The 52,447-nt window shown below is 41.1% G+C and overlaps 1 protein-coding gene across 1 annotated transcript; it reads right to left on the bottom strand.

Moving 5' to 3' along the window:
• Positions 1-37,266: 37,266 nt before the first annotated feature.
• LOC133652320 (hyaluronan and proteoglycan link protein 1-like) lies at positions 37,267-47,453 on the bottom strand. The gene is made up of 4 exons (XM_062050928.1): positions 47,200-47,453; positions 39,318-39,659; positions 38,925-39,227; positions 37,267-38,533 (listed from the first exon to the last, which is right to left on the bottom strand). The coding sequence occupies exons 1-4, from the start codon at positions 47,288-47,290 to the stop codon at positions 38,244-38,246; spliced, it is 1,026 nt and encodes a 341-aa protein (XP_061906912.1). The 5' UTR covers positions 47,291-47,453; the 3' UTR covers positions 37,267-38,243.
• Between the last annotated feature and the right edge of the window lie 4,994 nt (positions 47,454-52,447).

Genomic DNA, 52,447 nt, shown 5'->3' with positions numbered 1-52,447 from the left:
TAAACTGTCAGTAAAATTTAAGTGCAAATAAAAATACAGCTTCGCTATTTTAGTCATATTTTTTTGCGCTTAAGAAACTTCTCTATGACTTTAGTTCCAGACTCTTTCCGTTTGTTTGATATTGTCATTACTGCCACAAGTGGTGGGAAAGTGTATTACAACTGAGTACTGCTGCAGACCATACTGCCGACAGCTGAGAAACAGGTATTTTCTGGTGGCCCTCTAGGGGGCGCTCGTGGCCAAACAATGAGCCTCAGCCTTATGTTTAAGAAAAATGTTAATGTACATATATATATTGTTTTTTATTATAATTGTCAGTCTTTCTGCCACTTCCCTCATTTTCAATGTCCATGTTTGATGTTCCTGGAGGCGCAGCCATCTGATTGCAGTCTAGCAATCAGTCCTTGAATAAGTCAAAGGCAGGAAGACGCCAGACCGTTGACTAGTCATCACCTCTTATCTCGGCTATTCCTTGGACTTTTGAAAAAAAATAAACGAAAATAAAAAGAGAGAACATGATGAGTTTCCTGTCACCTGACCGTGGCTATAGCGCAATAAAAAGTATATTACAACAATACACATGACTTGTTCTTCTGTCAGGGAGAAGGATTAGTAGATGACCCGTGTCATTGGCAGAATGGTTCCACACAGCTAAAGGGTCACGAGGGAGGAGCAAAGGTTTCTGAGGTAGTAAGACTCAGACATTTGCCTCATTGACTTGCTGCCAGCAGACCACCACATTGTGGGGCGGCCAGTCAATAAATCACTCTCACTGCCAGCACCCTTGAAGTGGGACAGGTGCATGAACACAGCTTATGCGTTATTGAATCTGGTCTTGGTGACCGATGGAATCTGGTGGATGTCGGGCCCAGGGCATAACACTCTATGGGGCCCAAACTCTGGAACGATCTCCCTCTCCATGTGAGACAGGACCCTTCTTAAAACCCATTTTTAATCACTGGCTTTTAAGCCAGCATGAGACTTTGAACTGTTTATACTGTTTTTAACTTTTTAACTGCCTTTTATCTAACCAATTGCTCTTAAAATTATTTGTATCTGCTGTTTTTATATATATATATATATATATATATATATATATATATATATATATATATATATATATATATATATATATATATATATATATATATATATATATATATATATATATATATATATGTGTGTGTGTGTTTTACCTCTGTTTTAAATTATATATTTTAGTCTGTCCTTTGCCTGTATTTCTCTGCTTTTTGTGGGTTTACTTGTTTGTGGTGTACAGCCCTTAGTTTTTCAACTGTAGTTGTTTTTAAAGGGCTTCATAAATAAAGTTGATATGGTATGGTATGGTTGTTTAGGGCCACAACCACTCAGTTTTCGTGAAAAATAAATTAAAACAATGTTTCTTTCATTTAAATCAAGTAATAATAATAATAATAATAATTAGCTTCATTGTCTCCGAGGAGAAATTTGTCTTGGACATTAAGACACAGCGTTTTACATACATACATACATACATACATACATACATACATACATACATACATACATACATACATACATACATACAGTTCATCCAACAATACAGTGACAACAGTGAACAGTGCGCAGGTATATCAGTTAGTAATGAGATCACACATTACACTCCCCCCGTATTGCACACCTCCTGTATTGCCCAATCCCAATATTGCACTCCTTATTATTGCATCTGGTTATTACAGTAGTTTTCTGTTGTTAAGTACTTTGATTGCCAGTGGGACAAAGGAAAATCTATACCTGTTGAGTTTGTATGTTGCTGTTCTGTACCGTTTACCATTTGGCATCAACACAATTTCACTATGAAGTATGTGGTGTGGGTCACGGGTGATTTTAAGACCCTGCTTCCTCACGGTCTTGTCTAATATTTCTTAAAGGGAACAAGGGCGCTGCATGCCAATTATTTTAGCAGCCCTCTTGATAAGGTTTTGAAGTTGGGTTTTGAGTTTGACAGACAGATTTTCAAACCATGTGGAGATGCTATAACGGCCTTTGCCTTATAAAAGTAGTTGGATGGAACTTTATTGTCATTGCACTTAAAATGTACAACAAAATTAAATTTTCTGTACAAACCCGTTACAGGGTGGACAGAACGGGAACACTGAAAAACGTAGGAAAATGGTAATCATGAGGTGAGAAAAACACAAAGAAGTGGGTGGGGGGAGTCTTAGTTTGAGACCAGGAAAAGCACATATACTTATTACGACATACAATTCCAGACTTGCAACGAGGGGGAGGGCCGAAACTGCCGCCACCAGGGGCCCTGCTCCGTTGTATGTCATACCATGTAGGGGACGTGTGTCTGGCGTTTATTTTCCGTGGATGTATTTTGCATGTGTGCGTAAGCCTGCAGACTGAAAATACGACATTAGATAAAATGCATTTTTCTGTCAAAGTTCGATAACAACGTTTTTGTTTAATCAAATTGGGAATGTGTAACACAAGCTACAGTGCACTGCCTCATCCATGTTGCTGCTCCTTGATCTCAGTGCTGCTTTTGATTCCATCGATCCTAACATTCTATTAGAACGTATCAAAACACGTATTGGTATGTCAGACTTAGCCTTTCCTTGGTTTAACTCCTATCTTACTGACAGGATGCAATGCGTCTCTCATAACAATGTGACCTTGGAGTATGTTAAGGTAACGTGCAGAGTTTCACAGGGCTCAGTTCTTGTCTCTGCACCCTTCAGCATCTATATGCTATCCCCACATCTGCAGTCCCTTCCAGGGTTACACGTTGTTCTCACTGGGTTGAGTTTTTTAATGTGGGCTCAGGATGTCGTGCAGTCCTTTGAGACATTTGTGATTAAGGGCTATATTAGTAAACTTTGATTGAGTGATAGGCCCCCTTTGCAAAACTACAAACTTGTTCATTCCTTCTGGGAGCGGCAAAGCCATAATAGAACACCTGACTGTTCACTCAAAACAGACGTCACCATCCATCCATCCATTTTCTACCACTTGTCCCTTTTGGGGTGGCGGGGGTCGGTGGAGCCTATCTCAGCTGCATTCGGGCGGTAGGCAGGGTACACCCTGGACAAGTCGCCACCTCATCACAGGGCCAACACAGATAGACAGACAACATTCACATTCACATTCACACACTAGGGCCAATTTAGTGTTGCCAATCAACTTTTCCCAAGGTGCATGTCTTTGGAGGTGGGAGGAAGCCGGAGTACCCAGAGGGAACCCACACAGTCACGGGGAGAACATGCAAACTCCACACAGAAAGATCCTGAGCCCACAGACGTCACAACGTCATCAAAGCACAAATTCATGTGTCCCGCTGGGGCCGACTCCGAGATGGCGGCGAGGAGGCGTGGCCGGCAGTCTGACAACGAGGCAGGGCACACCGGAGCCCGCTCCAAGATGGCGGCGAGGAGGCGTGGCCGTCCAAATGGACTGCAGGTGCGGGGATCAGGCAGCTGGGCACAATCAATTAATCCCCTCTCAGTGTTTAAAAGGACGGCAGCCGAGAACGACAGGGCAGAAGGAGGTGGAGAGCCAGTGGTGCAGGAGGAGCACGCTCGACACAGAGCGAGAGACAGACGACGACGCGGAAGGCTGAAAGCAAGCGGAAGAGCGAGCAGGTGGAGCCGGAGCTGAAAAGAGCCCGGCGAAAGAAGACACAGATTTATTTGAAAAAATAAAATAAGTCTAAACCTGCAGAATGTCCTTCCTTGGTGGTCCTGCGAACCCGGGCGACAGTGAGAGTCGTTCACAGGGCTATATAAATAAACATTGATTGATTGATTAAAGTTCAAAACAGGGGCATCACTAGTTTTTAAAGACAGGGCTTACCCCCCAGTAGATGCACTCAAAATAATAACAATTATAAAAATGATGTATTTTTATGATAATTCACTAATGATATTCCAACATAAATCTGAAAATATTTACATTGTACTTTAAAATAAAGGGAACATTGACACATTTAGAATTATATTTAGGTGAATAATCACAGGTTGTATCATTATCAGAACTCACATTTTAGCTACTTTACATTAAATTTGTCAGCACTATTTTGGAGAAAAAAACATGTAGAGTATGGAATACAAGATAATAAATGAGTGCTTCATTTTATACTGTTTATATCTAGCGTTGTTTATTGCACCTTCAGCATCCCACACATGCTGACTCAGTGGATATCACAGGCTGGGCGATCTCTCGTTGTGTTTTTGTGGGAGAGGAAATAGATATATCCGTGATGGCACAAATGTATACTCTCGGATTTTTATTTTTATTTTTTATCCAAATGTTGAGAATGTTCCTGTAATGGCCACTGCGTCACTATGTGTTTGGTACAGCTAAGCCCACCTCGGGTCCTTTGTATCATGCAGCTCTTTAAAATATCAAATGCAAGAACTAAGTAACAGGAAAATTATCTCTTCTGTCTGATGTGCTGTTTTACCTTTTCTTGTGTTTAAAGTGCACAGACAACACACATCACGGTGCTAAGACTAAAAAGCAAATGCAACAACAACTTTATTGAGATACTACTTTTTTATACACAGGCAAGTTGCAACACAAAGCGATTTACACCAATTTAAAAGGCAAAAAAGGAAAAAAAGAAAACACACTCACCATTGACAATTTTAAGACATGGAATGGCATCGATGATTGAGGGAACAACCACCTTTGAAGGCTCCACTCTAAAAACTAAAAATGTACAAAAAAAACCTAAAAATAACCTAATCAAAAGATGACATGAAAATATTATATATATTTATACATACACTCATATATTAAAGGCCTCACCTTTTCATCATCCAAACATATTGCTGGGTATTGTGGCCAAACAGCTCAATTCTTGTTTCATCTGACATCACATGGACAAAGATAAGACCTTCTGGAGGAAAGTTCTGTGGTCAGATGAAACAAAAATGTAGCTGTTTGGCCACAATACCCAGAAATATGTTTGGAGGAGAAAAGGTGAGGCCTTTAATCCCAGGAACACCAAACCTACCGTCAAGCATGGTTATGGTAGTATTAAGCTCTGGCCCTGTTTTGCTGCCAATGGAACTGGTGCTTTACAGAGAGTAAATGGGACAATGAAAAAGGAGGATTACCTCCAAATTCTTCAGAACAACCTAAAATCATCAGCCCAGAGGTTGGGTCTTAGACGCAGTTGGATGTTCCAACGATGACCCCAAACACACGTCAAAAGTGGTAAAGGAATGGCTAAATCAGGCTATAATTAAGGTTTTAGAATGGCCTTCACAAAGTTCTGACTTAAACATGTGGACAATACTGAAGAAACAAGTCAGTGTCAGAAAACCAACACATTTAGCTGAACTGCACCAATTTTGTCAAGAGGAGTGGTCAAAAATTCAACTAGAAGCTTGTGGATGGCTACCAAAAGCACCTTATTGCAGTGAAACCTGCCAAGGGACATGTAACCAAATATCAAAAGCCTACTGAAATGAAATGTTCTTATTTAAACGGGGATAGCAGATCCATTCTATGTGTCATACTTGATCATTTCGCAATATTGCCATATTTTTGCTGAAAGGATTTAGTAGAGAACATCGACGATAAGGTTCGCAACTTTTGGTCGCTGATAAAAAAAGTCTTGCCTGTACCGGAAGTAGCGTGACGTCGCAGGTTGAAGGGCTCCTCACATTTCCCCATTGTTTACACCAGCAGCGAGAGCGATTCGGACCGAGAAAGCGACGATTACCCCATTAATTTGAGCGAGGATGAAAGATTTGTGGATGAGGAATGTCAGAGTGAAGGACTAGAGTGCAGTGCAGGACGTATCTTTTTTCGCTCTGACGGTAACTTAGGTAAAAGGGCTCATTGGATTCCACACTCTCTCCTTTTTCTATTGTGGATCAAGGATTTGTATTTTAAGCCACCTCGGATACTATATCCTCTTGAAAATGAGAGTCGAGAACGCGAAATGGACATTCACAGTGACTTTTATCTCCACGACAATACATCAGTGAAGCACTTTAGCTACGGAGCTAATGTGATAGCATCGGGCTTAACTGCAGATAGAAACAAAATAAATAAGCCGCTGACTGGAAGGATAGACAGAAGATCAACAATACTATTAAACCCTGGACATGTAACTACACGGTTAATGCTTTCCAGCCTGGCGAAGCTTAACAATGCTGTTGCTAACGACGCCATTGAAGCTAACTTAGCTACGGGACCTCGACAGAGCTATGCTAAAAACATTAGCTCTCCACCTACGCTAGCCCTCATCTGCTCATGTACACCCGTGCTCACCTGCGTTCCAGCGATCGACGGCGCGACGAAGGACTTCACTCGATCATCGATGCGGTCGGCGGCTAGCATCGGATAGCGCGTCTGCTATCCAACTCAAAGACCTCCTGGTTGTGTTGCTGCAGCCGGCCGCTAATACACCGATCCCACCTACAGCTTTCTTCTTTGCTGTCTCCATTGTTAATTGAACAAATTGCAAAAGATTCACCAACACAGATGTCCAGAATACTGTGGAATTTTGCGATGAAAACAGAGCTGTTTGTATTGGGATACAATGTGTCCCAATACTTCCGCTTCAACCATTGACGTCACGTGCATACGTTATCATATATAGACGTTTTCAACCGGATATTTCCCGGGAAATTTAAAATTGCACTTTATAAGTTAACCCAGCCGTATTGGCATGTGTTGTAATGTTAAGATTTCATCATTGATGTATAAACTATCAGACTGCGTGGTCGGTAGTAGTGGGTTTCAGTAGGCTTTTAACATTGCTGTATGTATACTTTTGACCCAGCAGATTTGCTCACATTTTCAGTAGACCCATAATAAATTCATAAAAGAACCAAACTTCATGAATGTTTTTTGTGACCAACAAGTATGTGCTCCAATCTTTTTATCACAAAAAAATAAGAGTTGTAGAAATTATTGGAAACTAAAGACAGCCATGACATTATGTTCTTTACAAGTGTATGTAAACTTTTGACCACGACTGTATATCAATCAATCAATCAATCAATGTTTATTTATATAGCCCTAAATCACAAAAGTCTCAAAGGGCTGCACAAGCCACAACGACATCCTCGGCACAGAGCCCACATAAGGGACGTCGATGTGAATGACTATGAGAAACCTTGGGGAGGATCGCATATGTGGGTAACCCCCCCTCTAAGTACAGTCCCTAGTGGATCCAACATAACAGTGAGAGTCCAGTCCATAGTGGGGCCAGCAGGAGACCATCCCGAGCAGAGACAGGTCAGTAGCGCAGAGACGACCCCAATCGATGCACAGGCGAGCGGTCCACCCCGGGTCCCAACTCTGGACAGCCAGCATCTCATCCATGGTCACCGGAATAACCCGGCAAGGGGGCAAAAGAGAAAAGAAAACTGCAGATCAACTGGTCTAAAAAAGGGGGGTCTAATTAAAGGCTAGAGTATACAAATGAGTTTTAAGATGGGACTTAAATGCTTCTACTGAGGTAGCATCTCTAACTGTTACCGGGAGGGCATTCCAGAGTATTGGAGCCCGAATAGAAAACACTCTATAGCCCGCAGACTTTTTTTGGGCTCTGGGAATCACTAATAAGCCGGAGTTCTTTGAACGCAGATTTCTTGCCGGATTTCAGCAAGATAGGATGGAGCTAGACCGTGTAGTATTTTATACGTAAGTAGTAAAACCTTAAAGTCGCATCTTAAGTGCACAGTGCAGGTGAGCCAGTATATGATCAAACTTTCTTGTTCTTGTCAAGAGTCTAGCAGCCGCATTTTGTACCAACTGTAATCTTTTAATGCTAGACAAAGGGAGACCCGAAAATAATATGTTACAGTAATCGAGACGAGACGTAACGAACGCATGAATAATAATCTCAGCGTATACATATATATTCATCCATCCATCCATCCATTTTCTACCGCTTTTCCCTTTAAAACATATTTTCAGTTATTTCACCTTTTTTTGTTAAGTACATAACTCCACATGTGTTCATTCATAGTTGTGATGCCTTCAGTGACAATCTACAATGTAAATAGTCATGAAAATAAAGAAAACCCATTGAATGAAAAGGGGTGTCCAAACCTTTGTCCTGTACTGTGTATATATGTATGTATGTATGTATGTATGTATATGTATATATGTATGTACTCTATATGTATATATATATATATATATATATATATATATATATATATATATATATATATATATATATATATATATATATATATATATATATATATATATATATATATATATATATATATATATATATATATATATATATATATATATATATACATATATATACATATTTATAAATATATATATATATATATATATATATATATATATATATATATATATATATATATATATATATATATATATATATATATATATATATATATATATATACACTACCGTTCAAAAGTTTGGGGTCACCCAACCAATTTTGTGGAATAGCCTTCATTTCTAAGAACAAGAATAGACTGTCGAGTTTCAGATGAAGGTTCTCTTTTTCTGGCCATTTTGAGCGTTTAATTGACCCCACAAATGTGATGCTCCAGAAACTCAATCTGCTCAAAGGAAGGTCAGTTTTGTAGCTTCTGTAACAAGCTAAACTGTTTTCAGATGTGTGAACATGATTTCACAAGGGTTTTCTAATCATCAATTAGCCTTCTGAGCCAATGAGCAAACACATTGTACCATTAGAACACTGGAGTGATAGTTGCTGGAAATGGGCCTCTATACACCTATGTAGATATTGCACCAAAAACCAGACATTTGCAGCTAGAATAGTCATTTACCACATTAGCAATGTATAGAGTGTATTTCTTTAAAGTTAAGACTAGTTTAAAGTTATCTTCATTGAAAAGTACAGTGCTTTTCCTTCAAAAATAAGGACATTTCAATGTGACCCCAAACTTTTGAACGGTAGTGTATATATATATATATATATATATATATATATATATATATATATATATATATATATATATATCTCATAATTAAAACATAAAATTATAGGGATAAAAAGTTAAAAAATAGTAATAAATAAAATAATAAACTTAAGAACCAACACATATTACTACAATTGTACAATTGAATAACTGCTCTGTGGCATATAAAGACAAAACAGTGCAATCTGGTGCCATCACTTCTCTACAGTTTGCACTTCCATGCAGTACAGTATAACTTTGGATGAAGCGTCCAGGGTGTCTCTTGTGATTTACAACCATGCTCCGAGCGTTTTGGTAATCTTCCACCGGTATCAGGCACCCTAACTGCAGCAGAGTTAAGATTAACGACCCACAGCCAAACATATAATGCTCAATGCTGAGCATCAGACTAATAACTCTCTCTTTCGTCGATATAGAAGTCTGGTAAGTGTGGGTGCTTCCTCGGGGTTGCCAGGCCTGTTTGAGGAAAAGAGGTTTGCATGAAAATCCAAAGCCTGGGCTGAAGTAGTGTTGAAGTTACAACATCAGACAGTGATGACGTACTACATCTGCTTATCAAATACAAGTTGAACAGACTGATGTGCAGTGGTGATTAGTTATTTGCATCCACACAATGGCCTTTCTGTTTGTGCTCATTATTCAGCATGTGGGTTGGAATTTGTGTTCTCTGTTTGCACCAGCTGTGCTTTAATGACAGTTGTCCCATGCCAAATCTCACTTTAAACATTGCGGCTTGACTACGTTGCAGATTTTTTTAAAGCATATTCTACATATTTAATGGTAATATACCCTATTTTTCGGACCATAGGCTGCACCGGATTATAAGGCGCACTGCCAATGAGCAGGTCTATTCAGGTCTATTTTCATATAAAAGGATTATAAGGCGCATGAAAGGGTCATATTATGATTTTTGTTTCTACATTTAATACACATCCTTGTGGTCTACATAACATGCGATGGTGGTTCTTTGGTCAAAATGTTGCATAGATTATGTTTTACAGACAACTTTTTGACTGTCTCTTCAGGATGCGGCGTCTTCTCCCCATCATCTTTGTTGTACCGATAATTTTTAGCGCTTCCATAGCGAGTCTACTGACAGGTATATGTTAGAACTGTATGCTACTTTGTATTAGAAAATGGCAACATTGAAGGATGAATGCCCCACAACAAGAGGATAGAGAAAAAGCAGGAGCTTATTGACTACATCGTCGGTCTACAATGGTGGACACGCGCAAAGCACTTTGGGTAAACCTTTACCATATATGGACGTCAATTGGACAGGCATCAGTCAACCTGCAGTCCACACATATCTCTTATGTGTGACTGCCATCTACTGGTCACACTAATAATTACACCATGTACCAAATAAAATTGCTTCGAGGTCAGTAAGCACAACCAGAATTAATACGTTCATGAGGTGCACCAGGTTATAAGGCGCACTATCAATTTTTTTTTTTTAATGAAATGATTTTAAGTGCGTCCTATAGTCCCAAAAATATGGTAAGTCTTATGAATGTCTCATTTATATAATAGTGAGGTAGTTGTCTTATTTTCCATTATTATTATCCATTTTTTGCCTTTAGGTTCGGGACCCTTTGGGACTGTGTGACCAGGGGTGGCACATTTGTGATTTCTGCTGTGCTTTTTTGTGAACTTCTGGATGTGCCTCCTGGTAGCCTTTTGGCCATGGAGACCAGCTGCTGGGTCTCTGCCACACCAGAGTCCGTTTGGAGAGACTGGAGGAGATGCGGATGAAGAGGGCTGCAGAGCTGGTGCTGAGCGCCGGGACGGACAAGCTTCACAGGGTCTTGGCTGAATGAGCAGGTATCGGACACCTCGGTCTCCTTGGACGTATCCTTGCTCATCCATGCGGACTGGACACTGGCCGAGAGTTGGCGGGCGGCCGAGAGTGGTTGCTTTGTTGGGTCTGCTCCTGTCTCTGGCCATGCTTCCCCCACCCCAGCAGACGATGGCGTGGAACACCGCAGAGGCCACCACTGTGTATATGTTTTTTTTGTTGTTTTTTTGTTGTTATTTTACTTTTGTGGCTGTATGTAGAAGTGGCTGGTTGCATCATCTCTGCTCTTTTAATTTCTTTAATGTCCTTTGTGTTATTTGATGTTTCCCTCTTACACACATGCTTATGTGTGCAAAGGCTAAGGTTTTTTTTCCCCTTGGCCTCAGTCTAGACCCCCTCTGCAGGGGCCCAGGTTTAGACTGAATTTTTTTTTTTTCCTCACCCCCTGTTTCTCACCTTTTTTGTAAGGGGGGCCGGAAGTTGGCAGACCCGTCAGCGATCCTGTTCTGTCTCCCTGTAATGTTTGTCTGATCGTGAATGGGATTGTGCTGAAAATCTTAATTTTCTCTCGTGGATTATTAAAGTATTTCTGATTATGATTATGTTTTGGCAATCAGTAGATATTCACTGAGGGGGGTTTTCGTTCCTGGGATAAAGGTGAACAATGCTAACAACACGGCAATCAAGTTGAGTAAACTTTGACCAAACAACTTTTTGATGCAGTTCATAAGCAACTCCTGCCTCATTAATAACACATCTCAACATTGGTGAGTCTTTGATGTGAGTAATGTCAAAAGACGAAACGCCACTTAGTGGGGAACTGCACTTTTTTGTGGAATTCCCCAAAAAAACTACTTCACGGAAATGTGTTGACATGTCCTGTGACCAATTCGTTGCAATTAATCCAGGATGATTTTACAGTGAAAACTCTGTTCAGTAATGTTGATCAATAATCAATCATTGTTCCATGATTGTGAATTTCAGTGGCGAGTTCACCGAGTGAGAAGTGTAACATTTTATGACTGAACGACATCACACTTGGAGAGACATCACTTCCAAATATGTCAGAAATGTTCAATAGCTGTTGAGTCAATCTAAAACCCTCAGGCATCAAGTACACCTCAGGAAACTGCTACCCATACACATTATTTATGAGCAAAAGCCTTAAGTCATTCCTGGCAGGACAGCCATAGAAATAAAGATTTAAGTAGTTGGCACACAAACGGGTGTTTCCTATGGTTGTTATATTATTTGGCATGTTGCTGACTATGTGGTGGGCAAGAAGGTGCTTCTGCTAGTCAAATGCCAGTGGGATTAAAGAGCTGTTCAAAAGACTGGCTGTTTTTCAGAAGTTACAGACATTACAGGTAGCAGCAGTGATGGGCAAGCTACTTGGAAAATGTAGTAAGCTACAAGGTACTCTCGATTATATGTAGCTAAGCTACAAGGTACTCTCGAGTAAATATAGCTAAGCTACAAGATACTTAGCTGGGGCGGTATAGCTTGGTTGGTATAGTGGCCGTGTCAGCAACTTGAGGGTTCCAGGTTCGATCCCCGCTTCCGCCATCCTAGTCACTGCCGTTGTGTCTCTTGGGCAAGACACTTTACCCACCTGCTCCCAGTGCCACCCACACTGGTTTAAATGTTACTTAGATATTGGGTTTCACTATGTAAAAGTGCTTTGAGTCACTAGAGAAAAGCGCTATATAAATATAATTCACTTCACTCTCGAGTAAATTTAGCTAAGCTACAAGGTACTCTCGATTAAATGTAGCTACGCTACAGGTAAAGCTATCCCCGGAGAATTGTAGCAAGCTACAAAAGCTATACGGTTAAATTAGCTTGCTACATCAAAGCGACATTTAATGGCATTTATATCTATGGGCCCACATGTATGAAATCGATGTTAATGTAACTGAGAGTGTACACATGGACCCAATAAGGGTCCATTACTATTAACTATCTGTCATTTAGCTGGGGACACCCTACAACTACCTCTAGGGGTCCCCGCACCCCACTGTATGTATTTATTTAGTTTGCCTTTTTTTTGGCCCACCCCTATAATGTTATTTAAAAAAAGAAAGCAGCATCTGTCCATATCTTGTCAAAAAAACTAAAAAATGACCTGTGTGTTGTTTGGGAACATTTGGTAATTATTATGTACAGTAAAACCTTCCATGAACTCAACCCACCTTAATAAGTGTTCCTTAATTTGCGTCCCACGTCTTCGATGAAGAGCCTTTTGGTTTACAGAATAAACAACTAAAAACTAAGGTTTTGGGCAGTGTTTTCTCTAAACGCATACATTTGTCTAAATATGGCGAAGGACACGCATTATTGTGGGTTTCATGGACGTCGTCTTCATCACTAAAGGAAAAATCTAATCTACGGGAGAGAATTTCTCTGCCATGTTAATTTTTTTTTTTGAGTGGTCAGTTTATAGCATCCCTCTGTCTCTGACTCCGTACGGACATCATGTGAAATGAGTGCGTGCCTCCGATTGGCCCTGATGGCCCTAACCATAGCCATATGTGACTCATCATACAAACACCAACCAATCATCATGGATCTTCTCCGTATGTATGGATGTTCTCATTCATCCAGGTCATTGTATTTTCTCCATTTTTTGGGGGGCCTGGATTCGCAGTCCATTTTCTCTCTTTGTAGCTTGTAGCTTTGATGTAAGCTACCTAGCTACATGGGTCTAAAAGTAGCTAAGCTACAGAAAAAGCTACTCGTCAAAAAGTAAGCTAAACTACCGCCAAGCTACTGAAAAATTTAGTTAAGCTACGTAGTTTAGGTACATGTAGCTTGCTACTGCCCATCACTTGGTAGCTGTTATAAGATTGTATTGTAATAATTAAAATGTTCACCAATCTAAACTCTGTTTGTGGGAAAATATGGATTGTGATCTCGTTTGGCTGGTGTTTTTGTCGGGATTGCTCCTGACAGTTTGGACTTCTTTGTGTTTTATAGCTCCTTTCTTCCTTTTGTTGCCACTTGTTGCTAGAAGCGCTGATTGGGCACACCTGCCTCTGACTAGAGATAAGAACACTCATCTGCCACTGATCGCTAATCACAAGGCTTTATAAGACAGCCTCCCCGTTTAGTTGGGGCTCAATTGTTAATTGTTTTCTGTTTCTTGGGTCATGTTGGTGTCAATGTTTGCTAAATACATTATACTATACTTTGCTTCATGTGCACCTCCTTGCTGTGCTCTCCTTATGTTTTTTGTGAATTTAATATAATTTGTCGTCTCCTGTTTCCGCATTTTGGGGTCACAACCATGTTTTTGTCAAAAACACTCAACAACATCCTTTAACAGTGAGATCATTATTGAGACATTTGCTCTCACCTAAATCCTGTGGCCCAATCAAAAGTAGGCAGGCTACAAATAACCTCAATGCAAATCAACTTTACTGTTTAAAGAGCATTTAACCATACTGGAAAAACATAGTATACAAATAAAATACTAAAATAATTTCAATTGATTTTATGGTAAAAAAAAAAAAATTACAGCTCAGTGGCCAGAATATACAGTTATTCAATTTCAGTAATTTGATGTAACATTTACAGTGAAATTCTAGCGATTGAGCTGCTAGTAGTATTTTACTGTAAAATTTACAAAACTAAAATGAAAATCAGCACGAAATCAGTTGTGTTAAAAAAAAATGTTTTGCACCAAAAATATATATTATCAAACTATTTCTTTCTGATTAAATCATTTTAGTACAAAACATGCATCACATTAGTTTGAATTAAGAAAAGTATAAAATAGTTTCACTTAAAGTGTGAAAACTATGTGCAATGGGGCGGCCCTGCATGGATGAAAATATATCCTTTAGATCAGGGGTGTCAAACTCATTTAAGATCGAGGGTCACATGGAAAAAAATCTACTCCCAAGTGGGCCGGACTGGTAAAATCTTGGCACGATAACTTAAAAATAAAGACAACTTCAAATAGTTTTCTTTGTTTAAAAATAGAACAAGCACATTCTGAAATTGTACAAATCATAATGTTGTTGTTTTTTTTTTTTTTAACAATTACCTGTTGCGGTTAATAGTATATATACTTTATTTTATTTACTTTACTTTATATTTTCAGTCAACTCATTGGTGTTAATTTTCAATCTATCAAGATACAAAAAATATATCAAAATCAAATTAAAGTATGTTATTCATGTAGTTGGATCATTTTCCTTGACTGATGTACTAACATCCTGTGGTTTATTTTGTACATATGTAGCATCATCTACAAAGACACAAATAATTGCTATTGTGACATCCAGTGGACACATTTATAACAGCTGTTTCTTTTATTCAAAAATGTCAGGTTAATTTTTATAATTGGCAAGCTCATCCCACGGGCCGGATAAAACCCGTTTGCGGGCCTGATCCGGCCGTCAGGCTGTACGTTTGACACCCCTGCTTTAGATAATTTTTATTTCAGGCAAAAATTCCAGTTTGGTCATTGACTACACAACTTGTCAGAGTCACAAATCAAAGACAGACTTTCTGACTCTGACTTAGACCAGGCTGATAGTTCAGGGCTTTACAGGAACCAGTGGTGACAGGGGTCAAGGGTTGTGTACATCTGTCCATCTGGGCCCCATTATTGCCTGAAGGGTGCTACTACCGCTTTGCTGCTTCAGGCCCTCTTATCTGAGGACACGGTGTGAGGTCTAAATACGGAGGTCGCAGGGACTGTGGGAACCCATGGTGCTTGCCATGAATCGAGGTGATTGCTAAAATGCGTTGGTGTAGTTTCTTAATGGCTTACTATATATCTTATCCCATAGTCATGCAAACAAAAAAAAATCCTATGATTTTTAAAGGGGAACTTCACTTTTTTGGAGAATTTTGCTCATCATCCGCAATCCCCATGTGGCAGAAGAACACACACCTTTCCGGGTTCTTCGCATTTTAAATAGTGAACACAGATAGTTAGTGGCCTTGTGGTTAGAGTGTCCGCCCTGAGATCGGTAGGTTGTGAGTTCAAACCCCGGCCGAGTCATACCAAAGACTATAAAAATGGGACCCATTTCCTCCCTGCTTGGCACTCAGCATCAAGGGTTGGAATTGGGGGTTAAATCACCAAAATGATTCCCAGGCGCCGCCACCGCTGCTGCTCACTGCTCCCCTCACCTACCAGGGGGTGAACAAGGGGATGGGTCAAATGCAGAGGACACATTTCACCCCACCTAGTGTGTGTGTGACAATCATTGGTACTTTAACTTTAACTTTAACTAACTTTTCTGGTAATGGCAGTGCACCAAAACCACAAACACAGTCCACACTACTGGATTTATATTCTGAACACACGTCAATCTTTTCCGCTTTGCTTATCTGATAATTATTAAAATGCCTCCTCTCCTTCTTGTTCTGAGCTATTTACATATTTATCAAACCTTGAAAATATACCACATTGTATCCTTAATGTTTATGATAAGTTCTTCTGCACAAATGAGAACTTGAAGAAAAGATTAGTTCAATTCCCTGCAGACAATCCGACTTCATTCATTTGGGTGTGCGGTTAAAAAGGTCTCCTCTCTGAGCTGCCACCTTACAGTGGTAGAGGAGTTTGCGTGTCCCAATGATCCTAGGAGCTATGTTGTCCGGGAGATTTATGCCCCCCGGTAGGGTATCCCAAGACAAACTGGTCCTAAGTGAGGGATCAGACAAAGAGCAGCTCGAAGACCTCCATGAAGAATAAAAACAAAGGACCCAGATTTCCCTCGCCCAGACGCGGGTCTCCGGGGCCCCCCTCTGGAGCCAAGCCCGGAGTTGGGGCACGATGGCGAGCGCCTGGTGGCCGGGCCTGCCCCCGTGGGGCCCGGCCGGGCACAGCCCGTAGAGGCAACGTGGGTCCCCCCTCCAATGGGCTCACCATCCATAGCAGGGGCTATAGAGGTCGGGTGCAATGTGAGCTGGGCGGAAGCTGAAGGTAGGGCACTTGGCGGTCCAATCCTCGGCTACAGAAGCTAGCTCTTGGGACATGGAACGTCACCTCGCTGGGGGAAAAGGAGCCTGAGCTAGTGCGCGAGGCGGAGAAGTTCCGGCTAGATATAGTCGGACTCACTTCAACACACAGCAAGGGCTCTGGAACCAGTTCTCTCGACAGGGGCTGGACTCTCTTCCACTTTGGCGTTGACAGCAGTGAGAGGCGACGGGCTGGGGTGGCAATTCTTGTTTTCCCCCGGCTCAGAGCCTGCATGTTGGAGTTCAACCCAGTGGACGAGAGGGTAGCTTCCCTCCGCCTTTGGGTGGGGGGACGGATCCTGACTGTGGTTTGCGCTTACGCGCCAAACGGCAGCTCAGAGTACCAACCCTTTTTGGATTCACTCGAGGGAGTACTTGAGAGTGCTCCCCCGGGTGATTTCCTTGTTCTACTGGGGGACTTCAACGCTCATGTTGGCAACAACAGTGAAACCTGGAGTGGCGTGATTGGGAAGAATGGCCGCCCGGATCTGTACCAGAGTGGTGTTTTGTTATTGGACTCTTGTGCCCGTCACAGATTGTCCACAACGAACACCATGTTCAAACATAAGGGTGTCCACATGTGCACTTGGCACCAGGACACCCTCGGCCGCAGTTCCATGATCGACCTCATATTTTGGACATTTGGGTGAAGAGAGGGGCGGCACTTTCTACCGATCACCACCTGGTGGTGAGTTGGCTGCGATGGTGGGGGAGGATGCCGGACAGACCTGGCAGGCCCAAACGCATTGTGAGGGTTTGCTGGGAACGTCTGGCAGAGTCTCCTGTCAGAGATTGTTTCAATTCCCACCTCCGGAAGAACTTTGAACATGTCACGAGGGAGGTGCTGGACATTGAGTCCGAGTGGACCATGTTCCGCACCTCTATTGTCGAGGTGGCTGATTGGAGCTGTGGCCGCAAGGTAGTTGGTGCCTGTCGTGGCTGTAATCCTAGAACCCGTTGGTGGACACCGGCGGTGAGGGATGCCATCAAGCTGAAGAAGGAGCCCTATCGGGTTCTTTTGGCACATAGGACTCCTGAGGCAGCGGACAGGTACCAACAGGCCAAGCAGTGGGCGGCTTCAGCGGTCGCAGAGGCAAAAACTTCGGACATGGGAGGAGTTCAGGGAAGCCATGGACAACGACTTCCGGACGGCTTCGAAGCGATTCTGGACCACCATCCACCGCCTCAGGAAGGGGAAGCAGTGCACTATCAACACACTGTATGGTGAGGATGGTGTTCTGCTGACCTCGACTGCGGATGTTGTGGATCGGTGGAAGGAATACTTCAAAGACCTCCTCAATCCCACCAACACGTCTTCCTATGAGGAAGCAGTGCCTGGGGAATCTGTGGTGGGCTCTCCTTTTTCTGGGGCTGAGGTTGCTGAGGTAGTTAAAAAGCTCCTCGGTGGGGGTGGATGAGATCCGCCCGGAGTTCCTTAAGGCTCTGGATGCTGTGGGGCTGTCTTGGTTGACAAGACTCTGCAGCATCGCGTGGACATCGGGGGTGGTACCTCTGGATTGGCAGACCGGGGTGGTGGTTCCTCTCTTTAAGAAGGGGAACCGAAGGGTGTGTTCTAACTATCGTGGAGTCACACTCCTCAGCCTTCCCGGTAAGGTCTATTCAGGTGTACTGGAAAGGAGGCTACGCCGGATAGTCGAACCTCGGATTCAGGAGGAACATTGTGGTTTTCGTCCTGGTCGTGGAACTGGGGACCAGCTTTATACTCTCGGCAGGGTCCTTGAGGGTGCATGGGAGTTTGCCCAACCAGTCTACATATGCTTTGTAGACTTGGAGAAGGCATTCGACCGTGTCCCTCGGGAAGTCCTGTGGGGAGTGCTTAGAGAGTATGGGGTATCGGACTGTCTGATTTTGGCGGTCCGCTCCCTGTATGATCAGTGTCAAAGCTTGGTCCGCATTTCCTGCAGTAAGTCGGACACGTTTCCAGTGAGGGTTGGACCCCCCCAAGGCTGCCCTTTGTCACAGATTCTGTTCATAACTTTTATGGACAGAATTTCTAGGCGCAGTCAAGGCGTTGAGGGGATCTGGTTTGGTGGCTGTAGGATTAGGTCTCTGCTTTATGCAGATGATGTGGTCCTGATGGCTTCATCTGGCCAGGATCTTCAGCTCTCACTGGATCGGTTCGCAGCTGAGTGTGAAGCGACTGGGATGAGAATCAGCACCTCCAAGTCAGAGTCCATGGTTCTCGCCCGGAAAAGGGTGGAGTGCCATCTCCGGGTTGCGGAGAAGACCCTGCCCCAAGTGGAGGAGTTCAAGTACCTCGGAGTCTTGTTCACGAGTGAGGGAAGAGTTGATCGTGAGATTGACAGGTGGATCGGTGCGGCGTCTTCAGTAATGCGGACGCTGTATCGATCCATTGTGGTGAAGAAGGAGCTGAGCCGGAAGGCAAAGCTCTCAATTTACCGGTCGATCTACGTTCCCATCCTCACCTATGGTCATGAGCTTTGGGTTAAGACCGAAAGGACAAGATCACAGGTACAAGTGGCCGAAATGAGTTTCCTCCGCCGGGTGGCGGGGCTCTCCCTTAGAGATAGATTGAGAAGCTCTGCCATCCGGGGGAAGCTCAAAGTAAAGCCGCTGCTCCTCCACATCGAGAGGAGCCAGATGAGATGGTTTGGGCATCTGGTCAGGATGCCACCCGAACGCCTCCCTAGGGAGGTGTTTAGGGGAAGACTATGTCTCCCGGCTGGCCTGGGAATGCCTCGGGATCCCCCGGGAAGAGCTGGACGAAGTGGCTGGGGAGAGGGAAGTCTGGCCTTCCCTGCTTAGGCTGCTGCCCCCGAGACCCGACCTCGGATAAGCGGTTGAAGATGGATGGATGGATGGGTTAAAAAGGTGATAACAAAAACATCCCGAGTACAAACAATGCACTTTTTTTTTACATGTGCATGAAACGTTTTTTGATCCTATACAGTGGGGAAAATAAGTGTTTGATGCAAGATGTGGTTTATTGTACTTGGTGGAAAAAAAAGCCTTGTTGACAAGCGCAGAGATCAGATGTTTCTAATAAAGTGGCAACTCGGTTTACGAACCCCTCTTTTTGCGAACTTTTCAAATTTACGAACTATTCCATTAAGCCTAATATGTCTCTTTGTATGAACGGTTTAGTCATTCATTTTGTGTCCCGCTGGCAGCCATTTTGTGCTTGCTCGTACTGAAAAGACTGACGAAACAGGCTTTGTACCACAACAAGAGTTTAATTGTGATGAGAACTGACTTTCCTGGAAAAAGATGCCAAAGCAGACTTTTTTCATAGCGGAGGAAAATAGACTACCTCTCCCCCTCTGTCAGACCCTTTCTCTCCTCTCGTCAGCTGCTCATTTGTCGATGACAAATTGATTTTACTTTTTGAAATGTTTATTATTGTAGCAATATGGTTGCTAAAGTCAAGGATGTTTGTGATTTCTGATCGTTTGTGAGGGCACCAACAGGCCTTCTGTGTGTTTGCATATGTAGGCAGACGAGCGCCAGCATACGGGATGGTTGAGCTTCTCGTTTGGGCTTGTTAGTTAAAGGCCTACTGAAACCCACTACTACCGACCACGCAGTCTGATAGTTTATATATCAATGATGAAATCTTAACATTGCAACACATGCTAATACGGCCGGGTTAACTTATAAAGTGCAATTTTAAATTTCCCGGGGAACTTACGGTTGAAAACGTCTATGTATGGTAACATTTGCGCGTGACCTCATTGGTTGAAACGGAAGTATTCGGACACATTGTATCACAATACAAACAGCTCTGTTTTCATCGCAAAATTCCACAGTATTCTGGACATCTGTGTTGGTGAATCTTTTGCAATTTGTTTAATGAACAATGGAGACTGCAAAGAAGAAAGCTGTAGGTGGGATCAGTGTATTAGCGGCTGGCTGCAGTAACACAACCAGGAGGACTTTGAGTTCGATAGCAGACGCGCTATCCCATGCTAGCCGCCGACCGCATCGATAATCGGGTGAATCCTTTGTCGTGCCGGCGATCGCTGGAACGCAGGTGAGCACAGGTGTTGATGAGCAGATGAGGGCTGGCGTAGGTGGAGCGCTAATGTTGTTATCATAGCTCTGACGAGGTCCCGTAGCTAAGTTAGCTTCAATTGCGTCATTAGCAACAGCATTGCTAGGCTTCGACAGGCGTCACAGCATTAACCGTGTGGTTACAGGTCCAGTGTTTGGTTCGGTGTCTCCTGATAGTAGTATTGTTGATCTTCTGTCTATCCTTCCAGTCAGGGGCTTATTTATTTTGTTTCTATCTGCATTTAAGCACGATGCTATCACGTTAGCTCCGTAGCCAAAGTGCTTCACCGATGTATTGTCGTGGAGATAAAAGTCACTGTGAATGTCCATTTCGCGTTCTCGACTCTCATTTTCAAGAGGATACAGTATCCGTGGTGGTTTAAAATACAAATCCGTGATGCACAATAGAAAAAGGAGAAAGTGTGGATTCCAATGAGCCCTCTTACCTAAGTTACGGTCAGAGCGAAAAAAGATACGTCCTGCACTGCACTCTAATCCTTCACTCTCACGTTCCTCATCCACGAATCTTTCATCCTCGCTCAAATTAATGGGGTAATCGTCGCTTTCTTGGTCCGAATCGCTCTCGCTGCTGGTGTAAACAATGGGGAAATGTGAGGAGCCCTTCAACCGGCGACGTCACGCTACTTCCGGTACAGGCAAGGCTTTTTTATCAGCGACAAAAAGTTGCGAACTTTATCGTCGATGTTCTCTACTAAATCCTTTCAGCAAAAATATGGCAATATCGCAAAATGATCAAGTATGACACATAGAATGGATCTGCTATCCCCGTTTCAATAAAAAAAAAAAAATTCAGTAGGCCTTTAAGAGATAGTTGTTATTTTTGTTTGGTATTCTGTATAGCACTTAATATTGTGTTCAAAGTGTACAAACCTTCACTAGAACATGGACTTTTGTCAAGGCTGGAACCCATTTTTCATATTTACATTGTTTATGGAGAAATATGCTTCACTATACAAAGTTTTCTATTTGCGAATCTTGTTCAAAAACCACTTGAATTCGTAAATCAAGGTTCTGCTACAGTTTGTCACCATCCCAGGAGGGACCCTTAAAAGAGAAACAACCCTCAACTTCTGGAAAATTATTTGTTTGACAGTAGGGTCATAGTCGGTATATCTCCGCCTCCGAACATGTTTAGTTCAGTTGACGCTAAAGAGCTCAATATTGGTTTAATCTGATCACATTTCCTTAGTCTTGTCTGAGTCATCCAGATGTTCATTGGCATACTTCCAATGTGCACGATCCTTCATGAACAGGGGTGCAATGCAGGATCTAAAAACATTTCAGCAAAGTGAGAGACTAAAGTGTGTTTTAATGACTTTGGAACCTTGAGAGAACTCTTGCATGGAGCTCTGTAATAATGGAGATTGACTTTTATTTGTTTTCCCGTCCATTATAAAAGGACAGGAATAATCTATAGTTTCATTGGCCACATTATCAGTCTGGGTAAGAAATAATTATTGCTGGGTTGTAGGGGACCAGATACCCCTCAATCGATATCTTTTTTGATGTTATTATTTTTCTTACTTTCTGTCCGTCACGTTTTGCGTGACAGGTTGGCCTTTTGGGTTTGGATTTCTTTTTTTACAGCTTCATTCGCTGTTTTGTGGTTTTATTTTGTATTTCCCATTTCCTGAGAGTATTCCTGATAGAAAGCGCGTTGTATTCCCAATTAGCAGTGCACTATTTGAGTGAATTTTTTGGTCCGATCGTCGTTTATTTGGGTTTGCCCTGTCTCCTGTTTTGTTCCTAATTAAATGACTATTGACTGCTACTGCCACCACGTTCTGCTCCCAGCGGTAAAATTAAGACACCGTAAAAACTCCCTTTGAAAATCAGCAGGGAATCAATTACTCATGTTCCATACTGTATTTTGTCGAACTAAAAAAAAAGGTACCAGTAGTGTTTTTTGTCGCAGGGGAGGTGTTCCCATGCTTCTTGAATACAGCACATGCTGTTTTAGTGCTGGAAGAACTCCTTAAACTGGGGCAATAATGGCACACAGTCAGTCGCGGTCCCAGAACGACTGATGTTACAGTTGCAATGCCTCAGCCTCTTTATTGTGTTTTTGCTACGCTACCGTATTGAAGGGTGAGTATTTATTTTGAACATTAATATTTGGATTCAATCACGGTATACGGATGGTTCTGTTCTTGATGCGTTTCTCTGTGGCGTCCATTTTTGTCACCATATTAAAGTTGTTTGTTTTTTTGATAAGGTGATGATGGTTACAATACACAATGGTATACGCAACAATGAGGGGAACATCTGGGCAGCAGATTTCAACCACATGTGGACCATAATTCATTGCTGGGTTTGAGCACAATACACTCTTCTGTAGTCTGCATCCGTCAGAATTGTGTTGCAGTGTGTCTTTGTAGTAGGAGAGTTGATACAGCCAAACTTGAATGTGTTAGCTATTAATGATGTTAACATTTATTATCATATTCCTCACTTGATCTTTTTGAGGGAAAAAGGGTTTTTTGATGACAATTACAAGAAATGTCCATCAAAATCAGGGGTGTCAAACTTGTTTTCATTGAGGGCCACATTGCAGAAATTTCTGCCTTCAGATGGCCCCTTTTTTAAAATTAATTTAAATTTTGCATACAGGTAATAATGTTATGGGTGTACAGGGGAAGAAGACGGCACAGACAGGAGGGACGTCGTATTAGCACTATTCATTTATATATATGAAATAATATATACAGTATAAATACGAAATAATAATATTAATAACAAGGGTATGGAGTGTGACTAAGCCAAAAGAGTGTGTATGTGTGCGACTATGTGTGTGAGTTAACTGTTGTGTGTTACCAGAGTGTTGAGCGAGAGGCAGAAGTCCTGGAGGGGAAAAGCAGGCTCGAAGGTCCGTGAGACAGGCAGGTAGTCGGGGGCAATAGCGAGGCGTCAGAGTCCGTGTCCCGGTGGGAGGTCGAGATCCAAGAGGCAGCCAGGGAAGCAGAGGGAACACGGGAAGACAAGACACACAGTTCGTAACGTGGGAACGAAAGCAGGCTGCAGGGAGGGCGACAAGGAGGACACGAGACAATTCAACATGACGAGAGAGAGAGCAAGAGTCCATAGAGCCAGATAATTGTTTACTGTACAGGAACAGATGACTACGTTCTGGCGCGGGATAGCAGGTTGTGCTAGCTTATGAAGGTATGTCTCATCATCAGCCTCAGGTGTGTTGATTGCCGGTGGTTGATTGCAGCTGCTTGCTGCAGCCGGCGCGCTCCCGGAAATGCGCCCAGCGCAGCACACACATGAATGTGCACTGACATGCGCCCAAGCCATGACAAATAACCCATGATTAATCCAAATTCAAGTCTGATGCATCTGATTAAAAACAAAAATATCATCAGATAACACTAATATAAATGTATAATTGGGATTTATTACACAATTGCCTATGCATTAGATTTATTTTGTACAAATGAATGGATACGTTGCTTTGAAATCATAAGTAAAGGTAACAAGCACATATTTATTTGTTTAAAATATTTTGCTAAAACAATATATATTAATATTTGGTAGGGCTGTGAATCTTTGGACACCACACAATTTGATTAGATTCGTTTTTCGGAGGTATCGATTCGATTCAGAATCAATTCTCGATTCAAAATCTTTTTTTTTCTTTCTTTTTTTTATGAATAACAATGGGTGCCAGTTCTATGATTGTCATGTGGACTATGGCGGGTTTGTTTTTCCGAGATGCAATAAAAGTTGGAGCGGACATGGCGTGAAGTTGAAGACATATTTAATTTTAACACTCAAAAGGAACAATAAACAAAAGGCGCTCACAGCGGAGGTAGAAAACTTGGCTATGAAAAACAAAACTACCACTTTGGCGTAAAATATGGACAGAAAACAAAACTTGCTAACTATGGCCTTAACAATAACTTACTTGCGGACGAAAGGAGCAGCATGAACGATGAACATGAAACAGTGTCAGAAGTGTGATGTCGCCAGGCTGACTGCCTGGCAACTACACGGTTAAATAGTGAAGACATGATTAAAGACAGGTGCGTGAGTCGTGAGGACAGGTGAAAACTAATGGGTTGCTATGGTGACAAACAAGAGTGCACAATGAGTCCAAACGTGGAACAGGTGAAACTAATGGGTAACCATGGAAACAAGACAAGGGAGTGAAAAGCAGGAACTAAAAAGAGTCCAAAACCAAGCAGAACATAACTTAAACAAAACATGATCACACAGACATGACAGAGCCCCTCCTTTAAGGACATATACCAGATGTCCATAAAAATAAAAACAAAACAATGATCAATAGTCATTGGAGGGCGGGAGGGGGACATGGCGGTGGGTCGCCAGACCACGTGTCCCCGTATCCACCGGGGCAGAGTTAGGTGGCGGCGACGCGTAGAGCGCCACAGTACCAGACGAGGTGGGCGACCTGGGAATGGCCACATCCATGGCCGACGAGGAGGTGGGCGCACTTGGCGTGGCGGATGACCAGGTAGTAGCCACATTCGTGGCCGACAAGGAGGCAGGCGCGTCGTCATCGTGGCAGGCGTGGAAGCTGCGTGCGTCATCGTGGCAGGCGTGGAAGCATCAGATGAAGCAGGCGCAGGTGCAGCAGACGAAGCAGGCAGCGAAGGTCGGCGTGGTGCGTCAGGCGGCGGGTGTTGGCGTGGCGGGTCTTGGCTTGGGTCTTGGTCTTGGCATGGGGGGTCTTGGTGTCATGGAGCTGCGACTGGCGGCACTTGGCGTCGTGGAGCTGCGACTGGCGGCACTTGGGGTGGTGGAGCTTGGCGTGGAGCTGCTAGGCATGTTGATAGCTTTGGAGCAGGGCGTAGAGCAGGTGGAGGTGGCCTAGCTGGGGGTTGCGGCTTGGCAGGTCGAAAGACCGGTGGTGGTGGCCGAACCTGAGGTTGCGGCTTAGCAGGCCGAAAGACTGGTGGTGGTGGGTGGCCGTGCTGGAGGCTGTGGCTTGGCAGGCCGAAGAACTGGTGGTGGCGGTCGTGCTAGAGGCTGTGGCATGGCATGACGATGAGCGACCCCACCTGAACAGTTCCCAGCCCTAGCCCCCCCCTCAAGGAGCGGATACCAGGCGCGCTCTTTTGGGGTGGGTGGAGGGAGGTCAGGAGGGGGGCAAAATCCTCCCCTCTAAATTGTCCAAAAAGTCTTTCTTTCCCCCCCACCTGGGCTCTTGTGGGTGAAAAAAAAATGTGTGACTTGGGCATGGCTTGAGTCCTGGGGGGTGGGGTATGGAATTTGGGTGGCTTGGATTGACAGGATAAAGAATTTGGAAAAAAAATCTCCAGGTCTGTGGCGTCCTTCTTGAGCTGCCAGGCTGGCTGTCTTCCATTTCTGCCCGGAGGGGGAGGAGCCCGCGGGAGTGGTGCATCCTGTCCACTCGCAGAAGTCTTTCCTCTTCCTTGGCGACGTTTTCGGGACGGGAGCGACGCGCCGATTGGCACCAGCTTGCCTCCGGGCCCCCACATCTTCCCCATGCGCTCCCTGGGGGAAAAGCGCAGCGTTTCCGCCTCCATAGCGCGCAGGACTTCCAACTCTCCCTCGTCCAACTTTTTTGCGGAAAAACTTTTTTTTGCTGGCGACATTCTGTCATGATGTGGACTATGGCGGGTTTGTTTTTCCGAGATGCAATAAAAGTTCGAGCGGACATGGCGTGAAGTTGAAGACATATGTCATGTCTGTGTTGATCATGTGTTTGTTTGGCCATGTTTTGCTTGGTTTTTGGACACTTTTTAGTTCTTGTTTTCACTCCCTTGCTTTGTCACCATAGTAACCATTAGTTTCACCTGGTTCACATCCTCATGTCACGCACCTGTCTCACGTTTTCACATTTTGAGTCACGCACCTGCTGTCACTAATCATGTCTCTATTTAAGCTCCCAGTTGCCAGGCTGTCTTCCTGGCAACATCACCTTCTCTTCACTTGATAACTTTTACCCATGCTTCCATAGTCCATGCTGATCTTTCCATGCCAAGTAAGTTTTTGTTTATTAATGCCCCAGTTAGTGTTTTTGTTTCATTGTTCATATTTTCTGCCTTTGTGCAAGTTTTGTGTTTATAGCCAAGTTTTGTACTTCCGCCTTTGTGCGCGCCTTTTGTTTTCATAGTCAAGTTGTTTACCTCCGCTGTGAGCGCTTTTTGTTTATACCTTTTTTGAGCTTTTTTGAGTTTAACTATTAAACATGTCCTCATCTGCACGCCATGTCCGGTCCAATTCATTTGCACCACGGGAGAACAAACCACGCCAGGGACCAAGTCGTGACACATATTTAATTTTAACACTCAAAAGGAACAATAAACAAAAGGCGCTCACAGCGGAGGTAGAAAACTTGGCTATGAAAAACAAAACTACCACTTTGGCGTAAACTATGGACAGAAAACAAAACTTGCTAACTATGGCCTTAACAATACATACAGCATGAACGATGGACATGAAACAGAGTGTCAGAAGTGTGATGTCGCCAGGCTGACTGCTTGGCAACTACAGGGTTAAATAGTGAAGACATGATTAAAGACAGGTGCGTGAGTCGTGAGGACAGGTGAAAACTAATGGGTTGCTATGGTGACAAACAAGAGTGCACAATGAGTCCAAATGTGGAACAGGTGAAACTAATGGGTAACCATGGAAACAAGACAAGGGAGTGAAAAGCAGGAACTAAAAAGAGTCCAAAACCAAGCAGAACATAACTTAAACAAAACATGATCACACAGACATGACAATGATTAACTACATTCCTCCACAAAACAGATAAACACCTCTGATAACTTTAAAGAAAACGGGTTGTGTTTAATAAAATGTTACCCAAACATTATCCCACAGTTCTCTTTCATAAATTACAGCAAATATGGCCATCTATATCAACAATATAATTTGTCTGGCTGGACAGGACAGAATAAAAAAATAAAAAAATAATGTTTTTTTTAATTTAAATTTTTTTTTTTCAATCAATTAAGAATTGTTACAAATAAGAATTATGATTTAAAAAATTTGGACACCACTAATATTTGGCATTATCAGATAATATTAAAGTTTAAAACATTTGCTTTTTTTGTCAAAATTTTTATGAAAAAAGCATTTATTGAAAAAACAAACAAAAAAAAAACAAATTTGTATTTTATCGACATATCTTTTTTTCCGCGTTTTTCCAGGCCACATAAAATGTCGTGGCAGGGCAGATCTGGACCCCGGGCCTTAAGTTCAACACCTGAAACTAAATGTTACAATTCCTGTTAATACCGTTCCGTACTACATTAAATGACAGAAACAGTTGTATCTACGAATAATTATTCATATCCAGTCAGGAAGAAGCTGTTGTAGCGTGCATACACACACTACATCATCATGACGACACACATACAACAACTAGCTCGGCCCATATGGACACGTTCTTTTCAAATTCAGTGTCATCTTTATCGTAGATTTCAATGACATTAAAAGGTGTTAAGACAAACTCTATGTTCCATGATTTTCACACAGCTCCAAAACAATGTGGCCTGGCATTAGGGACTTAAGTAGGGTGGGCGTGTCTGCAAGCTGAATGGGAAAATCCGAATAACAGAAACGTGCGTAACTTTAAGCGTGTAAAACAACTCTTATGCGCAAACAGGAGAATAGGGCCCTTTGTGTTCTGTGATTGACTGGCAGCATGAATAGTGGTAGTATAGTGATGAATATTAATGTGGTACTCCCTTCCAGACTCACTTCCTGGCAATGTTTGTAAAATTAACATTATGTGCAGAAAAAAAATCATATCCCACTGACGTGTGCATTTTCATATAGAGCTTCTTTTTTTTTTTTTAAAGCACCTGTGATCCCTCACTCTGTGGAGTTTTCTTCCCACAGTCAAGATTTGTCTCTGTAGTAAAATGTAAACAGTCTGATTAGGGCAATATAGAGTTGGAATTGTCTAAACCTGCCAAATCAGGGGCCACGCTTCTGGCAAGGTCCCATTTCATTGAAAGGATTTAACACTAACCTAACCCTTAGGGTGTTTATTTATGCTGTGGCTTTTTATGGTTAGCAATGAGCTGGCTCGACCCCCCCACCCCCCGTCAGACAAAAGGAATAGAAGTATGTCTCAAAGAGCTGCCTGTTGGAACGCATGGGAATTGGGTCAGATTTAGGTTTTCTTCAGCAGTGAAATACCACGGTGAGTGTAATGCGAACTCTCTAGTCTACAGCAGTGGTTCTCAAACTTTTTTCACCAAGTAAGTACCACCTCAGAAAACACTTGGCACCTCCATAATAACCAACATTAAAATACAGTAGTGTAGTAGGCCTAAGTATTAATTAAAAACAAAGCAGATATTTTTTTTAACAAGTATATTTCATATTTTAGCCGTTTTATCATTACACACAGTTTGAACAGTAACACTGTGTTTGAATATTTGATTCACTGATTCTTTGGCGCACCACTTGATGGATACAGCAGTTTATGAATCACTGGTCTACTCTCAAACCCTAAATTTTAGACAAGTCGCTACTTTCTTCCTACACTTGTGTGGCTAAATTATGGATTTTTCTTCGCTGATGACCATAAAATAGTAAAAAAAAACACAAAAACAAGCAAATACAATGTGAAGGTGTTTTGTTGTTTGGCCTATGGTGCAATCTTTTGGACGAGTTTCCTTCCATTTACTGGTGGTAGTGCTTTCACCGGAAGTAGAGTACCGTTCAGTCTTCTAGCCATCCATAGCGTTTTTACTGATATGGATTCTTCATTCATAACTCCAGGCAACATTTGTAAGTTTTACAATATAACTAAAACTGTTTATACTCACTAAACCGTCCCATGTGTGATGTCTGTAGGAGTGTTTTAATGTATATTTGTACGTGCTATCGTAATGTACAGTAATCAATCAATCAATCAAACTTTATTTATAAAGCGCTTTTCATACATATAAGAAATGCAACGCAAAGTGCTTTACAAACTTAAAAACAATACCCCGGTGACCCATATCCCCCATTATCACATACATACGCACGGACACAGATACCAAACACAACACACACATACAACATACACACATATGCAACTATATGGACCAATGATTGCATGGCTGAGTACAGAGGAGACATGTGAGTAAACACTATCACAGGAGTCATCTGCACCAGGAAGTCATCAGACCATGGCCACCAGGACGCTGACACAAAAGCGCCCCCACAAGCACGGCCGATAACACCTGAAGCAGATGGCTCATCTGAGGAACTTTGGAAAATAAAAATAACACAACTTGTAAAATAGTAAGAACCGTGTGTAGAGATAAATAATACAATACAAGTAAGACATATAAAGATTAATAGAACAAAATAAAAATACAAATATATATATACAGTAAATAAATTATAAATAGAACTAAATAAAATATTGCATAATTAATGAAGCGAGCATCGGTAGCATTAGCTAATATGCTAACATGTTTACGAGTGTTTGTGTTAAAATTATTAACTTACAATGGCATTCTTTTTGTATTGTTTCAGTTTCACAAATTCCCCAGTAAATTCACCAATGCGGAGTTATTGGGTCTGTTTAGCTGATTGGAGAGCTAAGTTCTGTTTTGTTTGATCAACTGTTTTACTGCCGTGTTACAGACACCCTTTGGAAACAATTAAGGTATGTAAATAAACATTTACAGAATATTTTTTTGTAAATAACTAATTTCGCAAAGTATATACACTATATTGCCAAAAGTATTTGCCCACCTGCCTTGACTCACATATGAACTTGAAGTGCCATCCCATTCCTAACCCATAGGGTTCAATATGATGTCGGTCCACCTTTTAAAGTTAAGTTAAAGTACCCATGATTGTCACACACACACTAGGTGTGGCAAAATGATTCTCTGCATTTGACCCATCACCCTTGATCACCACCTGGGAGGTAAGGGGAGCAGTGAGCAGCAGTGGTGGCCGCGCCCGGGAATCATTTTTGATGATTGAGTGTCAAGCAGGGAGGTAATGGGTCCCATTTTTGACTCGGCCGGGGTTTGAACTCACAACCTACCGATCTCAGGTCGGACACTCTAACCACTAGGCCACTTTTGCAGCTATTACTGCTTCAACTCTTCTGGGAAGGCTGTCCACAGGTTGCAGAGTGTGTTTATAGGAATTTTCGACCATTCTTTCAAAAGCGCATTGGTGAGGTCACACACTGATGTTGGTCGAGAAGGCCTGGCTCTCAGTCTCCGTTCTAATTCATCCCAAAGGTGTTCTATCGTGTTCAGGTCAGGACTCTATGCAGGCCAGTCAAGTTCATCCACACCAGACTCTGTCATCCATGTCTTTATTGACCTTGTGTAGTAGAATTTCTGACCTTTTGACCTATATTTCTTGTCTTTTACGAATGTCCGCTCATTTTCAATACTCTTGTATTTTGTGCCATTGAATGGACCAGTTGTGGGACAAAAGTGAATATTAAGTCGTGCCAACCTGCCTACAGAATGTGTTGACTGTCTAAAGGATTCAAGTTGTTATGGAACAGATAGGAAAAGCAAACAAGAAATTGACGCACTCGATAAGGAACGATGACGCACAACAGACATATAAAAAATGGCAGAAGACCGGAACTCGGGGGTGATTTTGGCTTGTGTGTGTCTTGTTTGCTCCGGAGTAACTTGTGGTTTGTTTGCACGGCCAACTCAATTCAACCTGCACTTCTGATAATGGGTAAATAATTTTGTTGTACTAAACTACTTTTGTTGCCTGCTTAAGCTTCGGACAATCCACTACACTTGCTTTGTGCACCAGTGCACAAAGCATGTTGGAAGCATGGAATTGTCCAAAATGTTTTGGTATCCTGGAACATTCAAAGTTCCTTTCACTGGAACTAAGAGGCCAAGCCCAACTCCTAAAAAACAACCCCACACCATAATTCCTCCTCCACCAAATTTCACACTCGGCACAATGCAGTCCGAAATGTAGCGTTCTCCTGGCAACCTCTAAACCCAGCTCTTTAGCAACTGACTGTGCAGAAAGTCTTTGCACTATGCGCTTCAGCATCCGATGACCCCTCTCTGTCAGTTTATGTGGCCTACCACTTCATGGCTAAGTTGCTGTTGTTCCCAAACTCTTCCATGTTCTTATAATAAAGCCGACAGTTGACTTTGGAATATTTAAGAGCGAGGAAATTTCCAGACTGGATTTGTTGCACAGGTGGCATCCTATGACAGTTCCACGCTGGAAATCACTGAGCTCCTGAGAGCGGCCCATTCTTTCACAAATGTTTGTAGAAACGGTCTCCATGCCTAAGTGCTTGATTTTATACACCTGTGGGCGGGCCAAGTAATTAGGACACCTGATTCTAATCATTTGGATGGGTGGCCAAATACTTTTGGCAATTAAGTGTATCTGCGGCTTATAATCCAGTGCATCTAATATATGGAAACATATGTTTTTTCTCTAAAATTCAGTGGGTGTGGCTAATATACCGGTGCCTCTATATTCCAGAAAATGATGTTGCAATAGACTCACTGAAAAAGGATGCATCTTTTTTCAGAAAATGTTGCTCGAACTTCGAATCGGACTTAATGTACTTTCTGTTCAACCAAATTACGGACGATGGCACATTGAGCCCAACGTTGAACTATTATGTCGCAGCTGGAAGGGTTGAGGGCAAGGCAGCAATGATTAACGCTCTGCTGAGACTGAGGCGCCTGTCAGGTCGATGAAATGACGGCTAGCCAGACAGAGTGTATTTCCTTTTTAAAACAAACCAAAAAAAACCCAGAGAGCTGCACGCAGAGCTCCATGTTTTTCCACCAGTCACCCATGAGACGTCTACATTTCACTCGGTGATATTGCAGCTTTGACTCCCTGGACTCTCAGCAGCGGCCTTTAATCACACGTTACCTCTCCCGTGATGACAGAGCAGGCAGTCCTAGTGAAAGCCAAAACATTGCACTGACCAACTAGATTTGAAATGCCACACTAATGGTGACGTTAGTGGCAATAGGCACTGAAGGTGACATGCTTATCTGGGTACTGAGGGAATACTGCTAAAGGTTAATGTACCCAGAATGCTTTGCTTTGCACATCATGACTCCTCCACACGGGAAAAAAAGGGGTTAACAATTTGACAAGATTAATTTCCTAGGTTATGCATCATTAATTTAATCCGTGTGTTGTGTAAGTGAGGTAATTGATGAGTTGATTACGCATAAATTGAGCTCTGGAAATAGATCATGTTTACCAGGTGGTATGCATAAAATTTAAATTATATGAAAAAAAAAGCTTATAGGGAATTAAAGTTAAAGTTAAAGTACCACTAGGTGTGGTGAAATTACCCTCTGCGTTAGACCCATCCCCTTGTTCCACCCCCTGGGAGGTGAGGGGAGCGGTGAGCAGCAGTGGTGGCCGTGCTCGGGAATCATTTTGATAGGAGGTAATGGGTCCCATATTTATAGTCTTTGGTATGACTCAGCCAGGGTTTAAACTCACGACCTACCGATCTCAGGGCAGACAGTCTAACCACTAGGCCAGTGGTTCTCAAATGGGGGTACGCGTACCCCTGGGGGTACTTGAAGGTATGCCAAGGGGTACGTGAGATTTTTTTAAAATATTCTAAAAATAGCAACAATTCAAAAATCCTTTATAAATATAAATAAAAACCTATCTTTTTTTCCAAATAGTTCAAGAAAGACCACTACAAATGAGCAATATTTTGCACTGTTATACAATTTAATAAATCAGAAACTGATGACATAGTGCTGTATTTTACTTCTTTATCTCTTTTTTTCAACCAAAAATGCTTTGCTCTGATTAGGGGGTACTTGAATTAAAAAAGATTTCACAGGGGGTACATCACTGAAAAAAGGTTGAGAACCACTGCACTAGGCCACTGAGCAGGTTTAAATCAAAATAAAACACAGTTAATAGATATAAATAGTAAGTGGTGTTCCGATCAGGGATTCATGCTGCCGGTTCTGATACCAATCATCCATGAGTAAAATCAGCCGTTACCAATACTATTACCCATCACATGTAGTAACTGTTTCTAGTTATGTATAGCTAGTACTATTGGCAGTTTTAAATTATCAGCATGATATTTAAACTAAGCAAAATAAAATCACTAATACTCAATAACTAAACTAGAGCAAAAAGTACTATACAAAACTACTATCTATTACTCATTTGAGCGTTTAAGTCCCATCTTAAAACTCATTTGTATACGCTAGCCTTTAAATAGACCCCTCTTTTAGACCAGTTGATCTGCCGTCTCTTTTCTGCTCTTCCCCCCTCTCCTGTGTGGAGAGGTTTTTAGGTGACCACAGATGTTGCGCTAGCTGTTTAAAGTTGGGACCCGGGGTGGACCACTCATCTGTGCATCAGTACAGATGAGTGGACTGGACTCTCACACTATTAACGAGATCCACTCGACGTCCATTGCACCGGTCGCCTAGGAAGGGGGTTGCGGGGGGTGTGGTGGCTTTGGGTGTGTCCAGTGTCCCCATATCAGCGGTCCCCTTCAAGGTTTCTCATTGTATCCCAATGGGTTGAGTTTTTTCTTGCCCTGATGTGGGATCTGAGCCCGAGGATGTCGTTGTGGCTTGTGCAGCCCTTTGAGACACTTGTGTATAAGGGCTATATGAATAAACTTTGATTGATTTGAATCCTTTGTTTTTGCCTTTAAAGTCACCCTGTGTCCATTGATGTATTCCCTGAATTTGCAAACATGAATAAAAACAACAAAACAATTATTATAAGAAATAAAAAATACAGACCTATTTACTCTCGTGTCGACCATATTCTGATAATACCATTGGTGTCGACAACTCCAATTTATGGATGGATCCGCACTACTTACTGTATTTATCTTGCACTTCCCAATACTACAATGCTGACACATCAACAATTACCAGATGTTACATTATCTTCTCTACTCTTATTCATCTACTTGGTCATTTCCTGTTAATAACTGCTGTAAGGCACTTCCACTTCATAAAATGGATTACGCACTTATTTCTTCTGTTGTTTCGACTTTTAAGATAGCTTAGCTGCTTAGGTGCTTAGCTAGCATGCTTGCTCCTGCTTGTTCTCGGTGTGTAACGTCACACTCAAGATACTAAGAAAAGCAGTTTATTTGCTGCAATGGTGAAGATTATTATTAACTTAAGGAATTGTTTCCACACTGTGTATGGAGACACATAATTAGCCGCTAGCGAGTCAACCACACACTAAAAAATACTGGGTTATTTTGATAACCCAATTTATGAGTTGTGAGTGTTGAGTTATATTTTGGAGTTATTTTTATGAAGAGCAATCCATTTTTTGGGTTATAAGGGTATTATTTTAACTCATTTTCTGGGTTTTCAAAACTATGAACCATTTTTGGGTAGTTTTTTTTAATGACTAATGCATTTTTGGGTAAAAGGCTTTTTTTTTACTAAACATTTTTTTCTTGAAGGGAATTTTATTATAGATTAATCTCATTAACATTATTTACAATCACACATCTTATGTACATGAAAATATATGAGCATGCTGTATAGGACTACTATGACCATACCCGGCAATTATTGTAAACAAAAAAAAATGTCAGTCATATATTGCTTTTGAGTATATTTTAATGGAATAAAAATTATTTTGATCAGTAATTGGGAAGGAGTAGGACAAACCAGCAGTAACATTTATAGTTTTTAACCAACTATTTGGTCAAGGAGCGCTAAATTGCGCAACCCAATAGTTACGTTTGGAATAACCCAACATTGTAGTGAGCATAACTCAGCTTTTGTGTTAAAAAAAATCAACCCAATAGTTGGGTTATGAATCAACAAAATTGAGTTAGCATAACTCAACTTTTGGGTTAAATAATTCAATCCAATAGTTTGGTTGGGAACAACTCAACATCAAATATTATAATAACTCAACTTTTTGGTTAAATAATTCAATCCAATAGTTTGGTTGGGAACAACTCAACATCAAATATTATAATAACTCAACTTTTTGGTTAAATAATTAAACGCAAAAGTTGGGTTGGAAAAATGAACCCGAAATGTTGAGTTGAAATAACTCAAATAAAGGGATTTGTCCTTTTCTGAACCAACTGACAATAAATACAGTGCCTGCCAGAAGGGATCGGCATTGAGCGGCGATGGCAATCACATATTTTGTCACGAAAATTGGCCAAATCTGATCGGTGGCCAATCGATCGGAACATCCCTAATGATTAGTAGTATTGGTGTGAAAATATTTTTTGTGTATAATAGATCACCACTATTCATAGGGGTTACTTTACAAGATGCCTACCGAATTATTTGCAAAGGCCGCAAGTAATTTAAAACATGCCTATTTTAGATATACTAAACTGGAGGTTTTTGACAGGGGGTCCACAACCTCTAGTAGAAGACCTTTGGCAGATTCTTAAAAAACCTTTAAAAATATGTAAATTAACCCCTCAATTTTTCTACAAGTGTAAATGTGTTTGAACATAAATTAACATTGAGCCAACACACGGCAGTGAACAGACAGATAGAGGCAGAAGACATCATTTTGGGAGTGGCGTGGATCAGATGGTACAGCGGTCATCCAGAAACTTGAGGGTTCCTGGTACAAATCCAGCTTCTACCAACCTAATCACTGCTGGTGTGTCCTTGGGCAAGACATTTCACTTCACCTTGCTTCCAGTGCTGCTCACACCGGTTTATGAATGTTTGATGGTGGTCAGCCAGGTTTCTGTCAGCGACTCACTGGAGTTCTTCCAAACAGTGCATCGGTTTATTCACCTGTACATTCCAACGAGGAGGAATAACCGCTATAGCTGGTCTGCCATTTTTTGGTCGTGGTCCCAGTGATTGGCCGACAGCCCATTGTCAGTTAGCAGTTAGTTTATACTTGTTGTTTGGATCGGAAAATCTGAATCGTTTTGGAAGCCTGCTCAGTGGCGTTGTGGTTAGAGTTGTGACAACTGAATGAGCAGCACAAATAGAGTAAAAGTAAATATTTATTAATGAATTAGTCATCTTTGTTGTTAGTAAGCACATGCTTAAAATAACTTAAGCTGCATTTAGAAGTCGATGAAGAAATTAGAGCCATTAAATATGTGTATGCTTTATTATCCGACTAATCATTAAGATAATCGTTGAATAATAAACTATCAAAATAATTGTTAGTTGCAGCCCTAAAAGTCAGATAGGATTGGCTCCACTCTTGTCACCCTGAACAGGATTATTATGAGCGATAAAACAGGAATACACAAGTTCAGTATAGTCTGATATTGTAAACATGTTTTATTTTAATTTTGTTTTTCAACATGTTTCTCAAAATCTCAAAGGTATTTTTTTACAGATGTTCCTTCACTTTTATTTTTACATCATTTACATCCTTGTGGATGTCCTTGGAGAGTACATGTAACATTGAAGGACTGTAAATCTTAATTGGTTACTGTTCACTCTTGCGAGCATGAACATCTGGAACCCTACTTGTACTGTAAGAATTTAATCAGAGCAACTATGTACTCTGTTCAGCTCTAGCAAAAATAAACTTCACAGGATAATGTATCAGTAAAGTGTCCATTTCTTCTCATTTTATTGGCGCTTTCGATACAGATAAGTCAAAGTCTGTATTGATTCATTCATTTTCACATTCATTTAAAAACAAAAAATAAAACACATTGGACCACTATGGTCCGAGTACCTTCCGTTCATTCTATTTCCAATTTTCAAACGCAAATCAAAAAACAAAGTTAGGGCCGTTTTTCGATTTTGACTATATATGGCGGATTTGAAAACAAACAAAATAGGGTTGATTTTCATTAAAATATTGCCATAAAATTAGATTTTGTACTGTTTTCTTTTTATGGATGTTTATTTTTCCAGATAAACACAACAATCCAAATCAAGTTTATCCAAAATGCAAAAATGCATGTTTATTTGTGTGATGACAAATTTAACCTTCATATTTAGCATGTTTTTAGCATAACGGTAACACCTTTGTTCAGCAGGAGTCCTATTGACATTTTAAAAAAGTGTCATTAAATAGTTGTCCAACTTTTGTTTCAGAACTAAAAATAGAAAAAATGGCCCAAATTTTTTTTGGGGATTTGCTTTGGAGAATTGGAAATCGAATGGACGGGAGGTACACAGACCCACTGAACTAAGCAATACAAAAGACATTCAATGTTGGAGATGCAAATCTTGCTGTAGTATAAAATGTTAACTGTTGCTAAGTATTTGTGATGTTTGTGAAATGTATTGTTTTCTAGAATTGCAAAGGAATCAACCTTAAACTTCACGTGACCGGACAAACCAATCAAGTTATTGTCTCTGGCAAATAGTTCATATTGCAACATTGATGTTTGACATGCATGCATTTTTTAAGCAACTATTGCATATGGATTTGAGCTGTGCAGTAAAGGCTTCTTATAGGTAACCACAATTTCTGGATGTTATGATGTTCGTACTAGTCACGATCCAAAGATTTGTTACTAATTTGGAATGTGCTAGCAGCTCTTTGGTGGCCATGGCTTTTACTTCGCCCACTCAGGGATCAGCCTTGTAGCAGTAGACACCAAAGAGCTTCTGCTGCTTGTCTGGGAATCCAACAAAGCGCACTGCAGCCTCCGTGGGGCTGCAGTTCTTGCGGGGTCGGGAGATTGGGTAGCGGACGCTGCCGTCGGCCAACCAGCCGGCGTCGCAGCGATCATAGCCTTCGAGCTTCCACGCGGCGAACATGTGGCCCACCTTGGCGATCTCTGCGCCGTCGTCGATACAAGCCTGCACTGCCTCGTCGAAGGTGAGGCTGTTAGGCTGGGTTAGCCAGTAGAAACGTCCTGAAGGTGGCAGACAAAACAGAACATTAGAACAGGAAATACGTTTCAGTCTCATAACTAAAAGGTTGATGCGTGTCAGGTTTATGTCCAATTGGAAATCACGCTGCTACAAAAATGTCACAAATTGGCCCAAACACAACAATGAATTATGGTCCACATGTGGTCAAGATCTGCTCGCCAGATGTATCCTTGTTTATTCAGACCTGTCTCCCCTCCATTCTGCTCAAACCTTCAATGGTTCTGACAACTACACTAGAGGTGTGTATGGTGACATGAATGGAGACCACGGACGGATGTATCAACCAACTACAGCAGAGCCATGTGTTGACCATCATTTTCTCCTCGTATTTTATTACTACGAACTTATTCCCACCCCAAACTGAATACTCACCCTTCAAGATGGGAGAGTAGCAGAACACGTCAAAGCGGCTCAGGTATTTGTCACGCTTTCCATAGTTTCTGACGCCAGCTATGCTGTTGGCGCCGCCGCAGGGCCCTCTCGGCTTTGTGATGGGATACTGCACGGTGCCATCCTGCAGCCAGCCAGCATTGCACCAGTCCAGGCCGCCTTTCCATTCATCGAACAACTGGTCGAAGGTGGCGACCGCTGCGTCCTGATCCAAACAAGCTTGCGTCGCCTCATCGAAGTTAAAGCTGTAGCGGCCGAGAGGTGGAAAGTAGGGAAACACCACACCTACGGCGGAGGATATTCAGTTATAATTGTTAAGATTGTGAAATTGTTCAATGGAAACAATCTATAATCATATAATAACAATGTAATTACCATCAAGGAGGCCAGCTCGCACCTCCAGTTCAACCTCTTGTACAGTGTCCATCATCCCGTTAATGATCTCACAGCGATATTTTCCAGTGTCATCCGTCGAGACGTCAGTTATCACCAAGGAAGCATCCTCACTATCCAGCTCCTGCAGGTGGACGCGATCCTCGAAGCTGCCGTAGGTCATCTTGTGGAAGCCCATGGAAAGCAGTACGTCTTCATTCAGAGCCTCATCCTCCTCTACCTTGGTCCATTTGACTCGAATGCCGACGCCGAAGAAGCTATGAGCACTTCCTGGAAGACGACATGGCAATGTGACGGTGGCCCCAAGGTCGGCGGTCACCTTAGCTAGAAAAAAGAAGAGGATTGTTCAATGTCATTTTGTTTGCCATTACTCCAATAATAAATGTATCCACTGAAGCATATCAGTGAGTCAGTTGAAACTAAGCGGAAGACATGTTCTCATTTATCCACGTCATTTTAATCTATGGGCATTCCATCGATCGCAACTGTACCATTCAGTTTGTCTTTAACCTTTTGCCTCGCATCCGAGCAGGCCTCATCAGTTCTTCCACATAGACTTAGATTTGTCAGATCTGACCAAAGGGGTGGGCTGCATGGAAAACTTGATGAATGTGTATCTTGTCATCCGCTTACTCGGGACATCCAATCGATCACAGTTCAGTTTGTCTTGGACAACACTTCGCATTTCATTCGAGCATGCTTCACCAGTCCATGTTTATAGACTTGCATCGGTTGGATCTAGTCAGATCGAGACATTCATTACACCCACGTATTGATTAACGTTTCCAAGCAACCCACCCTCAAAATGGCTAGACATTTATGTTGTCCCATGGGCTTTCACAATCTCTGTGTCCGCCATATTTAGACCTCACAAGTCTTTTCTTAGATAAGTGGGCCTGAAGCAGCCAAGCGGCAATGACACCCTCTAGGCAATAATAGGGCGCAGATGGACAGATATAGACAACCTTTGACCCCCTTTACCGCAGATACAGCCCTGAACAATCAGCCTAGTAATTGAAGTCAGGATCTGCAGTCTGAAACCGTCTGTGAGTGATTTTGACAGAAAGTTGTGTAGTGAATACACAAACTGGAGCTGTGCTTGGAATCCACTGTCACTGGCTCTAAAGGATTTCCTTCCTTGGCGTTGAGTGTAGCCACTGGTATCTTTCCATCCCCACATAATTGGTCTTTTTGCACATTTAGACTTAAAGGATTTAAATCACACAGCAGATATATCTTTGTTCAGAGGCTGTAACATCGTTAATATTCAGTTTTACTGCATAGGAACATAGCAGAAGCACCATTGACAATCTACCCTTTAGCTCAAATTACACCATATAAAAAAACACTAAAAAGTTTCTTGACTGTTAATATAGGATTATAGTATTATATTATAAGGGCTATAGGAAACACTCTGTGCCGAATAATTGTATATACTGTAGATTTTACAGTCACAAGGAATGACTCAAGCCTTTGCCATGCCTCATAAATGTACATTTAATGAGGTGTGCTTCAAACCGGAGGGACTTAAAAATTCTTGGAACAGAGGAAAGTGACGTCAAGACAGACCCTCATCATGCCACTCATAAATAGAAGTAAGAAACGTGTGCCTCTCTATTTCCTACTGATAACAAGTGAAATGACATGAAGTGTTTTGTCTTGATTAAAGGAGACTTAGTATGCAAAACCAACATCTTCTTACCTATTGGTACCTGTTTTGTGTATTTGGGATCTCCTTAAGTCCCAAAAATGTTTAATCAAACCATGGAGGCATTGCAGATATATTTATACAACTTTACTTGCCTTCCTTCATATTTCGTCCAACCAAGCCTTTTGGAATTTTCCCCAGTTTTTGAGTTTTTTGCCAGTTGTGACGTCAGCGGATATCTCCATGTATGGTAGAAATGTACCTAAAGAGCTTTGCGCGAATCCGCCGCCATTGTAGTCTGACGCTGTAGTCAATTAGCTCCTTCTTTTTCTCTACTGTCAACATATTTATTTCTTGTTACTTTATGTCATTTTACTCTATTTTTCAATTGTTTCCTATTTTACTACTGCAATGTAATACAGGCTGCACTTTGTTCACTCCTGGTTTAATTACATACTGTATATTATTTTGCCCTTCCTGAATGTTGGAATTTAGTTCGACATATAGGTAAACAGTCCTTTAAAGTGTACATGCAGTGCACATACATGTAGTAAGCCTGGCATAAACTGGAAAACAGTTCAACACAACCACATAGGGTAAAGGTTTGATCTAATGCCGCTAGCTTAATGCTAAGATACAATGGAAGCCCCCATTGACAGGCTAACATAATTAGCAATATTATATTTTACAAACCTTTAACAAATGAGATTTTATTTTTTATTTTTTGCAAGAAATTTATTTCTACTAACAGACACATAGTCACCCAACTGAAACAAATGTGTACTGCAGAGGCCAGTCTGGTGCTCGCATTGTGCGTTAATTCGCTACAGAAGCCTCAAGAATCAAGTTTTATGAAACTTGATTGGCAAAATTTGGCTACACATACACTACCGTTCAAAAGTTTGGGTTCACATGGAAATGTCTTTATTTTTGAAGGAAAAGCACTGTACTTTTCAATGAAGATAACTTTAAACTAGTCTTAACTTTAAAGAAATACACTCTATACATTGCTAATGTGGTAAATGACTATTCTAGCTGCAAATGTCTGGTTTTTGGTGCAATATCTACATAGGTGTATAGAGGCCCATTTCCAGCAACTATCACTCCAGTGTTCTAATGGTACAATGTGTTTGCTCATTGGCTCAGAAGGCTAATTGATGATTAGAAAACCCTTGTGAAATCATGTTCACACATCTGAAAACAGTTTAGCTCGTTACAGAAGCTACAAAACTGACCTTCCTTTGAGCAGATTGAGTTTCTGGAGCATCACATTTGTGGGGTCAATTAAACGCTCAAAATGGCCAGAAAAAGAGAACTTTCATCTGAAACTCGACAGTCTATTCTTGTTCGTAGAAATGAAGGCTATTCCACAAAATTGTTTGGGTGACCCCAAACTTTTGAACGGTACTGTATCATCATCATCATCGGCAGTCACTCGTAGTCGAGTATGACTGTCCTCAGAATGGATGGATTCCCATTCGGGAGGACGCCTGCGCGTGACGTCTTTTAGCGTGGGGAGACTGATGCGCCTGCAGCCACCACACGGTCCTTGGCAGAGAGGGGCCTTGATCCAGTGGCATGTATCCATGATGACTGGAGACCACCCTCTGTTGCAGCCTTCATCCGCCTTCAGTGCCGTTGTGACATGCAGTGTCATCCTCCGCCACTTCCACCGTTGAGGTCTTTGAAATGCTATTCAACCCATAGCTGGGACCCTGACAGGTACTACCACCCTGGGTCAGAGTGGACCTGGGAGCAATGATGACTGAGGAGTTACATCACCTGGAAGATGAGGAGTTATACTTCTGTGTAGCAAAATATTTAAAAAAGAAGAAAATACACGTATGGGAAACACCTAAAACACACCCAGTTTCTAGGAATAAGCTTTAACATCTTCTCTTCCTTTGCTGCTGGCATGGTTGTGTCGTTATGGTGAAATAATTAACGAGCACAGCTGGTGCAAACACAGCACGCCAACACCTACTCTCTAATTCCAATGTACTCTCCCTTGTTGTTCCAAGCTGAATAATGAGCACAAACATAAAAGGTGGGCACAACACTGTTGCATGGATGCAAAGAAGTCATCCCCAGCAGGCCAGCCTGTCATGTTTAATACAACTCATATTTAATAAGCATATAAGTCCTCAACATCTGATCTTGTTACATGAACTCCAACCCAGTCTTTGGATTCAGGCCATTTCCAGGCAAGCCTTTTGCCTCCAAAAATCCTGGCAACCCATAGGGAAACACCTACAACTAGAATCACATGTAACAGACTATTTATATACCTCGCAGAGAAACACAGTCGGCCGACGTTCAGCTTAGGGCGCCAGACGTTGGACTGTGGGTTATTAATCTCAACTCGGTTCCTGTCAGAAGGCCCGTTACTGTGGCAAATTGCCAAAAAGCTCAGAGCGCCATAGTGAATCAGTAAGTGTAAGGACACACGGCACCCTGTGAACACACAGAAAATACGGTTCACATGGTTTTACTGAGTCCCGAAGCACACCAAAAGCAGAAAACATAAAAAAATGAAACTCAGCAGCCGATATTGACAGTAAAATGTCGTTCTCGCAATGTGAGTAGGTCTCACTTCATAAAGGTTGTGTGTCTAAACTCTGCAGAGCAAAAAGTGCCAATTAAAACTTGTTCAGGAAAATCAATCAGAGCATTTGCAATGCGGTCATATTTTGACAATGTAGAACAAATCGCAAGTGGAAATAGGTGATCAGGGACCAAAGCAGCACATCAAACAGTAAGCCAGACGACTGCTATGTACTTTTTCTAATTAGTATGTGACTCATATTGCTTATTAAACAACAACAAAGGCTGTAACGTGTGCTCAGCTGTGGAAACAAATCACACATGCACTTGTGACTTACTGGCCATTGCGGGAACGGTTTCAACATTTGTATAAAATCTGTTTTTGATCTACCACTTGTGATATCCACTGAGACAGCATGCAGCGGATATATGTGTGTGTTTATTATATATATATATATATATATATATATATATATATATATATATATATATATATATATATATATATATATATATATATATATATATATATATATATATATATATATATATATATACCATACCATACCATACCATACCAACTTTATTTATAAAGCCCTTTAAAAAAATATATATATATATATATATATATATATATATATATATATATATATATATATATATATATATATATATATATATATATATATATATTAGGGCTGTGAATCTTTGGGTGATTTTTTTTCAATTCAACATGATTTTCGATTCAAAAACGATTTTTCCCGATTCAAAACGATTGTCTATTCATTCAATACATAGGATTTCAGCAGGATCTACCCCAGTCTGCTAACATGCAAGCAGAGTAGTAGATTTTTGTAAAAAGCTGTTATAATTGTAAAGGACAATGTTTTATCAACTGATTGCAATAATGTAAATTTGTTTTAACTATTAAATGAACCAAAAATATGACTTATTTTATCTTTGTGAAAATATTGGACACAGTGTGTGGTCAAGCTTATGAGATGCGATGCAAGTGTAAGCCACTTGACACTATTGTTCTTTATTTTTATTTTTATAAATGTCTAATGATAATGTCAATGAGGGATTTGTAATCACTGCTATGTTGAAATTGTAACTAATTTTGATACTGTTGTTGATAATATTCATTTTTGTTTCACTACTTTTGGTTTGTTCTGTGTCGTGTTTGTGTCTCCTCTCACTGGGTCAGGTTTGGTTTTGGAATTTGATTGCATTGTTATGGTATTGCTGTGTATTGTTTTGTTGGATTGATTTATAAAAAAATTTAAAAAAAAAAAAAAAATGTAAAAATAAATTAATAAAAAAAACAACAACAATTTTTAAAAAATGAGAATCGATTCTCATCGATTCTCGTGAGAATCGCGATTCAAATTCGAATCAATTTTTTCCCACACACCTAATATATATATATATACATATATTATAGATGTCCGATAATGACTTTTTTGCCGATATCCGATATTTCGATATTGTCCAACTATTAATTACCGATTCGGATATCAACCGATACCGATATATACAGTCGTGGAATTAACACATTATTATGCTTAATTTTGTTGTGATGGCCCGCTGGATGCATTAAACAATGTAACAAGGCTTTCCAAAATAAATCAACTAAAGTTATGGAAAAAAATGCCAACATGGAACTGCCATATTTATTATTGAAGTCAAAAAGTGCATAATTTTTTTTAACATGCCTCAAAACAGCAGCTTGCAATTTGGGACATTTGGAATTTGAGAGAGCATGAGGAGGTTGAGGTGGGCGGGGTTGAGGTGGGGGGGTAGGGGGTGGGGTCTATATTGTAGCATCCCGGAAGAGTTAGTGCTGCAAGGGGTTCTGGGTATTTGTTCAGTGTGACCTGTATGGCTGTTGACCAAGTATGCTTTGCATTCACTTGCGTGTGTGAAAAGCCGTAGATATTATGTGACTGGGCCGGCACGCAAAGGCAGTGCCTTTAAGGCACGCCCCCAATATTGTTGTCTGGGTGGAAATCGTTTGAAATTCGGGAGAATGATTGCCCTGGGAGATTTTCGGGAGGGGCACTGAAATTCGGGAGTCTCCCGGGAAAATCGGGAGGGTTGGCAAGTATGACTGGGAGACGCAACTGCTCTGTACTTCTCCCTACGTCCGTGTACCACTCTGTACAGCGGCGTTTTAAAAAGTCATACATTTTACTTTTTCAAACAGATACCGATAATTTCCGATATTAAATTTTAAAGCATTTATCGGCCGATATTATCGGCAGTCCGATATTATCAGACATTTCTAATATATATATATATATATATATATATATATATATATATATATATATATATATATATATATATATATATATATATATATATATATATATATATATATATATATATATACACTACCGTTCAAAAGTTTGGGGTCACCTAAACAATTTTGTGGAATAGCCTTCATTTCTAAGAACAAGAGTAGACAGTCGAGTTTCAGATGAAAGTTCTCTTTTTCTGGCCATTTTGAGCGTTTAATTGACCCCACAAATGTGATGCTCCAGAAACTCAATCTGCTCAAAGGAAGGTCCGTTTTGTAGCTTCTGTAACGAGCTAAACTGTTTTCAGATGTGTGAACATGATTGCACAAGGGTTTTCTAATCATCAATTAGCCTTCTGAGCCAATGAGCAAACACATTGTACCATTAGAACACTGGAGTGATAGTTGCTGGAAATGGGCCTCTATACACCTATGTAGATATTGCATCAAAAACCAGACATTTGCAGCTACAAAAGTCATTTACCAAATGAGCAATGTATAGAGTGTATTTCTTTAAAGTGAAGACTAGTTTAAAGTTATCTTCATTGAAAAGTACAGTGCTTTTCCTTAAAAAAAAAGGACATTTAAATGTGACCCCAAACTTTTGAACGGTAGTATATATATATATATATATATATATATATATATTTACATAAAGCATTTATTTATATATATATATATATATATATATATATATATATATATATATATATATATATATATATATATATATATATATATATATATATATATATATATATATATTATTAATTAATATATATGTATAATATATATTGAATATATATAAAATATTGATTAATATATATATATATATATATATATATATATATATATATATATATATATATATATATATATATATATATATATATATATAACTTCATTTACACACACACACACACACACACACACACACACACACACACACACACACACACACACACACACACACACACACACACACACACACACACACACACACCCACACACACACACACAGAGAATGCAGTCAGTGCAATCAAGCTCGTGGATTGTTCTAATCCATCCTATCATACACTTCCCGCTAAAATTCAGAACAACCAAAGGGCTTTGAGTATAAAATTGTACGCAGCCCCACATCCACCAGACAAGGTCGGCCCCCATGACCCTATTCTGCAGTGCAACCAGTCGTGTTCATGGTTCTGCCTCACTTCAAGAGCATTTAGAGCGATTATTCATGCTGCACAGTGTGGTGGTCTGCATGTAGCAAGTCAATGAGCCAAATGTTACCACTCCAGACCCCTCTAACCCAGTGACTTCTTGGCTCAGTACCAAGAACAAGTCATTTCCAGATATGATTGTAATCTTACCTGAATATGGTGCATCAATGTCCGTCAGCTGAGTGTACACACTGCCAGCCAGGGTTAAGGCGAACAAGGTGATGTACAGCAGACTCGTCATGTTGTCTTTTTTTCTTTAGTAGTAATTCAAAATTAAATCAAAAATGTAATGTTAATATTCGGAGCTTGTTATTAAATTTTGGGTTGGAATCTTCTTTTCGGTGCAGCAGCCGCCTTTGATGCTACTGGAAAGTTTGGGCCCCTCCGAGGTCTTGACAAGCGTCTTTTATTGAAGCCTTGTACGGATCAGACCACTCCCCTTACCATTAGCCCATCATCATGCACAGCTCTTTAGAGGCTCCCTTTTGGCACATTATGTGGAAGCCCCCTCCTCCGCCTTGGCAGAATGGAGGACTTGACTGTGTTCTTGACAACCACCACGTAGACAATGTACGTATTTGTTGAGACTATTTGGATTCGTTGCTCAACTGCAGTGATTCATTTATTTTAAAAAAACCTCCCTTTATTGAGTGATTGATTGAAAACCACATTTAGAAGCTGGTGAATCATTATAAAGTAAGATCGGACGAAGGATTTTAAATAGTAGGACAGTGCCATATGTGGGCTTTAATACCATATTTGGTATTTTTAGTCTACTGTCTGATAATCATCTTTAAAACTAGTTATGTGTGGTTTAGGCTTTTATGCAAGCACAAAATCCGCAAGCAGTCCTTAACAATTCACATGTGCACTATGTTCCCTCCAACTTATGAAAACAATGTTCCCTTTTAATGGCTCTAAAAAGTGCAGTTACACTCAGTTTTAACTAAATAAGTAGCTTTTTTTTTTTGCTTATTTGAATGCGCTGATATCTACGGATGGGTACTGAATTTGGTACTTTTACAGTGTAGGTACCAACCGAAGTCCATCGGTTCTACCAGATATGGTGCCTTATTTTGATACCTTTGTTGGAAAAAAAAGCACCCTGAGAGGACTCAGCCGGTCTGCTCCTGGGTAATGTTACAATTTTCCATGCCAACAAAGCAAGAAAAAGGCGCTCAAAAGTACAGTGCGGCTCCACTTTTCTAAACGCGCTAGCTCAATGCTACTTTACATTGAATCTGCCATTGACCTGCTTTTGATTAGCATTCACTATTTTACATTGCGAGTAATGATTCGTTATGTACAAACCCCGTTTCCATATGAGTTGGGAAATTGTGTTAGATGTAAATATAAACGGAATACAATGATTTGCGAATCATTTTCAACCCATATTCAGTTGAATATGCTACAAAGACAATATATTTGATGTTCAAACTGATAAACATTTTATTTTTTGCAAATAATCATTAACTTTAGAATTTGATGCCAGCAACACGTGACAAAGAAGTTGGGAAAGGTGGCAATAAATACTGATAAAGTTGAGGAATGCTCATCAAACACTTATTTGGAACATCCCACAGGTGAACAGGCAAATTAGGAACAGGTGGGTGTCATGATTGGGTATAAAAGTAGATTCCATGAAATGCTCAGTCATTCACAAACAAGGATGTGGCGAGGGTCACCACTTTGTCAACAAATGCGTGAGCAAATTGTTGAACAGTTTAAGAAAAACCTTTCTCAACCAGCTATTGCAAGGAATTTAGGGATTTCACCATCTACGGTCCGTAATATCATCAAAGGGTTCAGAGAATCTGGAGAAATCACTGCACGTAAGCAGCTAAGCCCGTGACCTTCGATCCCTCAGGCTGTACTGCATCAACAAGCGACATCAGTGTGTAAAAGAAATCACCACATTGGCTCAGGAACACTTCAGAAACCCACTGTCAGTAACTACATTTGGTCGCTACATCTGTAAGTGCAAGTTAAAACTCTCCTATGCAAGGCGAAAACCGTTTATCAACAACACCCAGAAACGCTGTCGGCTTCGCTGGGCCTGAACTCATCTAAGATGGACTGATACAAAGTGGAAAAGTGTTCTGTGGTGTGACGAGTCCACATTTCAAATTCTTTTTGGAAAATGTGGACGTCGTGTCCTCCGGACAGAAGAGGAAAAGAACCAGTGTTGGGACTAACGCGTTACAAAGTAAGTTAGTTTCGGCGGTAACTAGTAATCTAACACGTTATTTTTTATATTCAGTAACTCAGTTACCGTTACTACATGATGCGTTACTGCGTTATTTTACATTATTTTTTATGTAGTATCGGCTAGAAACAGAAGATCTGAGTGTGTTTTATTGCAGCGCTGCGGTGGAAAAGAAGAGGCGTGCTTTGTGTGGGTGGGGGTGGGGGGCGGGGGCTCCCAGACCGTAGTTGAGGGGCGCAGGGGAGACGTTCCTCCAGGGCCTATGTACTTCGGGGCTAACAACCTTCACTTTACCCGGAAGTGGGTCTTTACAGCTTAGGGTGAATGACGAGGCCGGCGGTTTGTTGCAACTTTGTGACTTTATTGGACGCAGCCATTCACCAAGCTAGAGCACCTGCACGCACTCACTGTCGCCGTTCCCTCACCTCTCTCGCCCACTCACTCACTGACGTCACTCACACATGCTGTCATATCTTAAAGGGCCACAAACACACACACATACGCTACTCTCATAACAACTAACATGACATCATGGTGAAGCCAGAAGTCGAGTGTCTTAACATTCTCAATACTTTTCTTTTGTCGAGCACAAAGAAAATAACATTGTAGTTAAATGTAAGTTGTGTCTTGGATCAAAGATCCTATCTACTTAAAGTTAAAGTGCCATTATGTTGCAGCTATTTAAAATAGTTTTGTCAATTTGTTCTGGCCTGAAATAAATTGGCCCTTTGAAACATATCTCTGTCTTTGTGTGTTGTACGTAGAGCACATTGCTTTCTGAGTTCAGTGATGCAAATGCATGTCAAGTTGATCAACAGATTGTATTATTCTCCAGTGCAATACAAGTACTGAAATAATAGCTAAAAGGGCATTAATGGGAGCCTTAAAAAAAAAAAAGGGAAAACAAAGAAGTAACTAAATAGTTACTTTTCACAGTAACGCATTACTTTTTGGTGTAAATAACTGAGTTAATAACTACTTTTAAAATAAAGTAACTAGTAACTGTAACTAGTTACTGGTTTTCAGTAACTAATCCAACACTGAAAAGAACCATCCGGATTGTGATGGTATGGGGGTGTGTTAGTGCCCAAGACATGGGTAACTTACACATCTGTGAAGGCACCATTACTGCTGAAAGGTACATACAGGTTTTGGAGCAACATATGTTGCCATCCAAGCAACGCTACCATCGACGCCCCTGCTTATTTCAGCAAGACAATGCCAAGCCACGTGTTACATCAACGTGGCTTCATAGTAAAAGAGTGCGGGTACTAGACTGGCCTGCCTGTAATCCAGACCTGTCTCCCATTGAAAATGTGTGGCGCATTACGAAGCCTAAAATACCACAACGAGACCCCCGGACTGCTGAACAACTTAAGCTGTACATCAAGCAAGAATGGGAAATAATTCCACCTGAGAAGCTTAAAAGATGTGTCTCCTCAGTTCCCAAACGTTTACTGAGTGTTGTTAAAAGGAAAGGCCATGTAATACGGTGGTGAACATGCTCTTTCCCAACTACTTTGGCACGTGTTGCAGCCATGAAATTCCAAGTTAATTATTATTTGCAAAAAAAAAAAAAAGTTTATGAGTTTGAACATCAAATATCTTGTCTTTGTAGTGCATTCAATTGAATATGGGTTGAAAAGGATTTGCAAATCATTGTATTCCGTTTATATTTACATCTAACACAATTTCCCAACTCATATGGAAACAGGGTTTGTAAATCATTAACTTATTCAACTATTGATTTATGATAACTATTGTATTTATTACTCATTGATATAATTGTGTTACAAATTGAGAACAGGAAGTGACCAAGAGGTACAATTAAATAAGCTCTGCTTCTTCCTACTCCTTTTCGGACATGTTTTAATGAGACATTTAAAAAATATAATGTATCTGCGGAGAGGCGGGGCCGGCAGTCCGACAGAGAGGCAGGGCACACCGGAGCCCACTCCAAGATGGCGGTGAGGAGGCGTTGACGGCGAGCAAGTAGCGAGGCGGAGCGCGCCGAGATCGACGCCGCAATTATCACCAGGTGCGTGGAGCGCTGAGCTGGGCACAATTTAATAATCCTCATGAACTGTATAAGAGGGCGGCAGCCGCGGACGTGAGGAGAAGAGGCGGAAATAAGAGAAGGAGCCAGAGAGAGGCGGATTGCAGAGCGAGAGCGAAAAAGAGCGCAAGGAAGACGACGACGCACGCAGCTGAAGAGCTGGAGCTGAGGAGCAAGCAGAAGACAAACGGCAAGGCTGAAAAGCAACCCGAATAGACTTGTTCTTATTGCAAAATAAAGAAGTCTACACCTGCTCGCAAGATGTCATTTCTTGGTGGTCCTTGGAACCCGCACGACGACAGCACGAAACTGTCACAGTATCATATTGTAACTGTACGCATATTCAAATTAAACTTAAACAACAACAACACCACCTCCAAATTTGGTAATGAAAACTACAACTAAGATGGACGTTACAATCAAACATCTGGTGCGTAAAAAAAACAATACTTACAGTATAAACACTTTGTAGGGCTCCACAAAAGAAAAGACTGGCACATTCAACTTAATGGCAAAGACTACTTCCTGACTAATGCAACACACCGTAGTCTGTACACTACTGCCATCTAACGTCTTGGAATTGCAACCGCAGGCAACGTCTACAACATAATACTAGCAAATGAGAGATAGAAGTGTAAGAAAACAAGGTAACAATTGTAAGTCATTTAAAAATGCATTTGATTTTCTTTGTGAAGAATTAACATTCATTAAGATATTTGAACAAACACAAAAGTACCAAATAGTAGTGCCGTGAAGTACCACAGCATTATTTGCCACTTGCCAAGATTAAAAATGTTATTTCTCGAAATTCCCGTAGTTTTAACCTCTAAAGGCCTTAGTGGCCACGTGCGTGGACAGCACCTTTTAGCTCTTATTTCCAAAATTGTGTACACTACTGCATTGGGGTCTTATGCCGCTTATGTGGACACTTATACTTGCTATCTGGTGGTGTCAGAAGAGTATAACATACAATGGAATTTGGAAAAAAAAAAGTGTAAAAATAAAAATTAGCATGTCACTACACATGCAGTACACGTTTGTGTACTTATGGACTAAGTACATCATATGAAAAGATGATTTTTAGTTTTTATTCTAATTAGGGTCCAATAAGCCCAAATAGCAAAGAAAAAGAATAA

Source organism: Entelurus aequoreus, linkage group LG06, assembly GCF_033978785.1.
Source record: "Entelurus aequoreus isolate RoL-2023_Sb linkage group LG06, RoL_Eaeq_v1.1, whole genome shotgun sequence".
In the NCBI taxonomy this organism is placed as follows: Eukaryota; Metazoa; Chordata; class Actinopteri; order Syngnathiformes; family Syngnathidae; genus Entelurus; species Entelurus aequoreus.
The sequence above is the reverse complement of the archived record's forward strand: the minus strand, read 5'-3'. Positions and strand labels throughout refer to the sequence as shown.

Coding starts and splice junctions, on each gene's coding strand:
- LOC133652320 (XM_062050928.1), bottom strand. CDS start 47,290: ATGACGAGTCTGCTGTACATCACCTTGTTCGCCTTAACCCTGGCTGGC. Junction 39,660..47,199: donor CATTGATGCACCATATTCAG/GTAAGATTACAA, acceptor TCTTTTTTCTAG/CTAAGGTGACCGCCGACCTT. Junction 38,534..38,924: donor CTACTCTCCCATCTTGAAGG/GTGAGTATTCAG, acceptor TGCCACCTTCAG/GACGTTTCTACTGGCTAACC.